Source organism: Lynx rufus, unplaced genomic scaffold (assembly GCF_022079265.1).
Source record: "Lynx rufus isolate CCGP_SWC_20201006 ecotype Redwood Valley unplaced genomic scaffold, mLynRuf1.p SCAF_2, whole genome shotgun sequence".
Taxonomy (NCBI): Eukaryota; Metazoa; Chordata; class Mammalia; order Carnivora; family Felidae; genus Lynx; species Lynx rufus.
This window is the reverse complement of record NW_025814834.1, coordinates 61133960-61205414: the sequence shown is the minus strand read 5'-3', so window position 1 is coordinate 61205414 and position 71455 is coordinate 61133960. Positions and strand designations below refer to the sequence as shown.

Sequence of the window (71455 nt, the reverse complement as noted above, 5' to 3'; positions counted from 1 at the left end):
TCTCTCTCTGTCCCAAAAATAAATAAACGTTGAAAAAAAAAAAATTAAAAAAAAAAAAAAACAAGTTTGTGTTTTATACTAATTTACAAGACTGATTTATTTTTACTATTTTTTAAAAATTTTTTTAACGTTTTTTATTTATTTTTGAGACAGAGAGAGACAGAGCATGAACGGGGGAGGGGCAGAGAGAGAGGGAGACACAGAATCGGAAGCAGGGTCCAGGCTCTGAGCCATCAGCCCAGAGCCCGACGCGGGGCTCGAACTCACGGACCGCAAGATCGTGACCTGAGCTGAAGTCGGACGCTTAACTGACTGAGCCACCCAGGCGCCCCTATTTTTACTATTTTTGAAAAAACCTTTATTTGAAAACCTCTTTTCTTATCTTCCTCCTTCCCCATTTTAATTTTCTGTTTGTTTGGGTTTTCATATTTAGATAAATAGTATTGGTCCTTGCAGGATTATAGGAAAGCCTCAACACATAGATGAGGAAGCATAGGACTTTAGCTTTACTTACTTACCTCTCTGGAGTGCTCAGAAGTAAGAGAAACAGGCTGGTTCTGTGGGGGAAAAATCTCTTATCCATCTTTACTTTCAAATAACTTAATCAAAAGATCTAATGTTTCACTGCAAACGGTCTTAAAAGTCAAATTAATGTCACCTGCAGAGTTAGCTAAAAGAGTGATGAGCATTGTTTCGCACAGCAGTTCAAACTATTTGCAGAGTCCTACCACAATGGAAGGCTTTTCTTGCACTCCCCAAATACTAGAACTGTGTGGTAATTCTGATGACTGTCAGTTCCTGTGGGGTGTTTACACAAAGGTACTTTTAAATGAAGAGTCATTTTTAGAGCAATTAGAAAAGAGGCTAGACAGAATAGCTGGCGCAGGGGCCTGGCAGGTCGGGGTTAAGGTTTATTGACAGGACAGGGTCAGGCCTCTGCTCCGCCACCATTGCCCCTCATACCTGCCCTCCGGATACAGCCAAGACCTCAGCCGGCCTTGGCTCCCTGCCATAGGCCGAACCCCTTGTGCAAAATGTAGAGAAGGGAAAGAAGAAAGGAGGAAGAGGAGGGCAAGTTCTGCTGAAACATTACAGTTTGGTATTAAAATGCAAGTTTGGAAATATTTGTGTATATTTTTCTGGCCCAGATGTTGTGTCACATTGGGGAGGAGAAATTTTAAAACATACAAAGGATTGTCTGTTCTTTTCAGCTTTGTAGTTTGCAGTTGTTGCCTCCTGAAGAAAGAAATTGCTTGGCCAAAGTAGTCTTTTAATTTCATTTTTCAGTTTTGAGTTACAGGTTCCTGGCAAGCTCCCTGACCACTACTGTTACCTGGTGGCGCCTATATTTCATCAAATTTAGACGCGCAGACTACCTGGATCCAGGCCCAGATGAACTGTTGTGACTGATAAACATGATCCCGCCCTCCCCCATGAGCGCTCCTGCTTTTCCCTTTAAGGGAATCTAAGCCGCTGAGTCCCTGGGTCCCCAAGGGAGCTAAAGAAAAATGTGTTCCGGTATTCCGGTATTTGAGTTCGCTCTGTGGTTTTCTGTGCTGCGTCTCTCCCTGCCCAGAGGCTGGTGAACATCCCAGCAGTGCCCCACTTCTCCAGTGTTGGTAATTAATGCAGGGAAGATTTTTGTTTTTAATAAAAACAAGCAGAGACATCTATCAGTACCCACAGTCAAGGCAGAATTTGTTTGACATCTTATGATTGCTGCTTACAAAAAAGAGTGACAGCAGTTATTAAACAAATAAGAAAAAAGATGCTGTTTACTGGTAGATTTAAGATATCCTAAGAATATTGTTACAACATTACTGCCTTTGCTTGCATAAGTAGAAAATTGTAGAATGAAGAGAATCATTAATTTTTGAAATCTGGGTTGTATTAGATTTAGAATAATAATAAAAATTCAAATATTAAGCAAATATATTATTTTTAGCTGTGCCATATACCAGGGGCTTTTCCTTTCATTAGACCATATTTCAAACATTTGTTTTTATGATTGCAGGGGTAGTATTAGCATTCAATGTAATTAAACTTAATTGCATTTCCTATGTGAATTATTTTTAGTCTCTTTTTCAAATACATTTATGATCTTTTTTGCTATACTAACTATTCGTGTAGATTTGCCTTGATAAAAGTCTACAGAAAAATTGTTTGCTTGGAAACAGTCAGAAGTCACAAATTTGATTTTCATTTAATTTAGGAGTTTTGAAGTGAAATTTTGGAATACAGTCAAGTAGGAAAAGCATGAAACCATTCAGGGTCTGAGGTTTTGGTTCTCATGTCATGTTCATGTGATCTAAGAAAAATAATTAATCTCTCTGTGGCCTAAGTTATCCTATCTGGGAAGTGTTATAATAGTTTTAGTCCCTAGCCTAACCAGATGATGTAGAAGCATCAGATCACATGTTTCCACAGGTACTAGATTGGGGGGTGGAGTGGGGCAGGGATTGCTGGGAAGGAAGGGGTAGGAACTTCTTAGGGTGTTATTAGTAGTCTATATCTTGATAGATATTTGGTTACACAGGTGTATGCATTTGTCAGAACTCATCAAATGATATGCTTAAGATTTGTGTATGTCATAGTATGTAAATTTTACCTCAGAATACAAAAACAAAAGGACTTTTAAATACATATTGAGGGTTGGTTAATAACATGCATGTTGAAGTATGGGGGAAGGGGTTACTGATCTTTGAAACTTACTTTGAAATACACTTCTCCCTGCCAAAGAAAAAATGAATGATGGGATGTTTAGAAGTGTGATAAAGGGCAAATATAGTGAAATGTTAATTGTAGAATGTACGTCGTACGGTTGTTTACCATAAAATTCTTTGAACATTTTTGTATGTTTGAAAATTTTCATAAAATGTTGGGAGGGGGAATGAAGGCCCTGGGTTTTGTTCATTAGAGGGTCTATGTACCTCCATTAAAAAAAAATGTTTATTTATTTATTTTGAGAGAGAGAGAGAGAGAGGAGGAGAGCCAGGGAGAGGGAGAGAGAGAGAGAATCCCAAGCAGGCTCCTCACTGTCAGTGCAGAGTCTGACTGGGGGGCTTGAACTCATAAACCATGAGATCATGACCTGAACCAAAATCAAGAGTCAGACGCTTAACCGGTTGAGCTACCCAGGTGCCCCTGTGCACCTCCATTTTTAATTCTAATCCCCACCCCCATTCACAATCAAACCATTTGGATTAATACCAGAAGGAGGGAGGGGTGTGAATGTAGCCATTTAATAGAAAAATGTGCCCACCTCATACTTTCTCCAGTTACCTTTTGAAAGGCCATTACCAAGCATGGAAGCCAAGGGTGTCCTTACAAACAAGAAGAGCTCTTAGAAATCCAAACCATGCAGCACAACCATTGACCTCTCTGGGCAGATAAGAATTGGCCTCCAGAACCATAACCACAGGGAAAGACATGGCCTCCTGACACATAATCTTCACCAATGGCAAGCAGGTGACTCCCGTGCTATATACCTTATACTAAGGCCCTATCAGATGAAAATGGACTTTCAATTTCAGCCAAATCCCAGGGATTTGGCCAAGAACACTTCGACTTTTATCAGAATGCCAGACTATCTCTTACATCCTGATAGAGCCCTCTTTTTAAAAAGATCTTATATGGGCCTCCTGCAATACTTATGTTGTGTGTGTATGTGCTTTATTCTTGAATGGTCAAAAGGGTAAATTGGTTCTGGTGGGATTGGAACTCAACTTTTAAAAGCTAATGATAATATGTTTTTAAATGAGGCCGTGCTGCTCAGTTGGTGTTTGAATGGTAGACTGGAAAGTCAAGATAGGAAAGGCTCAAGGATCTCAATTCTTTCAGAGTCTCAAAGTGAATTCTGGCCAATTAATTTATCTCTCTTCTTTGGTTTTCTCACTTGGAAAGTGAAAAATGAAGGCTGACACAAAATGCCCAGTCAATGATTCTCAAATTCTAGTGGTTATAAGAATCATTTATGTAGGAAGTTTCAGTGTGTGTAAAAATCATTTAGTTTTTAAAAATGAGATTCCAGCTTCCATACCTGGGTTTTCTCAATCAGTATGTCTGGGACAGAGCTCAGAAATCTGCATTTTAGTAAATACACAGTGTGATATTAACGTGGTTATTGGACCACATGAGAATTGGTGTAGATGCATTTTGATGGGTCTTATGTTAACTGATAGAATCTTGTGTGTGTGTGTGTGTGTGTGTGTGTGTGTGTGTGTGTGTGTGTGTATTCTTTTTTTTAAGCTTTTTCTTAGGGAGTTTTTTTAATGTTTATTTATTTTTGAGACAGAGACAGAGTGCAAGCAAGGGAGGGGCAGAGAGTGAGGGAGACACAAAATCTGAAGCAGGCTCCAGGCTCTAAGTTGTCTACACAGAGCCTGATGTGGGTCTTGAGCCCACAAACCATGAGATCATGACCTGAGCTGAAGTCAGATGCTTAACCAGCTGAGCCACCCAGGCACCCCTCTTGGGGAAAATTTTAAACATACGCTAAAGTAGAGAGAACAGTGTAATGAACTTCCATGGACCCATCACCCAACTTCAACAATTCTGGTTCATTTCTATGTTCATCTACTCCTCCTCCACAGATTATTTTGGGAAGTAAATCTTAGATATATGATTACATTAATAAATATTCTAGTAGGCAACTCTAAAATATTAAAATATAAGTACTCTAGAAAGATATCATTATTAAATCTTATAAAATTTGAGAGTAATTCTTTAATATCAAATATGTCAGTGGCTACATTTCCTTGATTGTCTCTCTCTCTCTGTCTCTCTCTCTTTTTTTTTACACAATTGATTTGTTGAAATCAAGAAGCAAACACAATCCACACACTGCATTTGATTGATGTGTTTCTTTAATCTTTTAATCTATAGGTTCCCCTTCCCTCTTTTTTCCCCCATGTGATTTATTTGTTGAAGAAACCAGGTCATTTGTTCTGTAGATTTTCTCAGTCTAGATTTTCTGATTGGCTCCCCATGATGTCATTTACCATTTTTCTTTCCCCTGTATTTCCTGTAAACTCCATCACTTCATCCTGAAGCTTGACCAGATTAAAGTTCAATTTGGGGGCAAGAATACATCATAGGTAGTGTCATATGCTTCCATCATGAGACACATGTCTGGTTCTCTCTCTCTCTCTCTCTCTTCTAAAATTTATTTATTTGAGTATCTCTACACCCAATATGGGGCTCGAACTCATGACCCCAAGATCAAGAATTGTATGCTCTTCCGACTAAGCCAGCCGGGTGCTCCTGGGTTTTTCTTTTTTTGTCATGTTAGTGACTGTTGTTGAGATCTGTTATTTCCTAGGGATAGCCCCATATTTTAACTTAGTAAGTAGTTCATAGAAGAACCTTCTCCTTCTCATCGTGGAGTTTTCTTTTTTTTTTTCTTTTTTTAAAATGTTTATTTATTTTTGTGTGAGAGAGAGACAGAGTGCGAGCAGGGGAGGGGCAGAGAGAGAAGGAGACACAGAATCCAAAGTAGGCTCCAGGCTTTGAGCTCTGAGCACAGAGGCCAATGCAGGACTTGAGCCCATGAACCACAAGATCGTGACCTGAGCTGAAGTTGGATGCTTAACTGACTGAGCCACCCAGGTGCCCCGGAGTTTTCATTTTCTAAGTTAGGCTTTTAAAGCATTCACAGTGAATCCATAGCTACCTACTAACACTGTTGGCACCCAAAGCAGAAAGGCTTTCTTGCATTCACATCTTAGTCTTATTTTCACAATATAGTAATCTTTAAAATTTGTCCTGGTGCGTCCAACATTTATTTCATTAAGATATTTCATTATCTTAATGAAGGGATGGCCACACAATTGAACAGAAGGCTTGGGGCCCTATGGTGAAACCGTAGTTGCTGGCAGGGTGACCTGGTATAAGTACAAGTGAGTCAGAGCCACTGATTCTGTACCTCCATCCCATTCTGAGGCAGAGGAGATGAGTTTTTAATACTTGCATTTATTTTGTCCTGAAAGCAAGCATGAGGTTTCTGGACTGGGGCAGTTTTACTCATAGCAGAACCACATTAGTTCCTTACAGCCCAGTTTTCCTTCAGAGCAGTGTGAAGATGTCTAGAAGAATGAAGTTAGATATGCCAGGATCATTCCAAGGTTCATTCCTTCATTCAACAATTGCATACTGATTGCCGACTCTATGCCTGGCACTGAGCCAGCACTAGGCTAGATGATAAATACTAGAGAACTCCCAGCCAGCACTGGGCTAGATGATAAATACTACAGAACTCCCAGCCTGAAACATAAAACCACATATCTGTAAGTCTAGAGTTAGTCATCAGATGTCATCTTGTACTTACAGATAATGTATGTGTGTGTGTGTGTATATAATATATGTGTACTTGATTTTATATATATGTAATTTTGTACACAGATACATATATATTTGTGTGTTATTTGATTTTTCCCTTCTTACACTATACTTTTGAAAAAATCAGTTTCTTCATTTTTAATTTATCTACAAATGTCATTTGCTGGGAAGTTTGCATGAAGTTTTCTCATCCCCAGCTTTTTGGGTAGCAGATGAATTAGCTGTGTTTTATATCTACTGTGGTGTTTGCTTATGTGGATAGTTCTTTTGACAAGTTTCTTTGACAAGAAAGTGAAATCCAAATTATAAAAGTGAGACTCTGGGGGGCACCTGGATGGCTCAGTCAGTTAAGCATCTGACTTCAGCTCAGGTCATGATCTCATGGTTCGTGAGTTGGAGCCCCACGTCAGGCTCCCTGCTGTCAGCACAGAGCCCACTTCAGATCCTTTGTCCCCCGCTCTCTGCCCCTCCCCCACTTGTACTCTCATAAATAAATAAATATTTTCTAAAAATGAGACTCAGAAGAAGAAACTCCAAGCGCAAAGTACTAAAGATTTTACCAGGCTGAGGAGACCTAAAGAAAGAGAAGGACAGACCCCAACAGCTGCTGCAGCAGGAGGTGGAGTATAGACCTCATGGAGTTGGTGTTCTGGTAGGGGAGACAACCAGATACAATTAGGCAAACCCTGTGACTCCAAAATGGGGAAAGTGCTTTGAGAGAAATGAAGTTAAGAAGGAATGAGTAACCGAGGAGACCACTTTAAAGACAGTGGTCTAGAAGGCCTCTTTGCTGAAGTGACATTTGAGCTGAGGCCTGAAGGATGTGAAAGAACAAATGCAAAAATGAGAAGAGACTTTGTGCATCTGAGAAGCAGAAAGGGGGTCCCCACAGCGAGTGACAGGGAGTGTGAGGAGGCCAGAGAAGTAGGGGCCAGACCATGTGGGGCCTCACAGACTCTGAGAAGGTGGAATTATTTTCTTTTTTTCTTTTTTTTAAGGTTTCATTTTTAAGTAATCTCTACACCCAACGCGGATCTTGAATTCACGACCCTGAGATCAAGAGTCCTCTGCTCCACTGACTGAGCCAGCCAGGTGTCCCTGGAATTATGTTTTAAAAGTAGTTGATGAACATTGAGGATTTTTTTTTTATGTTTGTTTATTTTTGAGAGAGAGAGAGAGAGAGAGAGAGAGAGAGAGACCGAGCACGAGCAGGGGAGGGGCAGAGAGAAAGGGAGACACAGAATCTGAAGCAGGCTCCAGGCTCTGAGCTGTCAGCATAGAGCCTGATGCGGGGCTCAAACTTATGAACCTCGAGATCACGACCTAAGCCAAAGTTGAGTGCCCAACTGACTGAGCCACCCAGGTACCCCTATTTACTTCTTGTACTCTGTGCTTTCTCACTTTGATCACATTGAAATAGAAAAGTAAAAGATTAGATACCATTCATCATTATACTTTTTAAAATATTTTTTTTAATGTTTATTTATTTTTGAGGGAGAGAAAGAGACAGTGTGCAAGCAGGGGTGGGGCAGAGAGAGAGGGAGACACAGAATTGAAGCAGTCTCCAGGCTCTGAGCTGTCAGCACAGACCCTGATGCGGGGCTCGAACACATGAACCATGAGATCATGACCTGAGCCGAAGTCGGACGCTCAACTGAGCCCCCCAGTAGCCCCACATTGAGGATTTTAAGCAGGGAAATTAGTAACTTGAACTATAAAAACTCCAACATCGTTTAGTTCTTGCCCATTTGTAAAATCTAAGGACAAATCTCAATAGGAGAAACTGTCTATATTACAGTAAAGCAAAGATGGGGATTATATTTTCTGGTTTTAGAGTCTGCCATAGTATGGACATTTATGGCAGACATTTTCCAAAATAGTAGGTGAATGAGAAAACTATAGCCCTCAAAAATAACCTCCTCAAATTCATGAACCCCAGGGGCGCCTGGGTGGCGCAGTCGGTTAAGCATCCGACTTCAGCCAGGTCACGATCTCGCGGTCCATGAGTTCGAGCCCCGCGTCGGGCTCTGGGCTGATGGCTCAGAGCCTGGAGCCTGCTTCCGATTCTGTGTCTCCCTCTCTCTCTGCGCCTCCCCCGTTCATGCTCTGTCTCTCTCTGTCCCAAAAATAAATAAACGTTGAAAAAAAAAAATTAAAAAAAAAAAATTCATGAACCCCAACTTTGTTTATTTTTAAGTCCACATTAAAAAAAAAAACATATCACAGAGGTGGAAACGAGCTAAAGGAGGCAAGAAGTGAGGGGATCCAGAGATGTGTAACAAAACATTGCTATCTCATTATAGGAAGTATATCCCGGAAAAAAAAAACCCTGTCTGCATTCTTAACCCGTGAACTCTGACCCCAGCCTTCAGCATTGAGAAGTATCTTTCCCAGTTCAAATCCTTGATATGCTTCTGGTTTTGTAATAAAGTTGTGAGCAATAGTAATGCACTCATTAACCTGTCTGCCTTTTATCTTAAATTGGAGACACTGGAGTAATATCAATTAGCAAGAAATATTCTGTTTCTTAATAAAATCTTTCATTTAATTTTCTCCTGCATTTGGTAATGAAAACATAGGGGCGCCTGGCTGGCTCAGCAGAGCATGCGACTCTTGATCTCGGAGTAGAGAGTTCGAGTCCCATGCTGGGTGTAGAGATTACTTTTAAAAAGTAAAATCTTTAGGGGCGCCTGGGTGGTGCAGTCAGTTGGGCATCTGACTTCAGCTCAGGTCATGATCTCACAGTTTGTGGATTTGAGCCCCGCATCGGGCTCTGTGCTGACAGCTCAGAGCCTGGAGCGTGCTTCGGATTCTGTGTCTCCCTCTCTCTCTCTGCCCCTCCCTTGCTCATGCTTTGTCTCTCTCTATCTCAAAAATAAATAAACATTTAAAAAATAAATAAATAAAAAGTAAAATCTTAGAAAAAATAAAAATAAATAGAAATAAAAATATATTTAGCTTCCACAAATATTTAATTGTATGTGATCCATTTGTTAAAAGATGTCTTAATTCCATGATTAATTGTATACCCACCTATATGAGTATATGTATGTATATATGTGTCAAAAAATCTTCCTGTTGCTTAGTTTTAAGTTGTTTTTTTTCCAATTATTTTTTTCTAATTATTTTGAGGGAGAGAGAGAGAGAGAGAGAGAGTGAGAGAGCGAGAGCACATGCATGACCCAGGGAGGGGCAGAGAGAGAGGAGAGAGAATCCCAAGCAGGCTCAGTGCCGTCAGCACACAGCCCAATGCCGGGCTCTATCTCACGAACCGAACTTTTGAGATCATGACCTGAGCTGAAATCAAGAATTAGGTGCTTAACCGACTGAGCCACTCAGGCGCCCCTCAAGAAATTCTTTTGAGAAGTAAATACTGAATGACAATTTAGAAATATCTTATTTTGGGGCTTCTGGGTGACTCAGTTGGTTAAGCGTCCGACTTCAGCTCAGGTCATGATCTTACAGCTCGTGAGTTTGAGCCCCTGCATCAGGCTCTGTGCTGACAGCTCAGAGCCCGAAGCCTGCATCGGGTTCTGTGTCTCCCTCTCTCCCCCTCCCCCACTCACACTCTGTCTTTTTCTGTCTCTCAAAAATAAATAAACATTAAAAAAAAATTTTATCTTAAGGGCTTATCATTTTCAAAAGTTTGTAATCTAGAAATAGTTCACTGGAAGAGGAGACTAAGATATTTATAGTCATCTCCTCCTTCCCCCAGAGCTTCATATATATGAAACAGATTATTAACAAAGGCATCACTAAAATCAGTGGAAGAGTCCACTGGCCCCAAAATATCTCCCCTCCACACTGTTTGGAACCTAAAATTTCAAACTATTAGAATCTGGGTTAAGGAATTTTCCCCATAAAGCCTTAGTTTAACAGGAGTTCTCATTCCTGAGCTTTGCTAACATTTGATTATAAGGAATAAGTTGGAATGTTTCTAATAGTTTTGGTGAGGAGGCAGAGGGGAGAGTGGGGATTCTTGGTGGGAGGCAGGGGAGACATTACCTACCAAGAGGACTTTAGGCTGTGGGAGAGGCAAAGCCCCTGCTTCATAATTAGGATATGTCTGCTTAGGCAGAAGCCATATGTAAAACTGATAGTACTGTACTCATTGTCTGGGTTGTAGAATGGATATGATAAGATAAACTACATCATTCGCGAACACTTCTGTCTCTTGTTGAGCATAATGCCAGTGTGTGTGCAGAATAACTTGGCACCTTCACTGCCTCCACAGTCTGGAAGTAGAGTCCAGAAAACAGTCTAGTTGAATTCTCAGATGGGTTTTTGGCAAGAACACAAGGTGGCTTTATACAGTTTGTCTCTGATGTTTTTCACTGAGTGTCTGAAAGAAAAGGGAGGATTTGTGGACTCGATTAAAACAAGGAAGTAACCCAGTGACTTAAAGAGGCGAGTTGTGGAATTTGAATCCTAAAATAAAAGCCCTCCCTCGTTGACTTTTCAGCCATGGGAATAACCAGTTGCTTCATTGTGTGTTTTGTCAAAGTGCCTCAGCCATTTGGCCGGCCTGATGGTTACCTGCTGCCTCTTTTTCTAGCCTTTGTGTCCTTTGTTGTTGCCCGGCTGGTCACACATGTGTACCGGGGCCCTAGGGCACCAAGCATGCCCTCAGGGAGCTAAGTGCTGCCAGATGTGGGGAGCAAGGGTTGATTCACATGGCCATAATTTCCAATAGCTAATTTTACCTGTTTTCTTTCGGTTTTGGGTTTCTTTCCTAAAGAAAAATCCATTTGGAGTTGGGTTTTACCTCCCTTTAAATTGCAGTCTTGTCTTATTAACACTAATCTTCCAGCCCCACCCACCCCCAAAATGAAAGTGTGAGAAGGATGGAGAAGATATGTGATATTAAGTCTGGGTGATTAATGTTTTTACTTCATGATAAAAAATAAGTAAAATGTTTTTGTTTTACTGGACTCTGACTTCAAAGTGAAGTTTCATTAACTCAGTCTTTCTCATATACAAATCATTTACACTGAAATAGGTGATATTTTAGATCAGGATGTTTTAGGTGGAAATTTTATCTAATCTCTGATTAAGATATCGGTTGTTCAAAGTTCTAGGTTTTTAACTAGCTAATTCTGAAAACTGGATAAGTAGAGGGAAAGAATCCAGCCTTTAGCTTGATTTCATATATAAATTGAACCTCAGGTTGATCAAATACTTTGATGAAAGAAAGGTTTATAGAGAGGTATGCCAGCCAAGGAATGAAGAAGGACTGATAAAATATCCCCAGTTGGCCAAGCCCTGATGAATTAATGGATCAAGGCACTGACTGTCAATGACTGCTAACATCACAAGAGAGAGAAGTGGTGAGAGCACAGCACGCCCGTTAAATATTCTTGCCAAAAAAACTGAGCTTGAATCAAAATGGGTATCTAGGCTTCATATCAGTGTATAGGAAATATAACGGACAGGGAAACATGTTAAATGACACCACTGAGATATAACTAGTGAATTCCAGAATGTGGGAGATGCTACGGACAAATAAATCCATTTCTTTAATAAATCACATGGAAGGAAAAAAAAAAGGAGAAAAATTGATTAAAACACAAAAAAGACATGTCAGTCAAATGCAAAGTGTAGACCTTATTTGGATCCTATTTTAACAAGCCATTTGTTAGATCTTTAAAAATTGTACACACAGGGGGCGCCTGGGTGGCTCAGTCGGTTAAGCGTCCGACTTCGGCTCAGGTCACCATCTCGCGGTCTGCGAGTTCGAGCCCCGCATCGGGCTCTGGGCTGATGGCTCAGAGCCTGGAGCCTGCTTCCGATTCTGTGTCTCCCTCTCTCTCTGCCCCTCCCCCATTCATGCTGTGTCTCTCTCTGTCTCAAAAATAAATAAACGTTAAAAAAAAAAATTGTACACACAGGGCGCCTGGGTGGCTCAGTCGGTTGAGTGTCCGACTTCAGCTCAGGTCATGATCTCACGGTTTGTGAGTTCAAGCTCCGCGTCGGGCTCTGTGCTGTCAGCTCGGAGCCTGGAGACTGCCTCAGATTCTGTGTCTCCCTCTCTCTCTGCCTTTCCCCCGCTCACACTCTGTCTCTCTCTCTCTCTCAAAAATCAATAAAAAACATTAAAAAAAATTTTTTAATCAAATAACACCAACCTACACAGAACAATGTTATCTTATTTTGCCTCCCTAGATTTCTTCCCAAAATTCCTTACAAGAACATCTAATATGGGGTGCCTGGGGAGCTCAGTCAGTTGAGCGTCTGACTCCAGCTCAGGTCATAATCTCACAGTTTGTGAGTTCGAGCCCCGCATCGGGCTCTGTGCTGACAGCGCAGAGCCTGGAGCCGGCTTCGGATTCTGTGTCTCCCTCTCTCTGTTCCTCCCCCACTCGCACTCTGTCTCTCTCTCTCTCAAACATAAATAAAGATTAAAAAAATAAATAAATAAAAATTATGCACACATATATATGTAAAATTGTCATATATAGGCCAGAAGGAGACTATCTGAAGACTGTCCGAATATTTGATGATATTAAGAAATTACTGTTAATTTTTTAGGTGTGATAAGATTATATTGTTAAATCATTAAAGAGAGTTTTCATCTTTAGATACACATACTGAAATATTTACACATGAAATGATACCATGTCTGGGATTGGCTTCCAAATAACTTAATAGGAAGGGAGGATGGTTATAGATGAAGTGAGGTCAGCATGAGTGGGTAATTGTTAAAGGTGGATAATGGGTATATGGGAGTTTGTTACAGTAATGTCTACTTTTGTGTATGTTTGAAATTTTCTGTAAATAAGAAAACAACTTTTGCGATCTTGGGCAAATCCATTAAGCAACTTGAGTCTCAGGGTTTTTTGCCTATAAAATAAGTATAAGAATATCTTCCCAGTTTACCTTACATAGGTTGTTGGACCAAATTAAATATGTATAAAGTTACTTATAAATTGCTACAACATGTCAGCTGTGTTATTATTGTTGTTATATACAGCTTGTGAAAAGATAGTTTTCCTACTAAGAAAATTTGGTAGCTTTTTCTGCTTCAGCAAGCAGTATAGCTGTCCCATGTGCATTATATCAATTAGAAAACTCTGGAATAGGAATGCAGTTACGTGGTCATCAGGGTGTTTATTAACCAGTTTGTAATAATAGAGTAATTACAAGAATTCATTTTTTCACTATGTAGTAAGAATGTTTCTAATTTTTTATTTTCCTTGATTAAAAAAAATTTTTTTAATGTTTATTTTTGAGAGAGAGAGAGAGAGAGAGAGAGAGAGAGAAGGGGGGGGAGGGGCACAGAGAGGGGGAGACAGGCTCCAGGCTCCAGGCTGGCTCCGAGGCAGGCTCCAGGCTCCAAGCTGTCAGCACAGAGCCAGACACAGGGCTCGAACTCATGAACCATGAGGTCATGACCTGAGCTGAAGTCCAGCGCTTAACCGACTGAGTCACCCAGGTGCCCGTTTATTTTCCTTGATGAAAAAATTGCTTGAATTTCATGTATTAATAAATATTACAAATTACTTGTGTTATAATATATAGAAACCTAATTGTTACAATGCTTTCTCTCCTTTTATTTGTTTTGTTTGTTTTCTAGTTCTTTTTTCCTTCCTTCCATCCTTCCTTCCTTCCTTCCTTCCTTCCTTCCTTCCTTCCTTCCTTTTTCCTTCTTTCTTTCCTTCCTTCCCTCCTTCTTTTCCCGCCTTCTCCCCTCCTGTCCTTCTAACACTTTATTGTGAATTATTGTGCATTATATTGTGAATTATAATGCATAGGGAGAAACGTGTAAAACAAATGTACAATTTAATAAATGGTTACAAAGCAAACACCTATATAACCACCGTACCAGTTAAAAAAAAATTTTTTTTTTGAACATTGCCTGCACCCCAGAAGAGCTCTGCATACCTTTCCCAGCTCAATCTCTTCCAGCTCTTAGGTAATCACACCCTTGACTTTAATAGTATTCACTTCCTTGCTGTTGTTTATAGTTTTACCCCCATGAGTACTTCCTTAACAGTATGATTGAATTTTGCCTATTTTTGAACTTTATATAAGTAGAATCATACAAGTAGGTATTCTTGTTTTGTGTGTCTGACTTCTTTGATTTATTATATATATATAATGTTAACTTTTTTTGAGAGAGAGGGAGAAAGAGAGAGCATGTGCACTAGGAGGGAAGGAGCAGAGAGAGGGAGAGAGAGAGAATCCCAAGCAGGCTCCACACAGCATGGAGCCCAACTCACTACTGTGAGATCATGACCTGAGCCAAAATCCAGAGATGGATGCTTAACTGACTGAGCCACCCAGGCACCCCAGCTTACTTTATATTTTAAAGATCCATCCATACTACTGTCTTACTATAACTGTAGTTCATTAATTTTGGTTGCTATATAATCTTTCATTTTATGAATTCATCATAATTTATCCATTCTATTGTTGATGGACATTTGAATTATTTCCACTTTTTCCTGTTGCAAACATTCTTGTGTATGTCTTTTGGTGTATCTCTGTATGCATTTCTGTTGTGTATATACCTAGGCATGAGCCAGTGACTTCATATTGACTATTTTCCAAAGCGGTCATATCAATCAACACTCTCTGCAGTAGAATATGAATGTTTTTGTTGTTCCACATCCTCATTGGTAGTTGCATTGACTTTTAAAATGCTTTCTTTTAGAGGTACCGGCGTGGCTCAGTTGACTAAACATCGGACTTCATCTCAGGTCATGATCTCACAGTTCATGGGTTCAAGCTCCACAGTAGGCTCTGTGCTGACAGCTCAGAGTCTGGAGCCCGCTTCAGATTCTGTGTCTCCCTCTCTGTCTCTGCCCCTCCTCTGCTAGCATTCTCTGTCTCTCAAAAATGAATAAAAATGTTTAAAAAATATAAAAATAAATAAAATGCTTTCTTTTAAGTATTATTAAACATTATTATAAATGTATAAATAATATAAAATATTATTAAATATTAAAACAACATAGGTAAAGTAAATTTATTGTTTATTACCCATATGTTCTTGTAATTTAGGCATCTGGATTTTATTTGAGGAGTGCATATGTGAGGCAGGGGTGAATAGAAGTATTTCAGAGGTACATAAACTCTTTCTGGTTATTGATGTCCACTTGCTAAATTATGTCTTCCTACTAACCTAACTACTACTCTGAAGACCAGGAAAAAAAAATACCGCTTTAAAAAAGAAGAGAGAGATGCCTGGCTGGCTTAGTCAGTAGAGCATGTGAATCTTGATCTTAGGGTCATGAGTTCAAGCCCCACATTGGGCTTGAGAGCTTATTTAAAACAAAAAAATGGAGAGAACATTTTTGTAACTTTTCATTCGTGGTGATATCGAATCTATATTGAGTGATAACGTCTTGATTGCTATGTGCCAGGCACCATGCTAATAAGTACTTAATACATGTGAACTTACTTAATCCTTATAACAATTTTTCCCATTTTTTAACAAATGAAGAAACTGAGGTACAGAGTGGTCAAGTAACTTGCTGAAAGTTGACAATTGGTTAATCTTAGAGCCAGAACTGAAGTTAGTCCAGTTTCGCTGGCTCTAATTTGTGAACAGTTACTAACTAGACCTCCTGCCCATATTGGTGAACTTTGGGTAGAGTGACAGTAATCCTCTGGAGCCACTGTATTTCCTCTCAGGTGGCTGAATTGGGGCTTGAGATGTTTACTCTGCAACTAAGGGTTAGGTAAGAGGGGTTGCTTGAACTTCAGAACAGACTTATTTCCTTTCACTTGCTCCAGAAGTTGGAAGAAGCTGAAGCCATACGAGTTCTGGGGCAGGTACCGGTTTTATCGGAGTGAATGAGACTTGGCCTCCTCCTCTCTTCTCTAGTGTTTTCAGGGGGCACTCAGCCTTCATTCCCCTTGGGGCTTGAGAGGAAAATGTTGAGAATGGGAGGTAGGAGGCCATAGAGGAAATTTTTTCAGTTTCCCTAATTGTCCAATAATGTGCAACACATTCTTCTGTAGAAAAGCTACATTGTAAACATCAGAAACCTTTCCAGACTGGCTCAGAAAACCTATAATGTAGCTAAAATAGTAGGTGTTTGCAGCTGAATTGTTTCTAGTTTTTTGTTTTCATTGCAAATGTGTAGGACTTCAGTTATAGGCAAATGGGCTAGCCTGAGAATTTAGCTACATTATTTATGTAGGAAAATAAACAGCTTTCCAAACAGCTAGGACCACATATTTATCTGGGTATAGAAAAACTGCTTCAAGAAAACTGTATAATAAGCACTTTTTATAATAAAGTGAAAACCATGTCTAATAAGGTAGGGAATCATTTTCTATGGACACACTGTCACTGGGACCAAATTTTGATTAGCTAAGATAGTTAAAAAAATTCTAGCAATACAGGGGCACCTGGGTGTTCCAGTTGGTTGAGCATCCAACTCTTGATTTCAATTCAGGTCATGATCTCACAGTTCATGGGTTCAACCCCCGAGTCAAGCTCCGTGCTGGTAGTGCAGAGCCTACTTGGGATTCTCTCTCTCTCTCCTCCTCTCTTTCTGCCCCTCCCCCATCCGTGCTCGCACATGCTTTCTCTCTCTCAAAATAAATAAACTTTAATAAAAAGTATAGCGATACAAAAAATTCATCTGCTTTTCATTTGTCATACACGGACTTTTATTTACCAGCCTACTTAAAACATTGAGACATATTCATGTAGCTTCCTGAATGACTTGGAGATCTTCAGACTTGTGTGGCAAAAGGAATGATTATTAATAATCTGCTTCAGGCTACAGGCTAGAATAATTCAAAAGGAAATGCGCATTACTAATACAGCAGAGCCCATAAATTCTCAGTGTCAGTTTGCCACTTGTGGCTGAAAATTGCAGTCAGGCTGGTTGGCTAGAGGCAAAAAGACTAGAGTTACATAATATTTATGAGGTCTGAAGTTAGCAGTCACCAAAACCAAATATTGTTAATCTTTCAGATTACTCAGTGAAGTCAGCATCATCTAGTCGTGACAGTGGAGTTGAGAGTAGATTTGGTAATGATGAAACATTAGTTATAAGTATAAATTCTGTCCATGTCAGTCCACCGCTACCCCCCTTTACAGGATATATAGCTTTCTTGTTTTGTATATTATCTCCAAAATAACTACCTGAGGGACCCCACACCATTGGGCAAAAATCTACTTGCTGCCTAAGGTTTTATAAGGCAAAGGTGGGAACAAAACTTCCCTCACTCTGCAGTATTTCTCTAAAATTTCCCATGTTGAACTTCCATGAGGACTTCTTGCCTCTCTGTACATCATCACGATGGCCACGCCCCAAACACTTTTCTGATCCCAGCCAGCATGTTACATCACACTGTGCTCAGAAACAATGAAGTGTCCAGCCCTGTGCTCTTTTTCTGTGCTCGAGTGTACTCTTAGGAGTCTGACTTGCATAGTATGTGAGTGGCTGAAGGTCTGGACCCTTGAATCACTCCCCAGCAGCACATGTGGTTTGTGAAGTGCAAATGAGACATGTGTGGATAACTGGACGGTTCCACCATCAAGAAGCACTAGTCCCAGAGCTGTTCCTGGCTTACAGCCCAGGAGCAAGTGCAGGTCAGTGCTCATTGTAAATGCTTGTTTTTTCACGTATACACAGCATCTAGATTTAAAATAACCCTTCCATTTCCCATACTTCTTAGAGTTCTTTAGGAAAGATACTTTTTTTTTTTTAGTGCTGGATGAGATACTTTTTAAACTTTTTATTGAAAATTTTAAATATAGGGAAAAGCACACAATAAACTTCAGGCTCTTACCTGTAGATCAGATATTTTTAATGGGAAAAAACTAGTCATATTTTTTTCTGTCATCTGTATAGCATAACGATTTTCCAAACTTGTAGGTGGAGTAGGAAGTAGTATTCTGAAACTCATGAAGGAAAATGCATCAGGAGAACATTTGCTTTATAAGGAAGCAATAGACGATTCCCAGCTTCTTGCCCCTCTTCTACAACTCTAAGACATATTGCTCTTCTCAGAGGGACGTCAAACTAAATACAAGAGGATCCCAGTAACTAGAGCTATACAGAATCCTTGTTCAGAAGGCTGGCAGATCAGCCTTTTTTTTTTTTTTTTAATGTTTATTTTTTTTAGAGAGAGAGGATGAGCAGGGGAGGGAGAGAGAGAATCCCAAGCAGGCTCCATGCTGTCAGCACAGAGCCCAGCGCAGGCCTCGAATTCATGAACCGTGAGATCATGACCTGAGAAGAAATCAAGAGAAGAAATCACTTATCCAGCTGAGCCACCCGGGTGTGCCTGGCAGATTAGTTTTAAATTTATTTTTATTTAAAGTTCCTGGCCTCTTTCACTGTTGTAAGACCAGGGGAAGGTTTGCAATTGTGCTGTTTGCTTGATGCATTCAGGTATTTGCATGCTTGTGGGCACAGTTATAGTTATGGAAGGGCTGGCTGAATCGAGATAAGAACCCAGCACTAAAAAGATTTATGGTCACTCCAGCATAACCCAGACGTGTAATTCAAAATAAAGCAAGACTAAGCTATAAAATGAGATAAGTAATATGGACAATATATATATAAATAATATAGATACATAGATTTATTTAAATCTTAAAAAACTTGGGGCGCCTGGGTGGCGCAGTCGGTTAAGCGTCCGACTTCAGCCAGGTCACGATCTCGCGGTCCGGGAGTTCGAGCCCCGCGTCGGGCTCTGGGCTGATGGCTCAGAGCCTGGAGCCTGTTTCCGATTCTGTGTCTCCCTCTCTCTCTGCCCCTCCCCTGTTCATGCTCTGTCTCTCTCTGTCCCAAAGGTAAATAAACATTGAAAAAAAAAAAAAAAAACTCTTCCCCCCCCCCTTCCCTCCCTGCCATGATTAGGTCATTGCTTTTTGGGGGAAATATTTTAAATATCAAACCCTTCCAAAAAAGTCTATCCTTTCTTTTTTTTTTTTTTTTTTTTTGATGTTTTTAGTTTACTGGCACTTTTAGCACTTGTTAGCCTACCCAGTCCAGCACTTCATATTTGGGAAGAGGGAGGGTATTTGGGGAGGAGACACAGAGTAAGAAATGTGAATGGGCAATAATGGAAATAAAAGTCTAGTTAACCCATCAGCCTAACTCACTTCTTTCCAATAAAATTAGTGTATGAGTCTGTATGTATGACTTTTTTAAATGTTAAGGAACATAAAAATATGACACTGGAGTATGTCAGTTGTTTAACTTAACTCTTTAAACTTTTTTTAAATGTTTATTTATTCCTGAGAGAGAGAGAGACAGAGATAGAGTGTGAGCAGGAGAGGGGCAGAGAGAGAAGGAGACAGAGAATCCGAAGCAGGCTCCAGACTCTGAGCTGACAGCACAGAGCCTGACATGGGGCTCGAACTCACGAACTGCGAGATCATGACCTGAGCTGAAGTTGGTTGCTTAACCAACTGAACCACCCAGGTGCCCCTAAATTTAACTTTTTAAAGAAAAATAAGTTTAATTATTACACAAAAAGAAATTGCTGTCTTATATTTATGCAGAAAGTTTGAAAAAAATCCATTTATAATAGCATTTATAATCCATTTATAATAGCCTAGGAATAAACAAATAATAACAAATATACAGGACTTGTATGAAAAAAAAAACATTAGACATCTACTGAGGGATGTTTAAAAAGTCTGTGGTACTTGGGGCGCCTGGGTGGCTCAGTCGGTGGGCGGCCGACTATGGCTGGAACCTGCTTCCGATTCTGTGTCTCCCTCTCTCTGCCCCTTCCTGCTTGCTCTCTCTCTGTCTCTCTCTCCAAAAAATAATAAACATTAAAAAAAAAAAAGTCTATAGTACCTATGAAGACATCTCTCTCTTTTTTTTTTTACATTTTAACATTTATTTTTGAAAGAGAGACAGAGATACACCGTGAGTGGAGGAGGGGTGGAGAGAAAGGGAGACACAGAATCTGAAACAGGCTCCAGGCTGTGAGCTGTCAGCACAGAGCCCGATGCGGGGCTTGAACCCGCGAACTGGGAGATCCTGACCTGAGCTGAAGTTGGATGCTCAACCAACTGAGACACCCAGGCACCCCCAGACATCTCTTAAATAAGACAACTAAGTATTTTAAAGAGTCAGATTCTCCCTAGATTAATCCATAAATTCAATGTAAGTCCAATTATGTGGCCAAAAACACTTTAAACAAGGTTGAAATGCAAATGGAAAACAATAATTTGAAACAATACAGTGCACAAATGTTTCATATTTCTAATTCACAGAGCACTCTTAAAAATCAGTCAAGTAAAAAACAACTCAAGAGGCCTAAATAAGATTTCACAAAGGAACATAGATACATAAAGAGATCTTAATAGTATTATCTGAGGAAAAACAAGTAAAAGCAAGATATCATTTTTTGTTTATCAGATTGACAAAGATTTTAACAATAATATTGGTGATGATGTAGGGAGATAGGCACCACTGAGAATGTAACTTGCTATTATGTGGAAAGCAGTTTTGCAAATGGCAGAATTTTGCATATTTCTTTAACCTATGAATTCTGCTTCTAGGAACTTAAGCTAAAAAGAATAATTGGTCAAATGTGCAACTGTATTTGTAAAAAGCATATTATGCAAGACAAAAACAAAAACAAAAAACAAACAAAAAGAACTTACCTAAATGCTCATCACTGGTTAAAAAAAGTGCTATGTTACCCATCGATATAAAGGAATACTATGAAACGAAAAAAACAACCCAAGAGGCCTGAAAAGAATTGTGTAGCTCTGTATTTGTTGTTAAAGATGGATATCTTCCATATATTGTAGAGAGATGTTAATTGCTTTCAAAAAGCAGCTTAACAAAACTACATGTACAAACTGAATATTTATAAAATATGATACATTAATATGAAATGTAATAGCAAAATATTAATGAATACTTAGAGAAATGTTCTAAAGTGTGTTTGCAGCGGTCATCTCAGGAAGCTTTTTACTGTTCCTAACTTTTACTGTTTATGCTGTTTTAATATTATAAAAATAATTAATACCACACGCGTACCATTTTCATAGTAAGAAAAACAAAACAAAAAATAACAAGAAAAACAAAATATGGGCTTTCCATGGACTATGGCTCATTCTGTGTGGTTTCAGGAGAGGACAGAGCACATCCACTCAAGAGGATGACCTTTGAGAAGTGGGTTTGGAATGAAAAAATTAATGCTGGACACTGTCTTCTTCACAGCTGCTGAAGACCCACTAAAGAGCTTCCATTGGGAAGATTGTATGTCACGTCCATACTTGTTATTAGAAAGCACTTGGTCATATGGAACAAAGTAGGATGATTGTCCGGAATAGTATTCTGGCACACTGAATAGCCACATAGACCAAATCATCCCTCGGTCAGACCCAGTGTAAAGGTCAGTCATGACAATGAAAGGCAAAGGGGCTGTGGAGTTGTTGGTGGTGAGCTCACACCTATTATTTCCATGTTCCTTACCAGGTCCTTTTGACTCAGGGCTGGAACAAAATGATTTGCAGCTATTTCTAAAAACTGGTTCTGCTTTTTCTTTTTCTCCTCTCTACTTCCTAGGAGCCATCAGCAGGTAAAGACAGGATTATTGTCCATAGTGAGGGCAGTGTCCTCATTTGTGTTGTGGTATATTTTTATAGACACCATACACCTGACACTATCCTTAAGCCCAGTCTCATTTGTGGCTGGGCTCCCCAAATTTTATTCTTCTCAAATGAAAAAGTTTTCATAGATTTCTATCTAATGGTTTTTAAAAAAAAAAAAAAATTACAGTTTGGTATCTCAGAAATCTGCCCCTGTGGGTGTTCACTTGGATTCTGAAAATGGAGCTAGGTCTTGAAGTGGTTTCTGAATAAATAATGAAACATGTGTTCAAAGTCTGTAACTCTTCCTTCTGCTTAACCACATCCTAGATAACCCGCCAATGGTAAGTGTCATTTGTGTGAATAGATTCTCTAGTTTTAGTTTTCAAGGCCCTTTTTCTTATTCTAGCTGTCCGAATGATTAATGTGACTAGGAAAATACTGTTGACCCATTTAAATCATGTCAAACAACATCCAGTGCTCATCTACATAATGAAATACACACTGAACATTACATCTTGAGTGTGGGAGCCAGTGAACTACAAAATAATGTTTTACTCATGTAGCTTATAAAATAAAATATAAGACATTATGACTATAGCATTAAATATTAAACTATTCAAATGGTAACTGTCAGTGAAAATCACCTGTAAACTGAAACAGCTAATAGCATTTCTGCTTTTATAGTTAATTAGAGGAAGTGGGGGTGGTTGCATGCAACAGTGTGAGTTTAAGAAAAGTCTTTATGTCAAAGCACGTTTTAATATTATTTGACTCTTACGAGATTTGTTGTGTATAGTTGAGTTTTTTCAATTGTTAATCAGTGGTTGTGAAAATAACAGTTTGCTGAAAAATTAAAAAATTGTTTGACATTTTTATCATGGTTTCATTAAATTGGTCCCTGAATAATTTTAAAAGCAGCTAATTTATAGTTGAAACTATTTTGATCAATGATCAGATAACAAAGATAAGCTTTGACTGCTTTTACAATATTTAAACTTTGTAAGGACATCATTTGCACAGTGTTTAAATAAATGCAAATTTTAAAGGCACTGAATTTAGGCTATTAGGTTTCCATGGTTACACCTTTCCAAGTTATTTTGTGTACTGTGTAAATAGGTCTGTGAGTCACTGATAATTATTTGTTTTTTTGTTTGTTTGGTTAGTAATTCTGTGTGTAGCTGAATTTAATACAGTTCACATGGCTTGCTTTGGTTTATGTATATTTTGGTGTTTGTGATTGACAGTGATTGAGCATTTCTTATGGAGTGCTTGCCTTTTTTGTCATAAATGATGTATGTTGGTGGTGCTTGAAATGTAAATAAGTTCTTCCTGTATCACTGTTTAATAAACAGGAATTTTTATGCAAAGAAGACTTCTTGGTACAATAAACAATAAGGTTTGGTGAGCTCTAGAATATTTCTATTAAATAGTTGCACACTGAAACAAATATATTGAAAATCTTACAAACTTTAAGTGATTGAGTTTACCAAGGACAATGTAACAATTTATGGATAAACACAGTATGGACTGAACACTGTTTAGTAACAGAATAAAAAATAACATCTGCTGTCACTCTTAAAATTGTTTGTAATAGTGAGCTTTATAGGGAATGTCTTCAATGCCAAGTAGAATCTTTCTAAAACATGATTTCTCCTATCTCACCTTTTGCACAGATATCAAAACTATTCTGTATACTAATGTGTTTGGAATGATATGATTCTTGAGAAAAGCTGGGGTCTTTTATGCCTCTGAATGGAAAAAGAGATTTTCCTTAGACTTCACCATTAGCCATCAGGATTCTAGAAAGGAAGGCCTCACCAAGAATTCTCAGAAAAATGTCAAAATTAGGCTGTGCATAATTCATCCTAGCGAGTCTGACTCTTCTCTCAATACACTACAGTCATGAGATGCTATCCGGTTTGTAAAGTATTAATACATCTGCAGCCCCCATTGATGGTCAGGATGGTCCTATAATGAAGGCAGGAGAGGCCCCGTGCTCTGGATAGCGTGGTTTTTAAGTAGCAGCTCTGAGACCCAATCTAGGATCTTATGAATACTTTGTGAATGGCCAAAGCACATCTTGAAATTCGGGCTGGTTTCTACCTACTGATTAGTCCATTTCACAGTGCCCTCCTTCCACCATACAGCCTATGATCACAATTGCAATTTATCAAGTGCTTACCTTGTGTCCCTTTCCATACCTCATGTCGTACAATTATCAAAGCAGCCCTATGAAGAGGGTATTACTGTTCCTGTTACGGGATGAGGACACTAAGGCTTAGAGTGTTTCACTAACTTGTCCAACTGAACCAACTATTGCTCAAAGAAGGACAACCAATTTAAGCAAGAACTCAAGTAAATATAATGCCACGTGCATTCACAAACAAAATATAAATTTTTTTTAAGTCTATTTACTTATTTTGAGAGAGACAAAGACAGCACGAGTGGGGGAGGGGCAGAGAAAGAGGGAGCTAGAATCCCAAGCAGGCTCCACACTGTCAGCATGGAGCCTGACATGGGGCTTGAACTCACGAAACTGTGAGATCATGACTTGAGCCGAAACCAAGAGTCAGATGCTTAACCAGCTGAGCCAACCATGCACCCCTAAAAAAATTTTTTAAGTGTATTTATTTTGGGAGAGAGAGATAGAGTGAGAGCAGGAGAAGGACAGAAAGAGAGAATCCCAAACAGGCTCCGCACTGTCAGTGCAGAGCCCAACACAGGGCTTGAACTCACAAAATGTGAGATCATGATTTAAGCCAAAATCGAGTTGGATGCTTAACAACTAAGCTACCCAGGTGTCCCTCAAATGTTTAAGTTCCATAGTATTCACTTCTTTTTACCTCCAAATTGGCTGTGTTTTATTTAGGCATGTTAGGGTTGTTTTTCTTTTTGTAACATTCCACTAAATGTTCAATACACCTCACATTAGACAATAAACATGTTTCAAATATTGTATACATCAGATGTTTTGGTATTGTGGTTATATTGAAGACGTTAGTCTAAAACTGAGATGATGGGGGCACCTGGGTGGCTCAGTCGGTTGAATGTCCAACTCTTGATTTTGGCTCAGGTCATGATCTCATGAATTTGTGGGTTTGAGCCCTGCATCAGGCTCCTCACTGTCAGAACGGAGCCCTCTTAGGATTCTCCCTCTCTCCCTCTCTCTCTCTGACCCTCCCCCCTCATGCCCTCTCTCTCTCTCAAAATAAATAAACTTAAAAAAAATAAAAATGAGATGAAATAAATAAGTAAAAATGAGATCATGAATTTGTCATTCCACCAAATGTGAATAATCTTGGTCAGCTACGGTTTTCAAGTAATACTGTTTTCAGATTGAAAAGCAGCCTGCTTAATACAGATAGAATACATGTTTTGTTAGGGGTGATGTGATAGTTTTAATTTTTAATCTTAATCTTCAGTACAAAAATAATGGTCTTATAGTTGAGCATTCGTTAAACAAAAGAAAAGACAAGGAAGAGTTTGTAAGTAGGCTTCTGTGGGACTCCTTTTAAGCCTGTACCATTTTAATGCATTGCACTTTTTGCATTCATGCCTAAAGCTGTGGAGTGATTATTCACATGGTTAACTAAGTCTGTACGGTTTAATTGAATATAGAACTATTTGTGGCAGCATAACTACATCAGTCCAAACTTTTTCTTTTAGTAAAGAGGTTACTGTTTATTTTCTCTTTATTTTTCTTGTGAAAATAACCCCTTGGTGAGTAATCTTGGCTTCTATTGTTTAAATCTATATAATCTCAACTGCAGAAGGTTAGAAATATATTGTTTTCCTGGACCTTTAGCTTCCTCATTTTGGGTTGTGATTATTGACCTACCTACATACCTATCACTCCTGTTGCCTGGTTACAGAGCAGAAACAAAATTCCCCAAATTGTCAAAATACCATGGTAGAATTTATATTTAAATGTTTTCTTTTTATCTCATGCCTTTTACTTGGAATTGTACAGTGAAACATTCTCAGAAAAATATTATGATGTAAAAAAAAATTTTTTTTTTTTTGGTGTTGATACTGCAGTTTTGGTCGAAGCTCTGAGCTATTTTATACCAGTTGTTTGCATAAATAACTTTAAATGGTTCATAAAAAGATAGAAAAAATACACCCAAAAATATAACTAGAGCAATGTTGCATATAGAATTCAGTTGACACTATTGTAAGATGAGGACTAAAATTATACTCTTTTCAAATGCTTTAATACAATTGAAAAATTTTCATGGTAAAGTTGTGCCTTTGATCACAAACTGTAAGTCCCAACATCTTCCATTAAAGGGTATTGTTATCCAAATAAGTAATATTTTGAGTAGTGTTTTATATGACAGTAGTATTTATAAAGTCTTTTTTTAATTAAAGAAGGTCTTTCTTACTATATCATTTTTTAAAACTCATGATATTTTTATATGAACTTTCTCTAAAGTTGAATTCCATGTGTGATTTCTGTGAAATTGCTCTGATTCTTATATATGTGCTTTAATATAGAATTTTTCTATGTTCCTCTTCTGTAACCAAATTGTGTGGTAACAGGAATGCTTCTTTTGAGAAATTTTGGAAGGTTGAAGTTTGCCAGATGTTCTGCACTAACCTACCTAGAAGAGTTACATTCTCTGGGTATCAGGAGTGTGTGAATTTCTTTCCTCTTCCTTTGATGAAATGAACATTTGCTTTTGGTTCGTTTTGGTGTTGTACTTCTACTCTCATCAGAGTTTGCCTTTTATTCTGTATTTAAACGATATCACGGCATCCAGAAAATCTGGCAAAGAAAATGATATTTTGATGACATTTTCCACAGGGCTCAACTAGAATGAATTATTACATTTTAACCACAGCCCTAATAAACAGCTCCTTTATTTCCCCTGGAAAGACACAATATTTCTTTGTCCAAGAAGTTGCCTGAGTATATGTATTGTTGAAGTGCTAAAAAGCTGCTTTTCTCTAAACTTTAGCTGAGAGACAATGGGATTTTCTAAGCATATACTATTGCAGTGTGACTCAATATTGTATGATTCTAAAAATGAATTTAGATTTAAATTTTGAAGTAAACATTTTTTACCCTAAATGGAGAAAATTCACACAACAGCCCTCTTTCCTTCTATACATTAGTCATTTCCACGTAACTTCCACTTATCCACCAAATGATCTTTCAGTTTTAGATTTTGAGTTCTTACTCTAATCTTTGACTCCCCTCCCCCACCTGTGGTTGGGCCAGCCCAAAGGAATTTTTTTCTAGGCCCACAAACATAAGTCTACTCTATTAACTAGGTTTTGTTTATTGATAATGTGTTTGCAGACTAGGTTGGGGGTGTGTTTGTCTCCCAAGAAGAGGGGAATGCTTTTCGTTTCAGTCACATATTCCTGGGTGTTGGTGGTATATACATTAATGAATAATCACATATCATCCAGTTGGCTTTTGTAAAGAAGAAAATGCAGTGGTTTCCCAAACCCGTTTCTGAGCTTGTCATTGTCGTTATACTCTATCATTTGCTATTGCTGAATTTTTTAAAAGGAGGAGGGAGGTAGCATGGAGCCAACTTCCTGATGGAGCCTTGGGGAAGGTCATGTTTTGCCGTGACCTGGGCATCATTCTTGAATGTTGTTATTATTGGAGGAGGGTGCCCTCAGGCCACCGCCCTTCCTTTCCCCAGAAGTGCTCTCTCACTGTGGCTGACTTTCTAGCTCATCTTCTCTAGAATCAGGACTCCTGGGCTTTGGCTTATGGCTTGAGGGTGAGTTCTGACATCCATAGGCTAGTACCTGTGAAGGCTACTATTTCTCCTTCCTTTGCTTACTTTTATTGGTAGTAGTGGCCCAGTTCTATTTTCATCTGACACGATGCAGCCTCCTAACAATCGCAAATTTAGAGCTTTAGAGCAACCAGGACAAATGTTTATGTGTCAGCATGAAGTGATTTGTGATTTTTTTTTCAATTAAAATAGTTTACACATTTCTTTTTAATTCGTGTGAAATCTCTGTTACTGCGTTAGTAGTCTTAGCTATAACATACTTCAAGGACACACTATTGGATGTTAAGTAGAATCTTTATTTCGGACAAGTATCTATGCCAGTATATTTTAGACTTGACTTTGTGCTTTATTTTGAACATTAAAGTAAATAATCTGTTTTCCAACACCTGCATAATTGGGCCTGCATCCTCTTTAGAAATGTTGTTTAATAAACACTGTTGCTTTATCATCCAGAGGCTATTGCCAAATACCGTTAATTAGGCAAAAGAAAAGGAAAAAACAAGGTTGTTTTTTTTTTTACAGTTTTGTAAAACAGATCCACACTTCTTCTTATGGTGGCATCTTAGCTTGAAATCCAGGAAGCAGTGGTGTATGGTGTCCATATCCATGATTTCCTGAATTGGAGAAAAAGTGTGGAAAGCATCTGGGGAAAAGGAGGCTCTTTACCAGCTTGTTTCCTGTAAGCTCAATTGGAAGACCTTGTCTGTGCAAATAGATTTCAAAATAGAGCCTGCCCTTTGACTGTCTCCATAATTACATGGCTCACTCTGTATTTTATTTGGCAGCCAGAACAGTTAACCCCTGGAAGGAAGGGGCTGATGGCATGGCCAGCTTGGCTCCCCAGACGTGTCCATGGGAATGAATAAACCACTGTTTGGGGAAGCCCATAGCAAAAAACACAGCAGAACAGTCTTCAACTGAATTGAAACTTTTAAAAAACAAGTTTAATAGTGTTTATTATGATTGGTTTAGAAACTTACTTTGTCCTTATTGTGTAAACTGTAGAGAGGTATTAATTGTTTAAAAAAAAATTGGGAGTTGGGGGAGTTCCTGTCGCTTTGATGTAATCAACATCTGTCAACAGAATGAATTTGCTTTTGTTTAGTTTCAAGGGCCCTTGTCCTTTAGCTTTGCCCAATCAGTATCTGCTTCAGCCTGGGGCATTCCCCTAGCTGATTTTTTTTTTTTTCTTCAACAAATGCACAGGTTATTTCTTGTGAAATGTGAGCTCCTTGTCTGCTTTATAGTCTCCTTGAAATGGGAAGGAACCTTCAATCTTTCTCATTTACTTTTGAAACATGTACATCTTAGTACTAGATTATGAAAATCAATGCGAGTTATATCAAGTGATGCAGACTATTTAATTTTCCTTTCACAACATCTGTGCAAGTTATCAAACCTATCAAGCAGACAGTCAGTGCTTTAGGTCAAGAAATATAAGGCATGGATGCATTTGCAGTGTTCCCTTTTGGACTTGAAGCACACAGTGCTATAAAAGCCTGTGCTCCTACTCTAGGTAATTGGTTGGAGTTCATGAAGTGTGATCTTTCTGTGACTCTAAATCAGCACCTCGAAAATGTATTTCTGTGGTACAGTCCCTTTCGAGCCTACTGTAGGAAGCAATATTTCTAAACAGTTAAAAATATCTCAGTTTGCTGTCACAATGTAAGTTACTTTTTTTTGTAAGTCATTGTATTATTTAAGCAAATCATTTGGTTAAAAATTAAAATTATCAATGATTGTAAGAGCCATATTTGAAAATGAATTAGCAAAACATTGTTTTCTCTCTTAGTAATCATAAATCATTTAAATCTGGCAGGCATTCCCCCCTTCATCCAAAATAATTGCCTCCATTTGTAAAATCAATTAGATGTTGATATGCTATAAATAATAGTTTTGTTACTAGACTTTGGCATTTGATCATTATGAAAAAGTATATTCAGTAAGACATTTTACAGAGTGTCTTTTAAATTACATATTATCTCTGGTTGACATTGTTAACTAATGTAAAGTAGTACAGGCTACTTTATTGTGTTGTTTTCTAGCCAGATACTTAATACCTCTGAAATGTAACATGACGGAGGATTGATGGCTGGCTGCAGGGTGAAAGTGCTTCCCTGGAAACATACAATGAAAAATATAGGTGTTGGTAGCCTACACTTGAGTACAAATAAATATACTTTGTTCAGTTTTACAGCTGCTTAAAATAATAAGCATTTTAAATGTCTTTTTGAAAGTTCATTCAGGCCTCTTCCCTAAAAATACTTGTTGGCCAGAAGAAAACTCACATTTTCAAGGATAAAATCGGCTTAATTAAGGGTCATTAGTAGAGGTGCACAGAAAAACCCAGGGCTCAGTGGGTGAAATGGAAGCATTTCATTATGTGGTATAGAATGCATGAGCAGATAACAATTAAAATGGACCCTGAGTAAGAGGCCAGTAAATATAGGGCATGTTGCATGCAGCAACATTAGTTACTTAAAATGAATTCCTCCCTCCATCATACTTGAATTCTGTAATCCCACCTTTCAGACTTCATCTGTAAAGGGAAATAAAATGGAGTTTTTAGAAATTGATGCTATTACCAAATATGAAAATATTTAAAACCATAACTTAGATTTCCATTGCAAATACAAATTTAAAACAGGAAGAATGTGCTGCACTACTCAGAGGACATATACCAATTTCAAAAGACACTCAGGCCGCACAGTGTGCTCCTCCATGGAGTGACAGAAGCAGTTGCCTGTAATTTTCGACATTCAGCTGAAACTAGACGCTGATAGAATTTTTGTGACACTGAAAATAATTCTTACTATTACCTTTGATAACAGTAAATATTCTGGTATTTATAACAAATAACGTATAGATGTACTGCCTGAGGGAACCCTATATAGAGTTTCTGTTACATAATCAACAGTAACAACACTCACTATGATCATTCTTTTAAGATCAAATTAGTCCAAAGCGGCTCCTTGCTGATCTGGGGCTCTCCTCTCCTGAGGTTTCTGATGATTTTCAGTTTGTGTCTCCTTAACCCAGATTGGTCAGCTTGTCCCTTGCAATAATTAGTACGCACCTGAACCTTGTTTCCTGAAAATAGCTTTAACGAAAGGGGGTGTGCTATGCGTCCTAGGTAAATGGTGGTGCCCCAGAGACAGAGAGGCCAGTCCTGTGACTGATGGAAACCTGGCTGGTGTCCCTGCCTGTGATGATGGATGTTGTGCATCAAATTAGCTGTAACATTGGCGGTAGCAAGTTGGAAAGTTAGATGCAGTTGTGATAAGGTATCAGCAGTGCTCTTATTTGTTTCTTTGTTTACTTGAGATATAATTAACATAATATTTGTATTGTACTAATTTCCAGTGTACAAAGCAGGGCTTTTATAAAGAAGGGAAGTACAAAGGAAACTCAGCAAACCTTTTCTAGAATAGTATGTAGCAGTAACTATAGTTTGGTTATCCTTCGACCCTGAATATAATTGGTACTGGAGATTTTAATTTTACTCACTCTGCATTTAGAAAATTTGTTAACTACTATTTATTAGTTATAATATGATAAACAAAATAGAGGATTTTGCCCAACCTCTTTTTTGCCACATTAATTGGAGGACCATTATCTTCAAAAGGCATGTATTTCTTAAGCCCATTTCTTCATTTCACCTGTGAAAACAGTAGATTTTTTTTCTAGTTTGTAATGAATAGTTAGTGAAATAAACACGGTATGGTACCTTATTATCCTGTTACCTTGTGACAGCATTTATAGGGTGTCTTTTATCAGATTGAAAGAAAAGATTTTGCTTCAAATAAAAAAGTATCATATGAAAGTGGAATTTCTGAGTAGAGTGCAGAACCGTAATTGTCAACAGATTGGATATGTTCAGGCTGTGTTCCCAGTGTTTAAGTCATGTGTGGGTGTGCCTGCATCTTTTCGGCAGTGAGCCTATCATTTGGCAGGACAGGTACATTGGCAACACTGTTCATTCTAAAAGTCAATGTCTCAAAAGCCTCAGCCAGATATCCAAGTAGAGGCCTGGTGACTTTGTGCCTCAAGTTTAAGTACATAAAAAAGATTCCCCCTGTAATGACTGTGTACTTGAACTTGATAATGCTGATAAAGATGATCTCTCTATCATGTAATCAGCTGCATTGAAAAAAATCTTCATACGTCCTAAAATTGATCGGCGTCTACATCATCCCATTGCCTGGGGTGTAGCATGACAATCAGATGCTGCTGAATGAAGGCACAAATGTCAGAGCTAAAGGAGACCTCAAAGATCATAAAGTACAACTCCCTCATTTTCTTAAGCCTTTCTGTATCAGTGGGCAGCGTCTGAAGTGCTCAGCATAGAGCTTGGCACCAGGAAGCTCTCAACCAATGTTCACTATTATTGTTACTACTTGAGGTCACATAGTTAGGTTTTGGCGGGACCAGGAGCAGAACCATAGTTCCAAGGTGCCATCCGCTGCTCACCCTGGCCCATTTTTCATCATGCATATCACCATCTTATGTAATCTAATGTATTTGTTGGTTTACTTGTTGTCTGTGTTCCACCACAGAATATAAGCTCCATGAGAGCGGGGACTTTGTCACCTGGTTCAGTCTGCATCCAGAGCATGGCATATAGGAGGAGCTCAGTAAGTAGTTGTTGAATAAAATAATAAATAAATTTAGAGGCCTGCAGGTAAACATGTTGCAGATTTGAGAAGGGAAAGGAAAAAAAATTAATGCTTATGGAACACCTGCTTTTTAAGATGATTTACATACATATGTTAGCTCATGCTCACAACAGCCTAGTGTAGAGGAAAGCACTGTTCTTCCCATGTAATGGTGAAGAATGTGGGGCGCAGAAGTTCTGGTAACTCAGATCTGTCTGACTTCAAAGCTCCTGCTATTTTCACTACTACAATGCCTCCCAATTAGGTCAGATCTAAGAATTTTCGTGAAAAGTACCTTCATTCTAAATGTTGGATGGTCCCATGTTTATTTTTTCATAATTTTTCAAAAAAACTTTCCTTTAAATCTAATCCCTGAGGAAAAAAAGAAAAGCATGCTATCTACTAGAGCCCCTGCACACTATAGAAAGGCATCTAGGAGTGGCAGACACAGTCCTTGGTTTGGTGGCAGGGGATGTGGAGCCTTAGGCCCCCCCTTGATCACTAGAGGTGTGAGTCTTAGTTCCTCATCTGTAAAATGGTGCCATCAACAGCCGCCTGCCTACCAGACAGAATTGGTAAGGAAAAGATCGTGTATGTAGAGCACCTAGCACTGAACTTCATTAAAGAAAGTGGCCATTAAATGTTAACCACATTATTATTGTTACTAATTCCATTAGTGTTACCAGAGCAGCAATCATAACGCATACTTTCCTCCAAAGGGAAATACTTACAACCTTGTGTCTTGTCTGTGATCCTATCTAGGGATGCAGTTAGGGAGCCTGGAGTCATCGGTTGATTCCACCTAAGTCTTTGCTTTAGCTGGGATCCAGATTTTCTGTTCCATATCCTTAGACTGCCAGCCAACTTATGTCAGCCACCTCACCGAAGCCTGTGTTTGGTCAACGAAGGGAGCAGGGCTTGAGAGAGTGGATGGATTAGGTCAACCCAAAACCACTTTTGGAAAAATAACCTAATGGTAGTACCTTTTAATAGTTTTGTAATGCCTTTACGTTTTCTGGATGTTTTTCATATGTATGAGAAAAATAATATATTTTGGGGAGGCAAGTTGATCTGCTTTCTCACACCTTTGGGACTTACTACATGTCCCTGGGGAAGTTACTTACCTTTGGGTGCCTCAGTATCTTCAACTGTGAAATGGAGCAATAACAGTTCACAATGCATAGCGTTCTCATTAAGATTCAGGAGCTAACATATGTAAAGTGCCTAGTACAGTAATTGACACATAGTAAGTGCTCAGTATTAGAAGCTATAATGGAGCACATATTTTCTTTCTCATTTCACTTTTTAAGCATTCTTGAAGGAAATACCATTTATTAGAATGCAAAGTGTTTTCACATACTTTTTCACATATTCTAATTAATTCTCACCTGAGACTCAAAAGAAGAAACTTGATCAGGGCCATACAGCTACTGAGTGATAGAGCCTAAATGAAAGTCCAGCTTCTGCTTTCCAACCATCTGCTTTTCCTAGGAAAATGCCCTGCCCCCATATACCAGTTGACAGTCCTAGAGCTGGTGGTGGTGTCTTCTGGAAATGTACAAGCTTCAGGGAATATGTACCTGCCTCTATTTAAAAGAACTTTTGATATTTAAAAGAAGTGGTATTGCTGCATTTTGTCTAGTATTTGGAATTGTTTAAAATAACACCAAAACGATTCTAGAAGTTTGATTCAGCACAATTACATTCAACTTTATGGAAGAACGTAATTGAGTGAAACTTAGGACACTGAATCACTGACCACTGGGGTTTGTTTGTGTCCGTGCCGTTTTCCAGTTCACTTGGAGATCGTGACTTTGGAGGCCAGTACTCACCAGCAGTTCACGTTTCTATTATGTTTCACAGCTGAAATGTTACTCTAGGCCAGTAATTCTCATACTTTAATGGGCAGGAGAATCACCCTGAGGGCTCATGAAGGCACAGATTGCTGGCCTCATGCCAAAGTTTGAGTCAGTAAATTGAGAAGGGGTCCGATATTTTGCATTTTTTCCCATGTGGCGTTGATATGCTGGTCTAGGTACCACATTTTGAGAAGCAGTGCTCTGGACCAGAAGTTGATGAACTTCTGTAAATGACCAGATAGTAATTATTTTGGGCTTTGTGGGTCATACAGTCTCTGTCACAAGTACTCAACTCTGCCACCGTGGCTCAAAGCAGCCATAGATAATTATAAGCTGTGTTCCAATAAACCTTTATTTATGGGCATTGAAATCTGAATTTCATATGATTTCACATATTAAAAAATATTATTTTCTTATTTTTTTTAACCATTTAGAAACATAAAAAATCACTTTTAGGTTATGGGCTGTACAAAAACAGGCAGCAGGCCAGATTTGGCCTTCGGGCTATCGTTTGCTGATCCCTGATGTGCAATTGTGACATGTTGGGGAATTTTCAAACTATTGTTTTAATTATAAAAGTAATGCAAGTAGATGGCTTAAAAAGTGGATGGTTAGAAGTATAGAAGAAGATAAAATGAATCAGGAAGCCTTCCTCCCCACCCCCAGCCCCGATCACATGCCCCGCAAATAACCACTGTTGATGAGTATCAATTTTCAGAAATTTTATAGGCATATACAAACTTATATAAATGTATAAATTATTTTTACATCAATGGGCTTTTTATACATATTGTTCAGCATGTGTTTTTTTCCTGACAATGGATGGTGGCTTCTTTACATATCAACACATAAAAATGATTAAGCTTCTTCTCCAATAGCTTCATAGTTTTCTGTTGCGTAGATATACCATAAAGATTTCCCCAGTCCCCCATTGAGGGGAATTTGTGTTATTTCCCTTTTTTTCTACTACAAAGTGAGGGTCCATCTTCGTATATCCATTACTGCATAATACCTGCAACGTAAGGTCCTAGGAGATGAACTGCTGAGTCAAAGGATATGTGCATTTAAAATTTTTGATAGATGTTTCTAAATTCCTGTTGTGGGTACTTTCGGATCCTGTGTTCATTTTGTTTCAGGGTTACACCCTACATTTCTGCTATTTAGTCTTCATCTGACTTGAGCATTCATCATAGTGAATTTTGGTATAATGCCTCCCTGCACGTGAACTTAACACAGAGTAGTAATCCTATCAAGGGCAAAAAGTGCAGCTGGCAATTTGTCCATGATTCTTGAAAGGAAAACAGCTTTAAAGGATATAAAGCCACCCAAACAGTGCCCTGAATCTAGGGTCATCCGCACATTTGCTGCATAAGGTACCACAACAGAAATTGTTCTTTTTGCAGACCTGGTACTTAGCAGATGCTTCTATATGTTTGTTTCCCATTAGAGTGGAGTTTTCCATTGTCAAACATTTATGTAAACATAGTATTAGCTAATAAATATGCTGTGCTATTATTGTACTAGAACTCAGAATACCACTGCTTTCCTTTCTATTTGGGGCTTTTCCTTTTTTGAGCCAGTGAAGGATTAGGATAATGATTTAATAGACAACAAAGCAGCATCTTAACATGTAGCATTATGTCAGGTTTTTTAACTTAAAATATGCCTATTTCTGCTCATAGGTTATCATAGAATTCTGTCTTCACCACTCAATCATATCTACTTACACAAGCAGTCAAGCAGTCAACAAAGAAGAAATTTCTTTTTCCGGAGACAAAGAGATATTTCACACAGTATAGTTTTGCCGGCCGCAGCTTCTCCAGCCCACCCAGTGCCTGAGGTACTGTATTGCCTATGATCTGCTGCCTTTTCCAGCCAAGATAAAGGTTAACTGCAGAAGCGATCAAATGTGTTTGCGCCTTTCATTTCTGAGCTTTTGAATCCTAATTTTTAAAGTTGGTTTATGATTTAAAATTGTGATTTGAGAAGTTGTAACATCTGCAGTTCTATCACGTTAATTTTTTTTAACTAAACCTCTCATCTTACAGCTGCTTAGATTATTCAGAATTAGTTTCTACCATGAAATTTTCCATATTAAATTTCTAACATGAAGGTAAAATTACGTGTCTATAGTTTCTTAACTTTTTTAGAGAAATAAAAAAATTGGCTGTCAAATTGGGATCATTCAAGAGAGATTACTTGAAGCCAATACACTAGGTGTTTTTTCCTAAAGCCTGCCCTTATACTTTCCATAGGATTAGTGCTGCTGTTTTTGAATCCTCTCTTAGAATAATTAAATAAAACCTCTTGCCTCAGAGCATTCTTGATTTTTTTTTTCAGAGATTACAATTCTGTGGAAAGAATCTATTTTCGAAATGCAGTATAAAGGAGATGTGTGGGTCATGTAGGAAGAATGAGAACAGCTGAAAGAAGTATAGATTTCTCACAAAAATCACCTGCCTTCCCCCTTTTATGCATTTTTTTTTTAGCAGTAAACCCACATTAAGTATATTATATTCCCTGAAAGTGAGTGGCCCTTTTTTGTGGAAAGGGGCCAGTGAGACAGGCTACCAGAGCCCAGAAGTATATTCCTGGTATTTCCTTAGTGGGAAAGAAAAGGAAATGTCCAGAGAGATGAATGTATTGTTTTAGAAGTGTCAGTGACAACCCAGTAGCCCTTCTGCCTGTAATTGTAACCTGGCCACATCACAAAGCAGAGTGGAGACGAGAGCACAGTCTGCGGGGGAGACCGGGCGAGCTTTGGGCCCTGGTGGCAAAGCTGTAGGAGCAGGTGCTCATCCAGAGCTCAGCTGTGGTGCTGCGAGCAGTGGCATTACCTGTGTCAGGAAGGCCCCTCTGAACACAGGAATCAGTGACAGTCCTAAGCCCTGTGTGATACGCTTCACGAAGAGCAGACCCCTAACCTCAGCCCTTCCACAGTTGCTGTGATGTCAATTGAAATAGCGTTGTCTCCCTCAGCTTCCTGTTCCCAACTGCCGTGTACCCTTCCTGGGTACTGTTCAACAATGCTTATGTGGCACTTTCCATAAATAGATTGTAAAGACCTGAGCAAAACCTTGGGACTGAAAGAAGCTCTGTGTGTAAAATTGTATTTATTTTCTGAATGCTGCCCACAGGTTTAAGTAAGCAGTGGAGAATGTTCTGCAAGGGCGATCAGAGTTGAATGTTTTGAGTTTGGGGGGGGGTTTCTTTGTTTGTTTTTGACAAGTGATGGAAATGTTCTAGGTATTCTTTATGCACTTAAAAAAAAAGAAAGAAAGAAAAAGAAAAGAAAGCTGTTTGGTTTTGTTCTCTAGTCCCTTCTTAGTTTGGGTACAGTTGCGAAGTGTAAGAAAAGTGTCTACGTAATAGGCTTCAGAAGACTTGACAGTCAGCCTTTTACATACGTTCATTCGGAGAGGGTGTTGTGAGCTATCCTTTGCATAAATTTTATCTTTGTGTTACGAAGATGAAAGTGCTCTTAATTAGCCATTGGGCAATTTGGAAGCTTGGTGCTATTTTTTTCATCAATGGCAATAATGCTTCTTACGGGCTTGGGAGGAGGAAGAAAAGAAAACCACTGTTTGTTTTGACCAGAAGTCTACTTCAGACCAGTTTGACTCAAAGCACAGTAAGGTTAACAGACCATCCAGAAGCAGCACTAACAGGCAACGTTAAGTTCAAAAGGGCAGGGGAAGGAACTGGGGGCAGCCTGGAGGGTCTGTTGTGCTGGCTTCGGAGGTCGGTGCTCCGGCAGGAAGGGCAGAGCTCCATGAAGCAGGAGGCTGTGTCCGAAAAAATGATCCCATTGTCGTGTGCTGGGTTCTGATCTTCATTTTCAATCCTTTTTCCTCAAGCACATAAAGAAGCCAGACTATGTGACGACAGGCATTGTACCCGACTGGGGAGACAGCATAGAAGTTAAGAATGAAGATCAGATTCAAGGGCTTCGTCAGGCTTGTCAGCTGGCCCGTCATGTCCTCCTCCTGGCTGGGAAGAGTTTAAAGGTGGCGTCTCACCAAGCCTCAGAAGGGCTTACAGAGAGGGCAACAAACCCTCCTCTTTGCCTTCTTTCCATTTAACTCTTCTTTTGTATACATCTAATTTGTTAAAAACCAAGTAAAGCCTGGGATGGGGGAAAGGGATTTTATTATTTTATGTGTTTTTTTAAGAGGTAACTTAAAATCCAAATTCAGTTTTAAGTATCAGGATTCCAGAGATACTTTGGGCCCAGTCAGCCTGTCCAACTTGATCCAGGGCAGACAGCTCTGACTTCTGCCTCCTTATTCCTGCCTGTAGTTTCTGCTTTTATTCCCCACATTATTTCTGTGTGCCTGAAGAGTTGTTCTGCCTCATCCTTTGTTTCCTGTTTTCTTGCATTAGCTCTGCAAAGAAAGATTAGAGCAGATAACACAAAGCTATAGGTAATATAAAAATGTAACTATGGACAACTATCTTACTACAAGATTTAGTTCTTCCAGAATAATCTGAGAAACACCCTGCTTTATAGGAATCCTTAAATATATATGGGCCTGTAGTTTCCAAAAGGTGGGCAGAATTTAAGAAGTGAGTTTCAGGAATGAAATCACTTAGGGTATCATTTGTGTAGTAAAGTTGTTATAGCAACATAACTAAGCTTAATGTGAATATCAAATAACACAAAGAAATATTACAGAAATAGTTAATTTTTAATAAAAATTTTGTTTTAGAATTTTATGACTTACGAGTTTATGGAGATATCTTCATGTACTTATAAAACTCAATTTTATTTTTGTTTGTTTTAGTTTGAGAGAGGATTTTTTTTAGTTTGAGTTTGAGAAAAAATACTCTCCAAAGTATTTTTTTAAAGCAATGGATTTATTCAGGTATGAAAGAAATCAAGATTTGTGAAAACCAAATTTCTACGATAGGTATCAGACTGAATTTTTAAAATAATGATCCATAATCTCCCCACCATTGCTGCAAAGCCCATGTAAGATTTCTCTTAGATAAGAACGTGTGGGATGACCTACTTTTCAAGCTTTGTCATCTAAACTGAAGATACTTTTGAGAATGTATTTATATGCTTCAGCTAGCCTGAGGCACTAACCATTGAAGAAGAGGAAGGAATTGCCCAGGAAGCTTTGTGAAGTGTTCAGGCCCAAAGGAGTCATGTCATTGAATGACTCACGGATAATTTAAAGGATCTTAGAGTTTAAAGTCTCCATTTCCTAATAGCCCATAACACCATCCTATGCCCAAACAGTTGTCCAAAAGGCACAATTAAAAATTTAATGTTAATCACCATTAATTAAACTGTTGTATCACAAGTTGATCACAGTAAATTTATATAATCTCATCAGAAAGTACTGTAGCTGTAGACATAGTCAATGAGTGCAGGAAATGACTTCAATGGTTGCTGCACAATTTCTTTATTTAATATTTTAGGTTGACATGACAACTGAAGAGATAGATGCTCTTGTCCATCAGGAAATCATCAGTCATGATGCTTATCCCTCACCTCTAGGCTACGGAGGTTTTCCAAAATCTGTTTGTACCTCTGTAAACAACGTGCTATGTCATGGTATTCCTGACAGGTATTCATTGCTTAATAACATATTGTTCCTTCGGAAACTAAAACATGAAACTAAGATCTATAACATATGTTGAAAGATACTAGTTTAATTGAAACCCACCTGTAAACTTTTGAAGCTGATTATGGTAAAACAAAAATTTTGAAGTATTTTGCCTCAACGGGACATAATTTAATGTTTGTTAAAGCAGTGTGTAATCCACACAAGTCATGGTTCATGAAATATTTCTTTTACCTTCTTAAGTTTTAACCATATAAATGGTAAAAATCCAAATGTAGGCAAATATAGATTATCAGCTGTTGCTTTGGGTCTTTGCAAAATTAAGGAAACTAATAAGTACATTTTTTTAAATACTGTTTTAAAGATTTTTAAACAATGGCAGTATGTTCCTATTATGTATGTCTTGTAAAATTTGATGTGACTAATGTAACTTAAAGATTAGATATAGTTATTCCATTTATTCCTCTTCCACTCCAAATTATCATTGTGACTCACTGGGTGTGTGATAGTCTTAGGTATTTATTTTTACATTCCTTTTATTGAGATCTGTCTATCACCATTTTTATTCTGTTTATGTTTCAGTCGACCTCTTCAGGATGGAGATATTATCAACATTGATGTCACGGTGAGTAAATAATATAAAAAAATAGTCTTTGATCAACTTCAGAATTGCTGGTAGCAACAGGAAGAATTGTGGATTGAAAATGTGAACTGCACCAAGGGAAGTGCTGTTTACTTCCAGACCCAGACGCAAGCAGCTGGTTTCCTTTTTTGTCTTTAACTCTGTGTTTATTCCAAGTAAACCCAGGCCTGACTTGAATTTAGGGCTGGAATCAGATGCACTGAGATCAATGTTGGCCTAAGTGAAATGTCAACCCAATCCTGCTATGTGTCATGTTTTTGAGAAGGTGTAATTGTTATTGATCCACTGTGTAGTTAATGCAGAGCACCACAGCACTGGGCAGCTGCTGAAGCTAGATATGTATGAGATGAGCTAACGCGAAGAAAGCCAGCATTTTTCCTTCACTCTGCCAAGATTGATCTTCCTCTTCCTGCTGATTTTGAGTGGGGCCTGTCATTATCTTACTCTGTCATTAGGGGCTACATTGGCCTGTGTGTGTCAGTCTATTTGGACAGCAACTCTTTTGCTAGCAGTGTTCCTTAGATTTATTAAAATCCCTGAAGGTAACGTCGTGTTCCATTTCTGGTATAGAGGGTGTAGAGAGCCTTGAACTTGGAACATACAAACAGAGTGGTTTTCTCACTGAACCTAAGTTTTTACCAAATGGTTAACAGCCTTTCTTTTAAATAACAACCCAAAGTGATTTCACATGGAAACTTAGAATTGTACAAGCTCTAACCTTTACTAATTCCCTCAGCCTCTCACTATTCTCAGACTTGGATGATTTGTGCCTTGGCAGTTCATTTTACTAAAAAATTTTGTAGCAGTTCCTGTGGATTATGTAGATTGGAGATAAATTCTATACATCTGATGATTAATAAATTATTTTTAAATGAATAAATAAAATTTAATCATCTGATGAGAACTTGTTGAGACAGACAACATTCAAGGAGTATAGCTTCTATTAATAAGGAAATATTTTTAATAATAGTTATTTGTCTATCCAGACCATGAAGACAGGTAAGCGTGGGAATGAGGTAGAAATTGACATCCAACCGTTGGGTTTGGTCAGATTTTTAGTTGTTTAAATTAACTCACCCTCTTGTCTTCCTATCAGTTTGTATGATAATATAGTCAGGGATTCTTTTATTGCTGATACTTTTTCATATATCATTTTGTCCTACTTAGAATACTTGAACATTTGCTCCACATAGATTCAGTTGGTTTATCTTTCCAACTCAGAATCATGTAGAGGGAGATATTTTATGAAGTATACCTGAAATAAAGTATTTTTCATGATATACTTTTCTTTTGAATTGTAACTGATTTAGGGGTTTTACATTTATCATCTCACCTAATCACCCCCTAATAAAATATTGCTGCTTTGAATGAAACCAGCACACTCTTTCCTACTGCTTCCAGTTCATCCAAAGAGAATATTCCATGCCTTTTCTGTGTTCCTGAAGACTTTTAATAAACAATTCCAATTTTAACATTCAAATATTTCACAGTTGCAAAACTAATAAAGCAAAGTGAAATATTTCAGGTGTCTAGAAATATGGAGGAGTCAGGAAGCATACAGGTAGGTATCTTAACAAATTATATTTCTTTTTCTTTACCTTCCCCACAAATTATATTTCTTATGAGATCTTTTATTAAGTGAAAGACTCCATTATTAGATCCTTATACTTTATTAGAAAATACTCATTATGTGTTTTATAATTGTTTACATGTAGTATATACATCACAGGAAAACAGGCGTCTTTCCCCCTTGAAAGTTGAATGTTAAAAAATAGACAATGAGATATCCAGAGTAGTTGCTCAATAAATATTTGTTTAATAAATGAAGTACAAAACAAGAATACTTTGTGAACACAAATCCTAATTATAGATAACTGCCACAGACTTTCAAAAGTATCATTATTTCCATGTATATTGAGTTTTCTAAGTAGTCATTTTGAAAGCTAGCCAAAAGAATTAAACAAAGGCAAATAAAGATTTTTAAAAATATTTTTACTTAAATAACAGTTATAAAACACTGAGTTATACATTAAAATTTTTTTTTAATGTTTAGTTTTGAGAGAGAGAAACACAGAGTGCAAGCAGGGGAGGGACAGAGAGAGAGGGAGCACAGAATCTGAGGTAGGCTCCAGCCTCTGAGCTGTCAGCACAGAGTCCGATGCAGGCTGATGCAGGGCTCGAACTCACGAACCGCGAGATCATGATCTGAGCCAAAGTCAGAGGCTTGACGGACTGAGCCACCCAGGTGCCCCTATGCATTTTGTAAAGTGATTATTACTCTTGTATTGGCAACTGTTATATATTTGTGTATAAAATCAAACTTGTACTTTTCTTGGATTGCAAATGGGAATAAATGTATAAAATTCTATTGCAAGGAGTTAAGGTCATTTGACATAGTAGAGAAAACATTTGATTAGAAGCCAATAACCCATCATATTAATCTGGATCTACCTCTGTATTCCACCACTAACCTGAGACAAGTTACTTGTGTATGCCTCAGTTTTCTAACTTAGAAACCGAAGACATAGTAAAGACTTTTCCTGCTTCCCTTACAGAGGATAGTATTTTTTTAATGCAGAATAGTATACAGATTTAAGACATTAAATCAGTATTAAAACAGGAAGCTCAGATAAACATATTTTTTATAAGTTTCTGCATTCTACTTCATGAGAAAGAGAAATGTGAAAAATAATTACATAGGTCAAATTTATGCAAAATAGCAAATGCCATGCTATGTCTAAGGATCAGCTTTCAACCAGTCTCCTCTACCTTCTCTGTTTATTATAGTGTTTGTTATTATTGATTTTTATAACAAATCTGGTATTTTTCAAGATCCTTTGGGGCCTTCTGAATCATTGACAACTGATAAAATTGTTTTTTCTGTAATTTTATCCTTAAGTCTATTTTGTTATCGTTTAATCCTTTAAAAACCCATGTATAGTGTTTTCTGTTAACATTCTGCTATCTGGAACATTTGATTAAGGTTTCACTTCCAGATAGGACTTTTCCATAGCATATTTCATTCTCATATCAAGCCACTTCAATTCTTAGAACTAAGTTCTCCTATGTCTAATACTGACAAGTCTATTTTATTTCTTTTTATCTATCACTTCCAAGTATAGAAATGGTAAATAAAAGATCATATATCTCCATGACACTGAAGAAGCTTCTCACTATGTTAAATACTTCTGGGTTCTTTAGACCTATTATAGTAATTATGGGTCAGTGTCTTTGGTCAGTAAATTATGCATATGTAGTTTTGTCTTCTCAGAAACAAAATGAGGTATCAAAACATTTTAATAGCATTGCTAATCATAATGCTATTGAAATAGCCCTACCATTACATATTTATTTTTAAATTTTGTAATATTGTTGTATGGCTTCTTTTTTTAAAATTTCTGTGAGGCTTTAGCATGTCCGTTTTTTTTTTTTTTTTTTTTTTGGTAGGGAAACTTGAGAGTAATTCTGGAAGGGTGAGATATATGAATCTACTAAATGCATAGATGAGCACAATATATACTTTAATGAGTACATTTACAAACAAGAACATATTTTAAAATGTTTGCCTGTGTTTAGGTGTATTACAATGGCTACCATGGAGATACCTCTGAAACATTTTTGGTGGGCAATGTGGACGAATGTGGTAAAAAGTTAGTGGAGGTTGCCAGGAGGTGTAGAGATGAAGCAATTGCAGCTTGCAGAGCGGGGGCTCCCTTCTCTGTAATTGGAAACACAATCAGGTAAGCCTTACACTGACAAGTAAAGGGAGGGTTGGCAAATGGTACAAAGGTTATTGGTGGCTTGGTATAAAGTTGATGACATGTTTTATGATTCAGAACCATCATTTCAGTCTGATATCAGTATGTGGACTGCCAAGCTGCAGTGTTGTTCCCTGGGTTTAAAAAAAAAAAAAAGAAAGACTTTAAAACAGTGAATTATACTCAGGTCAGCGGGAAACTTATAAGAGCAGCAAGCAATATTTATACGACTGCTTTAGTTTTAGCTCGACATACTAGTCTGTAGTGTTCCTTTACTCAAAATCATACCAAATATGGAAAAAAGTACCTAAGGGGGTAAACATCCCAACTCTTGGGTAATGAAACAGGAGAAAAGCTGAATTTTATAAAGGAATGAGGTGAAACATATTCTTGTGATACAAAGGTAAAAAGCATTAGCTCGAGCAAGCCTTACCTTTCAAATCAGTGGATTAGCAAACAGGCTAAAAGGGTAAGCTAATGTCCTTTTCTCGTCCGGTTCAGTTTTCCTGTACACCATTGTTTATTTTCCAAACGGTATTCTATGCGTGCTTTGTGAGTATATGTGTATTTTCTGAATTCAAGACTTTTCCCTATAATCTGTTACCTACGTTTAGATCTTTTTTCCCCCATAACTGTTTTGAAGTAGACATACGGAATATGTGTTTTCATCTAAAAATAATACATTTTGTTAAAGATGATCACATCAGTACCTTTTAAAGCACTGTTCTCATTAATATGAACCATTGAACACTTCCCGTTTGTCTAAAGGATGGAAGGCGTAGTCACCTTGAAAAGATGCTGCCTTTTTTCTTCGTAAGCCCTCAAATACTTTAAGAAAAAAGGCAATAAAATATCAGTTAAATGTATTTATGGCTTTAAAAATATTGTAACAATGTCTGAATCAAACTTTAGTAAAATCTCTTTGGGTTATATCTGAGAAGCTTTTATTGAAGACTTCGAGCAAAATTGTGTTTTTGACAGTTTTAAATTATAGGCTAACTAGCCTGGGAAAAAAGGATAGTGTCTCTCTGTTCTTTCATAGGAAATGTTGAATCAGACCCCTACTGGGAAAAGAAATTTAATGCATATCTCACTATCTTACTGTCCATGAATATAATAGAAATGAATTCAAAATGCAGTTTTATTTTTGCAAATGGGATGAGTCGATAGATGTATCTCATATTTTTGAACACCTAGGGTTCAACAAATTTACTGGTGGTGCTCTTGCATTTTAACAAAATTTATTCTTCAGTAGAAGGGGGCAGAGAACACTAGATTCTTATTCAAGCATTCTATCGAGCTCTGCATTCATGGCTGTGTCTAAAGGGCATGTCAGCCTTTGATTCTCTCTGAGAGGTAATTATCCTTTTCCTGTCACGGAACAACAAATGATAGCTAACTACAGAGGCACATTTGCAGTAGTCACATTCATCAACTGCAGAAAAAAAAATTCAATTTAATTGTGCAACACAGCTGCACATGGGCTTTTGAGCATTTCTGTTGTTCTCCCTGTCTCGCTATTCCTCCCTCCAGATCTATTTTTTAAACTTTTTTTCTGGTTATTTTTTCCCCTTTTTGTCTCTTCTTCCATTTTTACTCTCTGTACTTTCTTGTTAAAGTAATTTTCCTTTGTGGCTCTCATTCTTTTTTCCCCATTGAAGGCTATGAATGTAGAAAATTATCACAATTACTCATATAATTGAGCCTCTTTGTAGCAAGTGCAACTCCAGTAGCCTTTCTCCATCATGAAAATGGTTTCATTATAGGGTTTTTCATATTCTCTGACACCATCTACACAGAGGAACAGGCGTGCAGATGAGATGTGCTAGGAACAGGCTAGATCAGTAAGGTCACAGTAGGAATAATTAGCTCTGCTATGGAAAGAGCATCTAGGCCTTTTACTGCTACATAAATGTACTGTCCGTGGCTTTTAGTCACAAAAAAACTTACTAACAAATGGAGCTCCCGCCTACTACTTTGAAAAAAAGATTTGTATCAACACTACAATTTTCCATCATTAAGACTAATAACACAGAGCCTAGTATACATCAAGGGGAATAAAAAGAAAAATCTCACATTCAAGTGGCGGCTGGGTGCTGACCTTTGTTCCCTTTTTTTGTGTACGACTTAACTCTTTACAAAAAAGAGCCACACGCCACACCAACATGCAGGTGAACTCCAGCTAGTACTCGCAAAGCGTAGCATTCAGTCGGAAAATCTGATAAATCTCCATGCAGGATAATGCATTTCATTACATATTCACTACATTAATTCTAGCTACATAAAAAGAAGAAGAAGAAGAGGAAGAGTAGAATTGAAAGTGACATTGGATTTTAGCTATCTGGACGCAAAGGTCAGTTTTCGCAGAGGATGAATTTGCATGTACAAGCTCCTTTGAAAACCAGATCAGTCTCAACAACTACACTTACAAAAACTACGTGAAAAATAATAGACAATGAACTTTTTACTTTTACCCTGATACATTTCGTTGTTTAGATGGCTTGTGTCTGCCACTGGGGACTAACAAATGTTTGTTCTGGTGTGTTAAGGCAGTGTTTCTGGACCTCTATTATTTCGCCTTTTCTTATTCAGGCAAGATCTCAAGGGAGTAAATAAACAATCTCCACCTTTAAGCCAAAAGTACTTGGAATCATTACAGACCGAAGGTTTACAAGCATCTTTCAACCAGCCTTACTTATTTTAAGATATTTACCATCTTTCGCACAAATTCCTTCTCCTGATACACCATGAAAAGAACATGCAAGCATCTTTTATGAGTAGTACGTCACCAAAAACCGAGTGATCTTTATGGGAAATTTTGAAATTCTCTGAAGCCTGTAAGGATGGGATGATATCTCCGGAGAAACACTGGCTAAAATAGTTTAATGAAAAGAGTTCTCTCTGTGCCCTTGTGCTTCATGAGGGATGGCTAGTGATGTTTGGGCTACAGTGTTACCATACTCCCTGTACCTCCATTTGCTTTAAATTATTTCTAAATCCGTGTATTTGTAATTATCTCTAGATGATATGATCCATGCATATGAGAATACTGTGAATGTGTAGATTCACGCATCCCAAATATGTGACAGTTCAATCAAAAATAATTTAAACTTACAGTTGTAAATGTCATGATGAAAGTATCAATAAATGGTTTTTAATGTTTAATTCATAAGTATATGTTTTGATATTAATTTAGAAGAATATAAAGCAGATTTTTAAAAATAATCTCTTTCTATTAGATTATGCACATTTAAACAATAAGTGGCTCAGGCAAAATAAGTCATTTTAATGTCATCCGTGATGGATTTTTCTTGACAGCTACTGTAAATTACAATTACACTGCTTCCCTCTGCACACGAAAGTAAGCACTGCAATAAATTATCTTTTATTTCAATCCATCATGTCTGCTTTTCGGAAACAGAAAACCTCAAATAAAAGTTCAGCACTATTGTAAGAAAAATACAGTAATTTGTGATCCAGCTTGAGACATAAACGTGTACCGCTCTTTTGGAAAACGGTTGTTGGCTTTCAAAAATATTACTAATTGTACTTAAACATTACTTGTCATTAGAGGGAATCCTTGGACTTGTGCATTCCTTCATTCAAAGCTTACTGCTTAAAATAAAAATCTGGAAAGACTGAAGTAAAATTCTGTAACTTGGAAGATCAGGTGCCATTTAATCAGAGATACGACTGTTTGGAAATTGGTGCTGTTTATAGGATTCACGTAGAAATGGTGATAAAACTATTTCCGTATGCATTTTTATTTCTTTAGAAGAGCATGCACTTAAATATAGTACTCCTCTGCCCTCTTGGCGAATGTATCCTTAGTCATAAAATGTAGCTGAAATGTATTAAGAGTTTTAATTTCTCCAGACAATACTTCAATTGAGGAAAACTACCTCATGAAAGGGAACTAAACTGAAGAAAACAGTCACAAGATGAAATTCCTTAAGAGAGATTTCTCTTTCAGCTATAAACTGTAACTGAAACATGAACTATAATAATAGTATAATTTGAAAGTAAGTTCATAGACTATGTTTATACACTTCCTTCTTCCTTTCCCCTCTTCTCTCACCCCAAATAGTCCCTATGAAGGACTTCAAGTCATAAACGTGCTCAGGCTCATAGGTAAACGTACTGCCTGAGAGGATTTCTAGTTAGGGAAAATCAGAACAAAACAGCTAATGCCAGGAGAATTCTTTTCAGTAGATTTCAGCAGAAAGAAGGCAGATCTCATGAGTGGAATGTCCAGGACAAGAAGACCCTTGTGCTCAGAAATGGTCAAGGCCCTGTAATGGCTGGTGTTGGGGCGCAACGGAGGCATTTCTTGGGCACCCCTGCCCATCCAGCTGTTTCCATTTTCCTCAACACACCAGTTAAGAAAAGCACACATGCTCCACCTTCCCATGCCACAGTCAGGGTTACCACTACTTGCTTTCCTGTTAGAGCGGGACCTGCTATTACAGGTCTCTTGGATTATCTCCATGAAATTAGATTTGGACCCTAGAATCAGGTAGATAATCTTGTGTTTCCCATATATTCCAAAGTAGTAGAAGGAGCATTATTTTAAGTAGTAATTAGGGACATTAATGAGATTTAATGGCATTTAGTCCCAGTAAGTATGTGTTGAAAAGCTCACTACAAATCCAAAAGGAAAATACCCTGAAAAAGCAGATAGAAGTATATACTTAGCTTCTGGGAATCAAGCATTGAGATGGGTGCTTAGCCAAGGAGCTGAGTGAAATTTGTCCGGTTCTTTTCTTCTTTCCACCCGGCTGTGAAATCCTGACCTTTGCGTTCATGACACATACATTCTATGATACTCCTATGACCATAAGTTCCAGCAGGATCCAGGCAGCAAATTGTTGTAGGAGAATGCACTCAAATATCTTTAGCCACCTTGTAATTGCCCAGCTTTTTTTTATGAAGAGGAATGAGAGGGATGATGGCAGAGGGAACCCAAGTGTTTTTTCAGAGTGGGTTTTCTTCTTCTCCTTTCATCAGAAATTAAAACGAAGATTGCCATTGTAACACACATTTAAGATGTAGCCATGATGCCTACCAATCAGTTAGATCCCAGGGTTTTTTTTTAGGGTTTTGTTTTGTTTTGTTTTGTTTTGTTTTGTTTAGAAAATAAAATAGAACAGTTTACATTGACTGTTCTTAGAATCATTGAGGTCTGTTGGGATTGAAGTCACATAATTTACAGGTTTAAGTAGAACCCATTCTTGTAAAAAAAAAAAAAGTCTTGATCAGTATTGTCTTGTCTCAGTCTCTCTTCCACCCTCTATCCACTCCTCAGTTTTTATTCAGAAATTGTGTGGTACAAATGGAAACACCTTGGAAAAGTTTTTGTACCTCCTGCCCAAAGAGCAAAAGCACATAGAAATAACTATAACCATAAGGTACAACTTTAAGAGATAAAAATGTTGACTTATTATTCCTGTTGTCAACACATGCTTAGCTTACCTATTTCTGCACTATCGGTTACATGGAAATTAATTCTGAATGAGAGGCTGTCCACCTGCTATTTGTAGTGACATCCTGGTCCAAGGGAAGATATCTTACAGGTCTGGAGATGCAACTTAAACGTATTCAGTGATAACTATTGACATGAATGCTCATAGAGATGCTGCCTTTGAGTTCATGTTAAATTGAACCTAGGGTCTGTTGGAAACTCTAGTTTGAGATCTGAAAACTTTGATTTTGGTAAAAAATTTAAATAGGAGTCCTATAAATCCTGATTTATTGTTATGGTTAGGGTTAGGGCACTGTGCCCCTTATCCATGTGGAAATATAAATTGTTAATGGTATATATGTTCTTATCTTTGTGGTACTCCTAGAAATGAATATGTTCACCTGATTTCAAAAACAACTTCTTAACTTTATAGGTGAAGATTTTAGGGTTGGATTCTATTTGCCACATTTCATTTATATGGAATAGATGGAACCCAGTACATTTGCATGTAGAAATAACTAATAAAGTGTTAAGAATTAGGAATCACAATACTAGCTTCTCTTAAGCATCACAGTGATTAAAAAACATTCTGTGTGAATTTTGTTAATGATACAGGTCTTGCATGGAAATCCCAATGAGCACAAAGTTTTGGAGTATTTTAAGAATATTGACAAAGCAGATTTGACCTTTTGTATGAGTGTTTCTGTTTCTAAGATGTATAATGTTTTGAAATAGGCCAAAACAAGGGAACTATAAAAGTAGGAAGTCACATTTCTAGATTGCATTTTTGTTTCTCTGTTTGGTTCTCAAATTAGTATTAATTTGCACAGTCTTTGGCGAAACCTCATACAAACAAGGCAAGTTTTTATTCCCTGCATTCTATACACATGTATTTTGGTTATGTATATCGATCTATATATGAGATAACACTCATTTGTTATCTAAAAGTGGCCTTGTTTGAATGCTGTACTAAGGTAAATGAAACAAACTACTATGTTAGATACATACCTTTTTTCTTAATTTATCCAAAGGGAGTCATTACATGCAATGGCAACAATTTTAATTATTCCAGAATAATGAAAACAGTAATATTATCATCTGACTCTAAATATAACTGATTTTTTCTCTTTCAGGGGCTATTTTAAAGTGACTTTAAGTATGCATTAAAAACTTACCTAATTTAATTAAATATTTTGTTTGATCACTTTTAAAGCCACATAACTCATCAGAATGGTTTGCAAGTCTGTCCACATTTTGTGGGACATGGGATAGGATCTTACTTTCATGGACATCCAGAAATTTGGCATCATGGTAAGAAAGTGATTGAATGGAATCTGGAAAAGACAGTTTTGTTCCTGAGGCTCCTCTAACTTTGAATGCCTATTATCATCCTTTGGTGTGTATGCATGTGCATGTGTAGTGGGTGGGGGGGTTTACTTAATTGTAACCAGCACATTACAATGTTATTGGATTAGAGCCCAGCAGTTTTCAGTCTCAAAGAAAGGTTTATTTTGCTTTTTGTCTTCCCACAAAAGGTGATGGCTAGAAGGCACAAGGGATATTTGCCTAGAAAGTTACTGAAAACAAAATGCCACTGCATCAATGTCCCAGCAGCATGCACATACGACTGTTTTCTGTTTTTCTTTTCCTACCCCCTTCTCTAACCGCTGACTGTTGTGGTTAAACTTCATTACATCCTACACAGCGTTGACAGCTGATCTATTTAGCAGCATGTACTCTTTAGTGATTTCTAGATTATACCCACCCTTGTGTTCCTTCCCCAGAGCCTTCTCTTTTCACTGCCTGGGTGTGCACCCTACAGTGAGAACGCAAGGGTGGGCCAGAGCAGTGGGAGGATTTGGGTGTGGGTAGGAGGCGGTTCTATAGAGTGGCCCCCAGGGGAGCTGCACACCTGGACAGGGACCAAAGGAAAGTTGGGCCTTGACCTGTGTGCTTGGGGTGGGAGCAGTCCCTGGAGGGAATACCGCCTGGAACCCATTACCCGGAAGATCTCCGTAGACCCAGCAGGTCAGAATTCCTTTTGCACCAGAGAGTCCTTCCTCCCCCCACCCCAGGCAGCTCAGAGGAGGTCCGGGCAGGAGTGCAGACAGAGCATCTCAGGCGTGTACCCCACCCTGCCCCAACACTTGGAGTTATTGCAGGGTTACCCGCCCTGTCCTAGCCTCCTGCTCCAATCTGCACACTAAGTGGCTGCCTTCCCTTCGTATCAGTTCCCCAAGGTATCTTCCTCTTTGGGGTAGGAGGGCAGGGCCTAGGACCCAGTGAAACCAGGAGACCTTGAAGCAAGTGGCCAGGGGACAGTGGAGGGGGGAACGCAACAGGTGTCTGGAACACCCAGGCTGCCTCTGCTAGGCCTTGGTGCACCCTTCCCAGGGGTCTTGACCCCCAGCAAAGAAAATGTAGAGGCTAAGGCCCAGAACCCCTGTGTTTAACCCCTTGGCAGTAGCCACTACCAGGATTCTAGATCTCTCCGTCCTTCCTTCTACCCTAAAAGAAAATAAGTAAAATGACCAAGGTTTTTGAGCAGTCCTGTCCTTCTAATTCTGTTTCTCTTTCTCTCCATTTCCCACTCCCCCTACTCCATATATTTTGTTTTGCAGCGAATGACAGCGATCTACTCATGGAGGAGGGAATGGCGTTCACCATAGGTCAGTGCCCAAGTTCCCCTTTAGAGAGCTGTGGCTCCTGGGTGGAGGCAGCAGCGCTGGCCTAGGCCAGGCAGTCCCGTGAAGGAATAATAAAGCCAATCAGTGTAATGAAATAATTCAGATGCATAGCAAATCTGATTAAATAATATCCTCGAGTCCCATCTTCCTAAATCAGATACTTACCGACACATTTAGGAGACGGCAGCTGTCCAACCTCTAATTTTGTTACCAGCATAATGTGGTGTTTGGTTTTTTTGTTTTGTTTTGGTTTTGTTTTGGTGTTTTTTTTGTTTTTTTTGTTTTTTTGGTTTTGGTTTTGGTTTTGGGGTTTTGTTTTGTTTTGTTTTGTTTCATTAACACCCAGTGACTAGAAGTGATTATGTCCCTTGCTCTCTGTCAGCAAGTGGTATGTCCTTTCTGGCTGCCCATTCCTGGCTGATCATGTGGTTGGTGTCACCACCAAATTCCAATCACCTCAGACCTCAGAGGCATCATCTTTCTGACTGTGGTACTTAATGGAGAAGCAATTAGAGTGAAATAAGAAAATTGTTATTTGCTGATTAATGAACATTTTGAGCATGTTTTAAAAATTCAAATATTTTTAAAAACTGACTGGTATTTATAAGAGGGACTGGTGTTTGGGTGGTTATTATCCACAGGGTCCTAATTAAGGCTTGATTAAAATGCCCTTTTTTCTAAAAAAAAATTACGAACTAGGCAACTTCATACATTTTTTAATGCAGTGGTGTTTCCTCTTCCTACTGTTTAGTTTGTAGTATACTATGTAAGCAACATCAATTATCAGCCCTTGCGAGATGACAACATGAACCCGTGGGGGAAGCGCTTGCGGGGAGGGGAGGAGAACCATCTTATTCTCTTTTTTCATAATCAGCCGAAACAGAAACAATATTTGACAAGAATCTGATTAGATCACTGCAGTAAATATTTTCCCTCTTACAGAGCCAATCATCACCGAGGGATCCCCCGAATTTAAAGTCCTGGAGGATGCATGGACTGTGGTCTCCCTGGACAATCAAAGGTGTTTGCTTTGTGTGCCATTGGCTTTGAATTCTATGGGAAGGGAAGCTTCGATCAACGGCCCTGGCCCTGGCGGGCTGCTGCTCCTCGCCCCCGTACCCGACCCCACAGCTAGGGGTGTTGCTCTTTCCCATGGCTGCTGTGTGTGTTTCAGGTCCGCCCAGTTCGAGCACACCATTCTCATCACGTCGGGGGGCGTGGAGATCCTGACCAAACTGCCCCATGAGGCCTGAGGAGCCACCTGAAGGTCACAGAGGCCAGGAGGTTTTTATCCTAAATTGTTGAAATCTAGCTGGAGAACTTTTAAAAGGCACAGGCGAACGGCAGTTCACGCAGTAACCAACCTAGCATTTACTCTTGGAAAAACCCGGTGGGGTTTGGGGGCAGCTGGGAACTCAGATCTCAAGCCCTGCCTTGGCCTGAGCGGCTTCGGAGGGATGGATCCTGGAGCCGGCTCGGCTTCCCAACGCTCCGCACTTCCCAACGCAGGGAAAAGATTCTGGAGGGGAATGGGGACGCCCTCGGTTGGAAGAGGAGGGATTTCTAGAGATGCATGGTTTTCGCTTTGCCTTGTCTTGACTCTGACCAAGTAAAAAGCTTTTCCTTCTTAACCATTGTGTCTGTGCTCCTTGCATCTCTGACAGTTACTAGGGGGAGAGAGTGGGTGGTTAATTTTTGAATCTCTAAACTTTTCACATGTGCATGTAAGGAGGGAAAAATGAGCCTAGATGTTAGCTGGGAATTTTTTTAAAGTCTCTTTTTTCCGCCTTGTGGATCCCACGTTGGCACTCTCAGGGGCCAACCACCCCCCAGCCTTTCATAGCTGCTTTTGGAGATGAAAAGATTAGCCCGCAAATGGAAGGGTTGGTCACAAACACTTCCTTGCCTGTGAACCCTGGGCCTGGTCCCTACAGGGCTTTATCAGTCCAGAAACATGACTTTCCCAGTCCCCTGTGGCTCCTCCTACTTGTCCCTCATCCTACCCTAAGTGGCCATCCCTGAGGTTACTTTTGAGAGCCCCTCTCCGAACTCCCATCACACACGCACACACACACACACACACACACACACAGGACTATGTTGCACTAGGAATTAGAACATCGGCCCCACCTGTCCAGATGTGAGCAGTGTCCAGCTGGTCTACCTCCTAAGCAGACCATATTGGCCCCTTTTGGACTGTGCTCTTCTGATGGAGACCCAGAGGATCCCAGCACGGGGAGATACGGAAACTTTTGAGGGCTAGAGCCAAGTTAGCTGGGATTGGAGCTGGCAAGCCCACAGCTCCACCTGCTTCCGAAGCAGGAAATCCAAGGGGCCACGTTCGTTCTGCATTTCCCAAAGGCCGATTTCTGATCAGAATACCCTTCCTTCCTCAGCACCCTCCCCCCCCCAGCACCTGTTCACACCTGGGCTCAGGTGAAGAGGTTTGGGGCCTCTAGCAGACCACATAGAAACTATCCCTGCTCTGGTCATAGTTTAAAGAGCAAGTTCAGTGAAGGTGTCTGGGCAGTCAGGGGTTGTGCTAACTTTTGCTTCTACTGAAACGGGTTTTGCAAAGTTGCCACCCTCTAAATACAGCTTGAGCTGCAGAGCATCAAGGAAATGTGAGCACCTGTAGTTATCATGACAGGTGGCCTCTGTGATCAGGACCCAAGAGGCAGCTCACTTTGTGACACTCAGAGTGGAGAAGAGATGGGAAACTGAAGCCAATAAGTGCACTCGGAAAAGTGGCTAGTTCAAGCTTTTCCCTAAACTTGGATTCTCTCAGGTGTCCTTCAACCCCTCCAACTCCCTTTCTCTGTGTCCAGAGATGTAGAATTTGGACCGAAGTAGTTCCAATTCAAGTGGATCTGAGAGCTGGAAAAGACGAGGAAAAGGTTGAAGATTTAAAGGACCATAGAAAAACTTGGGGGATGCTTGAGAGTTGGCCAAGCAAAAGCCTCAAGATGAGGCTGCTGCTCTGGACCCATCCGATTCTCTAGTAAGGAACCAGGCCCAGATGGCCTTGGGGGAGGTTTGCCAGATAATGATTGCACTTCTCTCCTAGAACAATCAGATTGCAATGGTTAGCCACTTATCTTATCTACGGATCAGTTTACTCCAAGTTCCTCAAGAATAATTTTATTAGGACCACAGGATTTTACCATCCACTGGGATAACATGCTGCTTGGGCAGCAATTATTCTGAGGTGGAAGTATTTGGGGGACAGGTTTATAATCCTATATATTAAAGTAACTAGTTTAAGTCTAATTTAAATATTATACACACGTATATGTATATATACCAGCACCAGCCAATACTCGCTCCGTAGGAAACAAACTTGAATTAGAACGAACTCCGTTTAACCTGCTTTGAAGTTGAAGTTAGAAAGCAGATTTAAAAATACCCCGTGCACCACAGCTACCACCTCCCAGATGAACTGGCCCCAAACCTCCCGCGGGGCCGCGGGGATTTCCGCCCACGCGTGGCCACGGCTACCACCACCCGGCGCGGGTCCTGCGGTGTCTCCAACAGGTTCTACTCGGAATCCGGGACTCTCAGAATAAATGTGAGAGTTTTGCTCCCTCACAGAGTTGGGGCAGGCAAAGATCTTAGCAAACCAACGTTTCAGAACAGGTGTCTTAACAGCGGGGGTTTGGGGGGCTTGCGGGGGAGGGATCCACTCTGGGCTCCGAGAGTGGGGGGAGATAAGATCGCTCACTCAGGAGCTACTCAAGGCCTGGCGTCTCCGCTCCCGAGGGCCCCGGCTCAGCCTTCCCTCCCCAGACCTGCTTCTCTGGGGCTAGGAAATAATTCCCGAATGTAGAGACTCCCTCGCCCACATATAATTCATTTCTAACACAAACAAGGCTCTGAAACCTTTTCCTGAGGGGGCGCGTGCGGGTCCTTTGTTCCACGGAGCCAGCCCTGTCCCCTGCGCTGGAAAGGCTTGGATTCTCCCCCTCCAGATGTGGACCGAGAGCCCTGTAGACAGTCGCGACCTGTGGCCGTCTCTCCCCCCTTCCCTCATCTTGCAGTTCTCTGGAATAAACCCAGCCGTCGGGTTTCCTCACGCGTAGCCCTGAGCGCCCGAAGTCAACAGCCACTTCCCACGGTCCCAACCCCGACCCCGCGCCAGCCGAGGCAATCACTTACGTGGGCAGGGCCCGCTATAGGTGCGCGCGAAAGACCGGGGGCCCGGGCGGCATCCGTGCTGTCGTGCGTGCGTACCGCACCTCACTCCACACCCCGAAACAGGCGCTAGGAAGGAGCTATTAAACCACAAGTGCAACAAGGAAATCAAGAGGAGTCGAGCGGCTCCAAGAGCAGTCTGGTGGCGGAGTCATTAGCTGGTTGTTACTACAAAGCATCACCGTGTGGTTCGGTGATTAAGGGGAAAAAAAATCTTTTTAAACGTTGGCAAACCCGTTATTGGTTTGAAGGATTTTTTTTTTTTGCTTTTGTTTTTCTTTTTGCTCCAACCACGCTGCCTGAAATATTGCTATCCCCAACATCATGCCCTTAAACCAAAGGAGAGGGATTCCGCGGGCAGCAGCTGCGGCTACAGAAGTTAAAAAAGAGAGAAGCCCCTTCCACTAATATCTGTAACGACAGCACGATGTAATTTGTTTTGAATGTTCATTTTTATTGGTGTTCCCTCTGCCAAAATGTGCTTGATTACAGAGGTTTGTCCTGTGATCATTGAGCACTCCAGACAGGGGAAGGTGCATCGCCGAAGGTTCAGCTCAGGCCAGATCAAATCCCGGGCTGTTTAACGCTGAAAGGCTGCATGTTGCTATTAGTGTTAAATATATGGCTAATTATGCGTATGAAAATTAAACATCAGTGTTATGCTAATGGGGCGCCTTCAGCTGCGGATCGGAGCACTTGAGACTACCATTTAATCAAATGAATCAGTAACTAATACATCTGCACGTGTGAACTTTCACAAGATCATTTCCCCGTTCCCGTCACACCGCTAAATTATGAAAGAAATAATTATCAACACTTTCTAATTACCTAACAAAGTAATTTGGGATTCACCGTGGGGCTGGCGGGATGGGGAACCAACAGTCCCTAGCAGGCAGCGTGGTGTGCGCCACGCCTCGTGGGGGTGGCTGTGTGGTGGCGGCGGCGGGGGGCTTTTGTGCGCTTTTCTGTACCTAGCGCCCCAGAAGATAGAAGGCGCCGTGGCAGCTTTTGCTAGCCCTGCCCCCAGGCCCAGTGGCGCCCGCTTTGACCACTGGAGATGAGGAGGATCCTGGGCGACAATGAGAGACATGATTGTGCAAAGATATGCGAGCCTGCCACTGGCCTGTTTTTGCCGCGGGTTTCGGTGTTCCCCAGGACTCCTAAACCCGGGGTACTCTCGCCAGACCCCGGAAGGCCGGAAACTGACCACCTGGTGCTGGTTGCTCAAGCCAAACTGAGCCCGCCGGCTCCTGGGCTCCACTCTGCGCCGCGCCCTTGGGGCGAGTGCGTCCGGGGCTTTCGGCGCAGAGGGAGTGAAGAGGAAGGGGAGGCGGAGGAAGGTTGGGAGGGAAAGAGGGGGTGTGTGTTGGGGGGAGGGGGCGGTGCGGCCGCCTTTCCTGGGAGGAGAAGCGCGGGTTCCTGGCTCTCCGCGCGCACTGCTTTAATCAGACCGGTGCAGCCTCGAGCTGGAGTGGCCAGCTGGGCCTGGAGCAATGCGAGCGGGCCCCAGGGAACGGCGGCGGCGGCGCGGCGGCCGAGTGAGTGAGTTCGCCCAGAGGGCCCCAAACCTGCCCCCAGGGATGTGGCAGAGCGGACCCGAGCCAGGGAGGCGCCGCCGAGCGGAGCGCTGCGCTAGGCACACGGCTCTCGGGAGGACAGCGCTCGGTTGGCCGCCTCCGGTGCCGCCACCCCCATCCCCGTGCGCGACTTCGCGCTCCGAGGCCGCGGCCGGGCCCCGGAGCCCTAGCTGACCGCTGGACCGGGTGACGGCGGCTGGGAGAAGCGATGCCCCTTTCTGGGCGTTGGGGGCGGGCGGAGGGTGGGGACAGTAGTGGGGGGAGGGCGGCTGCGCCGAGCCGCTGGTTTCTGGGAAGTACGGCGCGCCGGGGGAGGCGGGAGGCTGAAGAGCCGCGGGCCGCGGAGGTCCCGGCGCGGGTGCTGCAGCCCATTGTGCGTCCCACGCGGCGCGCTCTGTTGCAGAGGAGCCCCGGCCGGGAAGTGTGGACGCGTTTCTCCCGAGGCCCGGCCGCCTCGCCCGCTCTAGTCCAGCGGAGCCGGAGCGCCTCGGACCAATCCCCGGTGATTATGCAAGACAGCGGACCAATCAGCTCCGTCAGCTCATGAATATTTATGACCTTGGCTGAGTCAAAGCTTTGAAGCGAGTTTGGGGAGCTCGGCAGCATCATGCTTAGACTTTTCAAAGAGACAAACTCCATTTTCTTATGAATGGAAAGTGAAAACCCCTGTTCCGCTTAAATTGGGTTCCTTCCTGTCCTGAGAAACACAGAGACCCCCAAAAGGGAAGCAGAGGAGAGAGAGAGACCCACACCCAGACCCCGCGAGAAGAGATGACCATGACCACCATGCCAGAAAGTCTCAACAGCCCCGTGTCGGGCAAGGCGGTGTTTATGGAGTTTGGGCCACCCAACCAGCAAATGTCTCCTTCTCCCATGTCCCACGGGCACTACTCCATGCACTGTTTACATTCGGCGGGCCATTCGCAGCCCGACGGCGCTTACAGCTCGGCCTCGTCTTTCTCCCGACCGCTGGGCTACCCCTACGTCAACTCGGTCAGCAGCCACGCGTCCAGCCCCTACATCAGTTCGGTGCAGTCCTACCCGGGCAGCGCCAGCCTCGCCCAGAGCCGCCTGGAGGACCCAGGTACGTGCGCCTGCCAGGGAGAAGGAGAGGGAGAGGAAAGGGTACGAAGGGAGAGAGGGACAGAAGGAGGGAGGAAAGGAGGGAGGAAGAAGGGGGAGGAAGAGAGAGAGAGAGGAGGGAGAGGGGGAGAGAGAGGCGGGGGTGGGGAGGGCGCCGGAGCAATGGAGGTTTCGGGTATCAATCTATGGATCCTTGTCATAGCAAAGAAAAAAAATATTTCAAAATTCCACCCAACTCGCGACTATCCAGTAAAGGATAAATCTGACATAAATCCCCTGGCACTGTCTGGGCCTCTGGGTGGCTCTGTGCGCCGAGCACACAATGCCCCTTTGGAAAACAGAAACCCACATGTGCACGTATTAGTCTCAGTAATTATTTATTGCGTAGCGCTATAAACAATGTATGCAATTAAGGGTAATTAAACCTCAACTGCCGCCTGCAAAAATAGCAAACTTTCCCTGCAAAGGCAGGAACTGCACGCTTGGGAACTGCCCCAGTCCGCCTGCAGCGGCCCGGGTCTGGCCCTCGGACTTTACGGGACACTTCCCTGGCTTTCGGAGTTTCTTGAGCGTTCTTTCAGCCCAGCCACCGCCACCCCTCGGTTGCCACTGGCCCTGGGCTCCCCACACTAAAGGCTGTCCCTGCATTAACAGCGGCCCTCCGCTTCTGCTGTCCCTCCAGGGGCTGACTCCGAGAAGAGCACGGTGGTGGAAGGCGGTGAAGTGCGCTTCAATGGCAAGGGGAAAAAGATCCGCAAACCCAGGACGATTTATTCCAGTTTGCAGTTGCAGGCTTTGAACCGGAGGTTCCAGCAAACTCAGTACCTAGCTCTGCCCGAGAGGGCGGAGCTCGCGGCCTCCTTGGGACTCACGCAGACGCAGGTACCTTGCCGCTGCCCCTTCTGCCAAGCGGGCTTCCCGCGGCCGGCCTGCGCCCGGAGCTTCGCGTCTTGCTCTTTGCGTCTCAGGGTCGGAGATTGTGTGTGTGTGTGTGTGTGTGTGTGTGTGTGTGTGTGTGTGTGTGTGTGTGTGTGTTTCCCACCCCTGGCTCTCCCTGCGTCTCTCCTTCCTTCCTCGTTCTCTCTGCCCTGGCTCTGGCTCTGTCGCTGCACTCTGTACTCCACGCTACCGGCCGCCCGGCCCTCGGCCCTTGGACAATCTGATTAGGGCGAGGAAGGATTTCCCTAGACGTTTGTTTGGGGACTCTCGGGTCACACGTGCCCGAACAACTGGAACAATAGACGCTGGGCTTAATCCCTTCTTTGCCTTTAAAGTGTGTGGCTAATGACTCAGGGCCCGGGCCGGAGCCTCTGTCTCCCTCCTCCTCCTCTTTCTCACCCGGTTGGGGTAGGAGGAAATCCTTTCCTCCGCCTTCTCACCTCCCAAGTCCCAGACCCTGGAGGAGAAACGGGACCTTCCTTCCCGGATTGCGTTTAAGACTTTGGGGAGCCCGTGGGCTTTCTGATCACGACTGGCGCAGGTTTCCAACGTCTGGGCCGGGATTTGGAGCAGAGCTGGGGAGCGCAAACAGACACTAAGACACTTAAAGGTTGATTTAAGTCCAAATGAAAAGTTTAACGAAACCTTTGGCCTCCTCAGTCAGCCCCCAACTCACTCAAGGGCAGAAAGAATGGAGCAAGGAGAAAGCAGGTGGCATTGCAAATAAATTTCCTCCACTCCTTTCCTCCACACGATTCTTTTATTGATGTTCATATTGGACTTGAAGACTCCATGTTGTGCAGGCGCTGCTTCTTCCCCAGACTATTGCCAGGGTCGGGCTGAGTTCCTGACAAGCGAAGGTCTGGACCCCCACCCCCCACCTTCACTCCTCACCACCACGCCCCCTTGGCTCTCTGAGAGCTGCCCCTGAGGGCCACCCGCGGCCGGCAGCGGGGCCTGCCAGGCTTTGATTCTTATAGGTGATGGTGGGGCTCTGCTCCTCCAGCGGAGAGCTGCCCAGTGGCACAGGGCAGAGAGGAGGATCCTTCCTCGACTGTCCCACGCACAGCCCCCTTATCTCCCCGACGACCACGGTAGGCACAATGGACCTAGACCAGTCACATTATTGTCCGCTCTTGCAGGTCAAGATCTGGTTCCAGAACAAGCGTTCCAAGTTCAAGAAACTGATGAAGCAGGGCGGGGCGGCTCTGGAGGGTAGCGCACTGGCCAACGGCCGGGCGCTGTCTGCCGCCTCCCCGCCAGTGCCGCCCGGCTGGAACCCCAACACCTCATCCGGGAAGGGCTCGGGCGGCAGCGCGGGCTCCTACATCCCCAGCTACACGTCGTGGTACCCCTCGGCGCACCAAGAAGCTATGCAGCAACCCCAACTCATGTGAGGTTGCCCGCCCGCACCCTCCCGCCTCCTTCCCGTCTCCCCCGGCCCGGGCCCCTCCCGCCTCCCGGTCCATCCACCCTGTCCGCAAGCCCTGGACCCGGAGAAGGACCCGGGGGGAAAGAAGAAGGAACAGCGAAGGCAGGACGCCCGCCAACTCCTTGGAGTCCCGCGCGGTCTGGACCGGCGACTTCCGGCGCCCGCGCGCTCGCCCTCGCCCCGGCCTGGGCCGCGCGGCGACAGCAGACAGCGGCCTCGGAGCGCGGGCACAACTGCCCGAGACAGCCAGAGCAGCAAGAGGAGCCAGCTGGACCCTACCTGCCGACCCTCAGCTGTGTGGGACTATCAGGAAAAACAAAAGCGATGTAGAAAAAGCAAAAGCTCTTTTCTGTTCTGTCCGTCTCTTGTCTCCTTTCGCTGTGTATCTGTGCGCTGACGAAGTCGAGGTCCTCGTCCGTCCACTGTCCTCAATCTGCGGCCTCTGAAAAAAGTCACCAGGTCGGAAGAGGCTCGGGCCGCCGGGCCCCAGCTCCGCATGCTGGGACGTTTTGCCCTTTCGGACCTTCTCCTGGGCCTGCCTCACCATCTGTGTAGTTCGTTCGGGAACTGGGGGGAAACTGGAGGGAGGGGTACTTATTTATTGAGAAATGGACTTCGCCTGAGGGTGAATGTTGGCCAATTCGCAGTTCTGTGGGGCGCAAGGAGCGCACGGTCCGAAAGCACCGATTACTTTAAACGCACCCGGAAAAACGAATAAGGAGGACCTGGTGATTTTTAACTTCTACAGTAACTTTTGTACTTCGCTGGTATGGAGAGGTTGGAACCTAATGCTTTGCGTTTTTACATGTTCCGTATTATTTTTAAAAGAAAAAAAAAAGAAATGAAGCAACACAATTGTCTCATCTCGGGAAAAACACTTTGGTCGCTTTGCCTGGACAAGAAGGAAAATCCTAATTCCCTCCTTGGGAAGCAAGGGAGAGGACCGATGGGCAGTGAGGAAAAAACAGGCAGGCAGAAAGGAGTGCCCTAGAGCCAGTGAGCTTTAAAGTAAGACAAAAGCAGCACTAATCCCCAGAGGCTCAACCACAGAATAATGCCAGGCAGCACCCTGGACGCCTAGTCTCCAGTGCAGGATCTAATCGCTGTACATATTATTATTGTTGTTAATTATTATTGTTATTATTATTGTTCCGTAAACATGTTGCACAAGCTTAGCTTTTTTCCGTTCTGTTGTGTGTGGCTGTAAAACCCGATGCTTTGTGAAATGAGAATCTTGACATTTTACTTGTGAAATTTGGAAAATGTGATCAGTTGAAATCAACCGTGTTTTGTGTTCTCTATGTCAAAGTTTAGTTTTATATTGAGAATGTTAACTTATTGATTTGTATCTTGAAAAAAAAGAACTTTGTAAATAAGTTATAAAGTTTCTCTGAGACAGTAAAATTATGGTTTCGAGAAAGAACTGCTGTCTGGTGTGCTGTGTGAGGGGGTTCTGTGGGCTGGGCCAAGCCTCCACCTCTCAGGACACATAGCGGCAGGGGTAGATTCCTGCTCCAGACTACCAGAATCACCGGCAAGGCCCTCCCTAGCCGCTGGGACCGTTTATCTTGCCCTGCTTCTGACCCCCAAGGGGTCTGATCCCTACCTGGGTTAGAGGGTGGGCAGTGACTCTTGGCCAGGGCCTTGGAAGGGGGGGGGGATCAGGAACAGGTGCTGTGTGAAGGGGGGAGGGGGGGTTCTGGAACCAAAAGGACTGTGAAGGCTGGTTGAGAGGAGATGAAAGCAGAGCTCAAAGGCAGCCGGCCAGGGAGACCTGAGTGCCCCCCACACCCAGTCACCTCACCGGAAGCCTAGACGACTGAAAGCAGAGACACTGGGGGCTTGGCCCCTCGCCTTCGCGGCGATCTGGCCTTCCGGCTTTTGCTTGCCCGCAGGGCTCCCGATCCCGACGCGGAAAAGACGCGGCCAGACACCGGAAAGGGGCCGGAAGGACACGTCTGTCAGGCTACACCCAGTCAATCACTGAGCTCCGGGGGACAGTCCCAAGGCGCCACCTGGGCCCCTCCACAGCCACTCCCACCCATCGGGCCCATCCTCTACGAGAGGCCTCTTCCCGCCTAATCCCCAGCTTCTCTCTGCGCCTCAGATGGAAATTCCAAGGGAGGGGCGGAAAGGCGCCGCTGACTCCTTGGAACCCAGGAGCTGGCCGAAGACACCCACCCCCACCCCCCACTCTAGCCCGAAAGTCCCGAGGCCAGGCCAGTAAGGGGGCGCCTTCAGTGGAACTCTCTGATGAGTTCTTTCCGGGAGAATGTGGACTCTCGAGCAACTAGAACCCGCCTGGCTCCCTCCACCCGGTGGCCCGGCGTCTCGCCCCAAACCCCAATCCCAGACCCTGCAGCTGAGCTCAGGAAGCTCGGTGAAGCTGCGGGCCCGGACGGGCTGCTTGGAGCGGTTCCCGCTTCCCTCGCACTCGCCTTCCGACACTGCTTCCTGCGGGCTGGCCCTCCGCTTTGGGGGGCCCTTTGCAGCGCGCGGTGGGGAGCAAAGCAGGGAAGGCAGTGATCTGTGTTGTGACAAGCACCCATTTTTCAATTGGTGCTGGTGAAAGAGCAGATGCTCCAGGCTCTTCTGACGCCCTTTGGGAAGGGGAGGGGAAGTGGTGGAGGGGCGGTGATGGAGGGAGCTGGGGAAGTAGTGGGGGATGGAGCCCGGGGACCTCGAGGCCCCCTCAGGGCTTGGGATTGGAGCTTGTCCTGCCCTGCGGGCCCCCATAACCTGGAGCGCAAATGCAGGAGATAAGATCTCCGAGACCGGGAGCAGACGGGCCTCAAAGCTGGGAGAGAACTGATTTCCCAGACCGGGTTCCAACGCGGGGTAGGGACCTTCCCGGATTCGGTTTTGCCTGGAGATATGACTTTGCTAGAGGGGAGTTTTGGCGGATTGCTCTCGCGCATCCGACTCCGGTGCGGCAGCCAGGGCCCAGTGCCTGAAGCCACAGGCAAAAATCTGTTTGGTCAAGCGGATTTTAATATTTCGAGATATTAGCTTATACTAATTTAATAATCTCTTGCTAACAGTTCAAATAGAGAAATTATTAGTTTTAGCTCAACGAAGGCGGTCTTTAGTTAGGCTCTATTATAATTATAAGCAGTTGCACTTTTAAAAAATGTTAATCTCAATATAGGCCTAATTAATGCTGCCTTGTTACTGACAAGTAGTTCATCAAATATCTGATTCAAAGATTTTCATAATGAGTATATTAATTAAACTATGAATAATCTAAAGGTGGTTATATTTAAACAATACCTCATTATAATGATTAAATACTGATTTCGAATATTATGTCTTAACAATTGTCACTTAGAAAACACAACCTTTCCTTATGTATGAGTCTGTAATGGCAAAATGCAATTTTGGGATTTTTTCCCCCCTTGTTCAAAAAATGTGAACCTCATTTTAAAACACTTCTGAAATAGGTTACACACAGCTTAATGATTATCAAAATGACTCTTTTCTGCAAAAAAAGACCCCAAAGTGCGCGTACAGCTGCAAACCCAAGAGGGTCAGCATCATTTCACTGTATTCTCTTCTTGATTACAAGCCGGGCCCATCAAACACAACATAATTACAGTAATTTCAGGTTTATTTATTCTAATGCAGTTTCCCCATCTCTCTGGTAATTATGAGCAATTTTTTCGCCCAGGGAATCTTTTTGCATTAACAAAAGAGATAACGCACTGAAAGCCAAATTTGCTGTGCATTGAGAAAAGGGAAAAAAAAATCAAATAGGTGCGAGCTGCCATCTCTGCAATTCTCTGGTACCGGAGCCGGCAAATTGCTTGCAGGTGTATGGAGCAAGCTTGTCAATGGCCAGGCCTCCAAATTAGCAAATGCACAGCGTCGAAGTAGTGAAGACAGACTTAGCAAAATTGCCAAACAACAGATACCTCTTTAATATCTTCTCTCACACACACTTGCTCTAAAAGGGGCAGGGGTGTAGGGGGGTGGAGGGGCACAAGCAACAATCCCCATTCCCCTTCTCACTGGCCTTGGCTTTCATAAGCCTGGAACTGAGTGATCCTTCAAGTAGTAGTCTCATTGTGGAGGGACCCAGCTTCTCATTCTAGGCAACATTTTTTAAAATATAGGATTTGGAAACGTATTTATCGTTCACAGCTTTCCTTCATTGATTTTTACATTGTATTTTTCTTTCTTTCTTTTTGGGATCTGAACCTGGGCTGGGTCAGATGGCTCTTCAGCCTTCCCTATTCTGTGCTAATTTTAAGAGCCACAAAAAAGTTTAAAAATTCTCCCATCTATGAGCACAGAAATATGAATTTATTCTTAGAATCATTTAGTGAAAAAATTAACTAAATCTGTCCCCTTGAAGAAATTGCCCATCTCTGTCACCTATGGAAAGGTAGGTCTGGGCGCTGGATATAGAACCTGAGATAGTTGATCCCAAGAAAAATTGAGAGGAAAGAAGCAACTCGGGTCCTAAGCTGTGCATTTTCATCCTGCTATCTATTTCTTTCTGTATCTTTTAACAACCGATTTCAGAATTATCTGGGTTTTGTCAAGCCACCGCCTGGGCTAAACATCCTGAAATCACAGGTTAAAGCGAACTTTTCTGCTCCTCATCCTGCACAAGCCATAGGCACCTCCATCAAATGCAGTACGGAGGGTAAGGGTCTCTCCCTCCCTGACTCAAAGAAACCCTCCTTCTTCAGTCCCCAGCTCCACAGCAGACCCCAACTCCAGTGTAGACAGGCAAACGGCTCTAAAGGGTGCCTTCCCCAGGCTCAAGAAACATGTCACCCACACCCACTCCTTTGCTACCCCCGCCCTCATCCCCCAACCTTCAGGGATTAACACTTCCTGAAACATCAAGTGTTTTTATAAAAAGAAAAAAAAAATAATCCTGACATCGCTGACAAGAAGTTTTGATGGAAGAATTAGCTGGTGCATACATAATCACTCCCCCACCCTCCTACTCCCGGAGCGGGAGCCACCGCGGCGGGCGCATTGCAGCCTTCCAACCCTCTGAAAAATGAAACCAGTTTCCACCCTTACCTTCTTCAGTGTCAATTTCAGATAATCTGGACACAATCTTTGCTAGATCAAATCAAAAGGGTCGAAGGCGGCATTTGTCTGGGAGAATGACAGGAAAGAAAAGGCAAAAAAGAAAAAAAAAGGAAATAAAAAGGAAAAATAGGAAATACAAAACCGACCAAACCAGATCAAAACAAAACCAGAAAACCAAAAAGAAGCCCCCAGCCCCATCCTCCTATCCTGAGAGTAAAGAGTGGAAAGAGGTCTCCAGGACCAGGCGCCTCCGAGCGCCGCAGGCTTTTTGCAGCGCTGCGCTTGCAGAATAGGACTGAAATTTTCGGCTATATAGCCTCTGTCTTTATAGCTGATGAAAAAAATTGCAGATTATTAGCATAAATGTTTACTCTTCATTACGCTGATGACATTGTGCACTCGAGATCTTGGTAATCTTTGGGAAAATTATGAGTAATTTTTAAAAATTTTAAAGCAGCAGCAGTTACCATGCAATTCAGGCTAATTCTGCGTAGGCTCCGAACGGATATAATTATCGAGGAGTCAAGATGTTATGCTAAAAACTATGCATTGATATTCCCATTTATTATGTACATACAACTTTGACAATGTTGATGCTTGAAATAGCAGGAAATTGTCTTGCGCAAAAATTACAGTCCATATTAGGACATCTGAAATTGCGAAGAATTATATAGTAATTGCAGGCTTTCAGATGGGAGAGCCAGAATGCTCAAACTAGTGCAAATGTGGATAAAATTACAGATCAGAGCAAAAATTAGGGAAAAAGGGGGTCTGGGATTTTTCAGGTTGGCTATAGGATTCCGGAAGTGTCTAATGCCACATGATTGCTGCAGCTTTAGGGGAGACATTCATGCCTCAAATAGCGCCTTGGCCAGGGTGGCTTTAATTGAATTTCTTGGGCTTTTTCTTTTAATAGGGGCAAATGAGAAAATTGGCCACCTAAGGCAAATTTTCACTGTTCTCCTCGTGAACATGTCGAGAAGAGAATCCCTTTCCCCGCGTGCCTGCTTTTCCCGGCTTGGATGCCACGGAAGCCCCGTGCCCCCATCCTAAATGTCGCAACTGGCAAGCAAGTGACTGAGCCGGACCTCCCGCACCCCCACCCCGACACTCCTTCCTTTCTTGTGTCCACTTCTACCCTCCTTCCTTCGGCCCCTTTCCCGGAGTCCCCTCCACTTTGCCGCCGGTCGGGGCCCCGGAATTTGAAGGCCGGGCCGGGGGCGGGGGGGGGGGGGAGGCGGGGAGTGGAGTGAGGGAATAGCTGTCGGACTGAGGAGTTGGTGTGAAAACGAGTCTGCTGTTTGGAGGCTTTGGGACGAGGAGGGAAGAAGCTGAGGGTCGCTGTGGCCCACCCTGAGACCACCGAGGCCCTTGTTTGGTCTCCACCGTCGCGAGATAGCGCCCCCCAGAAACACTCACTCCCCACTTGGGCGGCGCTTCTCTGGAGCTCTGAGACACCCTGCGACTTTAAGAAGCCGAGGCCAGGGCCGCGGAGGGATGGGGCGGGGCGGGGGTTGCCCCAGAGGAGGGGTCGACGCCGCTGCTGCCGCGGGCGGGAGAATCCTCCCGGTGTGCGGCCACCATTCGGAGCAGCTCAGACTCTGTCGAGTTCCAGGGCCAGAAGTGCCCATTGTTCTGCGAGCGACGATTTCATTTCTAGGGTGTCTGAGACTCCTGCACCACGAAAAGGAGGGCAGGAAAGGGAGTGTGGGAAGCCGGCCGCGTTTGCTCCCGGCGGGCCCAGGTCTGCCCTCTGGGGTTACCCTAGGGTGCTCCAAGTCCAGTCCTTCCCTCCCTCTCGCCTCTTCTCCGTCCCCGAAGTTCTAATCCTCGGCCCCGCAGCCCCTGCTGGCCGCACGCAGCCATTCTTCACTTTCCCGGGCTCCACACCTGATCCTCGCCCTCCCCCGTTACCCGCCCCCACGCCCCCTTGCGCTGGCAGGACGCGACCCGGGACGCGGCGGGTGGCACCAGGGCTCCTGAGGATCTCCCCAGACGGCCTCCGGACATTTGCGGGAGCGCTGCCACACAGCCCGCAAACTGCTAAGACTCAGTAGTGATTGTGGTCTGGCACGACCCTGAGGACGAGTGAGCAGTCGGAGCCGGAGGCGGCCCCTGGAAGAAAGGTCTCTAGAGACTGTGCCTGTATTCTCACGTGGAGGCTCCGAGTGGTTGCTCTTCCAAGACCTGCCTGCTCTCTTCTTTCCTGAAACAGATTGTCTCCCCCGCCCCGCCGGGCCCGGCCCCAGGCCCCAGGGCGGAATGTAACATCTTGTAATGTGGCAATCACTGCCAAACCCGTCCCTGCGAGGGGAACTCCCGCCGGGGGGGCCTCGGAGCGACGTGGGGCCTCCGCATCCGCCCCGGCCGGGGTTTAAGGGGGGAAGGGGCGGGGCAGCAGGAAAGGCGTGCGGGGCAGATCCCAGGTGGGGAGGGAGGTCCCGGCCGGGAGAGGCTTCTCTGGGGCTGTTTTGGGCGTCACGACCTTGCCAGAGCCCTCTAGTCTCGGGAAAGCCTGGTCGGACAGGGCCAGGGGCCCGCGTAACCGGGACTGCAGGATCGCGCCCCACTCACCGGCTTCTGGGGACCCCAGAAATCAAATGCAAGGGGACCCGTATTTTAGGAGGAAGAGAGGATCTGTAGCTTCATTCTCAAGGAGATCTCTGACCCTAAACAGGTTTATGGCACTGGTGGTCGCTGGTCCCTTTCGGGAAAGGAGCCGGCTTTTGACTTTTGAGCGAGTGCTTGGGACGGGGACAACGGGGTGGGCTGTGTGGGTGTGCGGAGTTGCTTCTGGGTTTTACCGCCAGTGAGGACAACTTTTTTCTTTTTTGAAAGGCAAGGAGGCTCTCTGACCCCTGACGTCTTTCTTCCCGGGGGCTTGTAACACTGGAGGGGACCATTCCACCACTTCTCTTCTCCCTTCACCCCCTCTTTCTCTCATCCCCCACCTTCTACCGCTGAACTGTTTGTAAACAAAGCTCCAGGTTTCCAGCGTACTCTACGCCCCCAGCAAACCTGATACTTCCCCCAAACTCGCCCCACCAGTCTCGGAAATTCTTACACAGGACGGATATTCACAATTTTCACAAGTAATCCTGAAAGAAGGCCGAGGGGAAGCCTCCTAAACGGTCCCACATTGCAGCCGCACTGATTAGGCCCGGCATCCGTTCTCTTTCTTCTCTGCTCTCCCCAGCCGGGGAGCCACAGGGCGGGCGGCGGGAATTCGGGGCCGCAGGAGGGGGGTGTGTCTACGCCTAGCGGAGCACCCGGGTCTGGTGGCCCGCAGCCCGGCGCGCGCTGGGGGAGGGGAGCCAGGAATGAGAGGAGAAGGGGATGCTGGCGCGCCCGGGCTGCCTGCCTCGGGGACTGGAACTCAATACCCGCGCTCTGCCAGAGTTCCAAGCAACCCTGCCAGGAGGTGGGGCGGAGAGGGCCGGGCACCCCTCACTCTTCGGCTTCCCTCCCCCTGCTTCCCAGCGCTTGTCATATCCTGTCTCTGGCCTGATATTTCACGCGAGCAAATGGAAGGGGATTACAATGAAGATTTATGTGTGTTCCGAGCGCGACTGGTTTCCCAGTGTAGGGAGCCGAGATCGCTGCTTCCCATTTCCATTTTTCATTCGCGCTTTGGGTAGCGCAGTCCCGCGCGGGGGGAGCGTGTCTGCGCGGCGGCGGGCTGATCACAGGGCTCCGCGTCTCCCGGCGGGCCGTGAGACTGTGAGAAAGACTTGCCAGCTCGTTGCCCCCGGCGGGGCTGGAGCCGGCCCCTGCCTCCCCCAGCCGGGCTTTGTTTGTCCCCTCGCTTACCCCTCCCCCTCCCCGCCCCCCTCACTTCTGGGACCTGGGCGCATCCTAGCTTTCCCTTCTCTTTGCCCTTCTCCTCGTCTGCGGAAACGCCCCCTTCCTCTGGCCCCTGCACCCTCCTGCTCTCTGCTTAGCGGGCTTCCCGGGGAAAGACGCGCCGTGGCCTGGCGCGACCCCGCCGCTGCCGGGTGCCAGGTTCGGTGACTCCAGCGAGTCTGTGGGGCCTCGGCCCACCCCGGAGCTGGGGCCGCCCGCCCTCCTGGCTCCCAGGCTCGCTCATGCCAAGGCCTGTTGCGTGATTCCAACTTGGGCTGACATTCCCTGCCCCGGGCGCTCCGGCGTAGGCCTCTTAATCATCTTGTCTGCTGCAGATCCTCGACACCAGCCAATTTACTGCCCCGTCTCTCCTCGCTGGTTTCAGGAGGGGGAGGGGAGTGCGCGCAAAGGGGGCGGGGAGGGCACATACAACCGCAGGAGGAAGGCTGGCACCGGCTACTGGCACTCAAAAGAAAACCACGGAATTTGGAACTGGGGGGAGAGAGAGCAGGCATGGGGGTCTTCTAGGCAGCGGCTGCTTAGGGAAGCTAGAATCACAGGGTCAGTGAGCTTTCAGCTCAGGTCTTCCTAGCCTGAGAAAACAATGCAGGAATGAAAACGGACAGTGGATTGTGTAGCCTCTCTGTGTTTCCCAGAGCCCCCCACTCCCTGTCCGTATTCGGTTGTAAGCTAGACTCCATGCAGACCCCAAAACAACCTGGCCGGAAAAGACAAGATTCCTTTCAGGATGATGCCACTGAGCCTAGAAAGTCGCCCCCGTCTTATGTCTGTGCTTTTTGGCAGAGTGGAGTTGAAGACACACAAGGATGGCCTAAATAGCCATCCCAGAGAAGAGGAGGCCTGGATCTGGCAAGCAGAGCTCTCTGGTCCATCTGTAATCTCCTCTCCAGTAGAGGCAGGTCTCTTCAGAGGGGATGGCTGAGGTTCAGGCTCTCATGTAAGAAGGGGCCAGAGCTTCCCCAGCTCTAGAGTGTTGCTCTAACACACAGGGTGAAGTTGGAAAGGCCTCTGGGTATCTCTGGACCTCAAAAACACAGGCACAAGTGAAGCCTCC

The 71455-nt window shown here is 42.4% G+C and overlaps 2 protein-coding genes across 3 annotated transcripts; both read left to right on the top strand.

Moving 5' to 3' along the window:
- The first annotated feature begins 38943 nt into the window (after positions 1 to 38943).
- Positions 38944 to 53870, top strand: METAP1D (methionyl aminopeptidase type 1D, mitochondrial). The gene is made up of 7 exons (XM_047085718.1): positions 38944 to 39720; positions 40300 to 40342; positions 43937 to 44100; positions 50793 to 50890; positions 52201 to 52248; positions 53209 to 53287; positions 53441 to 53870. The coding sequence occupies exons 1-7, from the start codon at positions 39578 to 39580 to the stop codon at positions 53517 to 53519; spliced, it is 654 nt and encodes a 217-aa protein (XP_046941674.1). The 5' UTR covers positions 38944 to 39577; the 3' UTR covers positions 53520 to 53870.
- Positions 53871 to 58805: 4935 nt separating this feature from the next.
- On the top strand, positions 58806 to 61453 carry DLX1 (distal-less homeobox 1). Of its 2 annotated transcripts, XM_047082502.1 has the most exons (3): positions 58806 to 59118; positions 59800 to 59999; positions 61199 to 61453. In XM_047082502.1, the coding sequence occupies exons 1-3, from the start codon at positions 58806 to 58808 to the stop codon at positions 61451 to 61453; spliced, it is 768 nt and encodes a 255-aa protein (XP_046938458.1). The 2 variants fall into 2 exon arrangements, with proteins under 2 accessions (XP_046938458.1, XP_046938459.1); XM_047082503.1 differs by lacking the exon at positions 59800 to 59999 and having other exon boundaries at positions 61199 to 61275.
- The last annotated feature ends 10002 nt before the right edge of the window (positions 61454 to 71455 follow it).

Bases quoted from the DNA above. Each gene is read 5' to 3' on its own strand.
- METAP1D (XM_047085718.1), top strand. From the start codon at position 39,578: ATGACAACTGAAGAGATAGATGCTCTTGTCCATCAGGAAATCATCAGT. The intron at 52,249-53,208 runs GTCAGTGCCCAA...TCCCTCTTACAG, and splicing joins GGGAATGGCGTTCACCATAG to AGCCAATCATCACCGAGGGA. The intron at 53,288-53,440 runs GTGTTTGCTTTG...TGTGTGTTTCAG, and splicing joins GTCTCCCTGGACAATCAAAG to GTCCGCCCAGTTCGAGCACA.
- DLX1 (XM_047082502.1), top strand. From the start codon at position 58,806: ATGACCATGACCACCATGCCAGAAAGTCTCAACAGCCCCGTGTCGGGC. The intron at 59,119-59,799 runs GTACGTGCGCCT...CTGTCCCTCCAG, and splicing joins GAGCCGCCTGGAGGACCCAG to GGGCTGACTCCGAGAAGAGC. The intron at 60,000-61,198 runs GTACCTTGCCGC...CCGCTCTTGCAG, and splicing joins TGGGACTCACGCAGACGCAG to GTCAAGATCTGGTTCCAGAA.